Here is a 72,089-nt window from a genome sequence, read left to right as displayed (position 1 = left end):
AGAAGAAAAAAGGCTCGATCCGTTTCTGTTCCTGCTAACTGAAAATTTCTTCCTGGTTGGTGTGCTCTCAATGGCAGGGAGCAGCCCGTCCTTCAGTCTCCAGGTCCTGCTGCTAATGGGAATCTGGGGTTATCCTCGATGGCTGCCTCGTAAAGGAACAGAGAGCTGAAGACTAGCTGATGCTGTTATGTCTGCTATTTTCTCTGCTGTATGAGAGCAGTTTCCTGGGATGTAGTGGGCTTTTGCTCCTCAGTCTGCTGCCCTCTGGCAGGGGGCAGGGGCGGCTCCTTCCGACGTGGGTCTTCAGGAGAAATATTCTGAAGACTTGAGTTCAGTTACACATTTGTTGACTCACATTTCACATTTCGATGCACTTCTGCTGTCTCCCTACTAAGCGGGAGCCCCCACCGGGCAAGCCGCCTCCATCCTTCGGGAAGCTGGACCATGTAGGAGAATCAGGCCACAGTTTTCTGTGTGTTCTACTGGGCATGATGACAGGGGGTGTGTGGGGAGTGGAAGCACAGGTCCTCGTCCTGGGGATTCAGAGACGGTTCATCCACAGAGCTTCGAAGGGTGAATAGACGTCCGGAGGGTGAGGAAGAGATCAAGGACATTCCAGAGGGGAGCCTGGGAGCTTGGAGGTGCGTTCGGGGAAGTGGTGGCTAATGAGGACGGAGTGTGATTGGCTGGACCTGGGAGCTTTGCACCCATCCATCCCACATGGCCTTCGGTCTCCATGGAGACTCATTAACTGCGTTCAGATCCAGGGCAGACGGAGCCCTAGAGGGTCCTGAGGAGAGCAGATCAGGGACCCCACAGGGGAGATTTAATGCCACTACCTGGGGGCTGGGGAGAGGAGAGTGAGGCAGAGGGTTGAAAGAGAGGCAGAGACCGGAGGTCCAAAGATGGAGCCAGATCGGGAGAGAGACAGAAACTGCTTCCTTTCTGGACTGGAGGGATTCTGGCCAGGGGCTTGGAGAGGTTGCGTGGGCATCAGTGCCTTTACTGCCACTTGGGAGATGAGTGATGCCAGCGCACCAACAAGTGGAATAAACTGTCCTTTACAGTTGACAAAATGCATCTATATACAGACCCCCACTGGAGCCTCTCAATGGCCCTTGGACACACACGTGGTACCTGCATGGTGCAGACAAGGACCCACAGGTCCTCATTTGCTCCCTCTGGCCCCTCCCCCTGCTGGTCCACCCCAGCCTCGGGGAGCGTTTTGCTGGATGGGAGCTCAGCCTCCACTGCGTGCTGGCCTCACCCCTGCCTGATCCGGTCCCGCCTTCCTCCTGTTCTTCCTCAGTGATTTGCCTCATCGCCACGGGGGTCCGAAGCTCCAGCCTGCTTTCCAGGCCCTTCCTCCTTCTGCCCGGGGTCCTGGTGTCCACTGTCCTTGCTGCCTGGACCAGCAACCCATCCCATCCTAACCTCGTACAGCTCAGGTCCTTCGCAGCCGTAATGTCCCTCTGCCTAACGTCCAGCCCCACCCACATTCATCACCTTCGTGATTTAAGTCAACTTCAGGAATCACGTGGATCCTGGTGACTTTTGTTTGCGGCCTCCCACCTTCCTTCACAGGCTTAGGGCTGTGGTAATTCCAAGGGAACTCGGAGCATAGACCACAGATGGGACCCACAGTAACTGCTCAAAAAACATTTTAGGAGTTCCCGTCGTGGCGCAGTGGTTAACGAATCCGACTAGGAACCATGAGGTTGCGGGTTCAGTCCCTGCCCTTGCTCAGTGGGTTAACAATCGGCGTTGCCATGAGCTGTGGGGTAGGTTGCAGACACAGCTCGGATCCTGCGTTGCTGTGGCTCTGGCGTAGGCCGGAGACGACAGCTCCAATTAGACCCCTAGCCTGGGAACCTCCATATGCCGCGGGAGCGGCCCAAGAAATAGCAACAACAACAACAACAAAAAGACAAAAGACAAAAAAAAAAAAACATTTTAATGACAGCCTGCATTTACGAAGGTTACGGAGAGCTGGGGTAGAGGTAAGTTTTGAAAACCCATTTGTGGCTCCGGTCTTGTGGTCTCATGATGACATCACAGCACCTTTACTCAGACTTGAGCAAACCAGTTCATGCTCTTGGATCGAAACCAGCCCACCTGTGTCAGGAAGGGTTTACAGTCAATGAGCCGCCTGATCTGTTTCTACATGTCCGCAGCCGCTACTGTCAGCAGCAGCCCCAGAGTCCGTCAGCTGCTGGCCACACCGGAAAGCTAATGTCCCAGGTACCACTGGTTCATTTGAATAAGCTGTCGGCCCGCTGGCCAGAGTGGTTACTCCAGCGTTTTCTTTAGGTTGCTCTTGTCAGGGAAGCTCAGCGCTCTCTGCAGGTGGGTCCTAGAAGTCTGAGCTGGAAGGGATCACAGGGACCGACCCCTAGTTCAGGGAAGGCCAGCATGTGGCACTCGCATCACGCCTTCCATGCTGTGCACGGACAGGCATCACTAATAGATCACAGCTCTCCCCTGCTGGCCGGGACTAACCGCTCAAATCTTTCAAAACACGCAGCTGCAGGCAGCCTTTAACAATCAATTTGCATCAACCGGGCAGACGAACGCTGGAGCAGGTAGGGTGCCTGGCTGGAAAGAGATGTTCCCTCAGCTGGAAATGTCGGAGAGACTTTGAACAGACGGACTCTGTGCAGAAGGGACCCTGACAGAGATGCCGAGTCCTGGGACCAGTGGCAGTGGGTTGGGGGGAGGGGGAGGCGTTGTCAGCACTAAATAAGAAGGGAAGGGGAGGACTCTGTGTTAAGAGCTGGGCTCAAAGCAGGAGGCAGGCAGAGACGGGTGCAGGCACAGGGGCCCAAGTGAGGCAGGAGCAGAGGAGCAAACACCCCAATTCTCTCTCCTCCGCCCCACACCTCCAGCAGCCATTGGCCAAACCATCTGTAAACCAGGAGGCAGTGACTCCTAAGGACAGTTCCACTCCTGTCATCCAGCATGGCAGGGCACAGAGCAGGATGGGTGGAGAGGTCTGGACGTGGCCGGGGAATAGGTCTGGGGCAGGGACTCTGTCCTAGACCAGGTTCCCTAGAAGCGGAGCCTGAGACGTGGATTGGAGTCATGTGGCTTGCTGAGGGCGTGCTGCGAGGGGGGGACATGAAAGGGGTGAGAGAAGCAGGACTGAGGAGGGGACAGAACTGGGCCGGATCCTTGGGGGGGGGTGGCGGGGGGGAGGTATCCTTAGGCAGGGGCCAGACACTCGTGTCCCTTTTCAGCCAGTCGTTGGCTGCAGGCTGTCCCTTGGGCTGGGGACACGCTCTCCCCATCAGGGACAAATGTCAAGAGAAGGGGTCACGTTGGGGGCCCTCAGCAGACAAAACTCAGGGCAGGTGGGGGCTGGGTGCCCCCTCTGGGTGAAGGGGTCTGGGTGGAGTACCAAGGCCTCCTCAGAGACAGAGTGGAAATCCAGTATCTGCCACTTGTTAGCTGGGTGACGACAGGCAAGTCTGTGACTTCTCTGAGCCTCCATGCGGCCATGGGGAAAATGTCGTTTAGCATTAATGTGGTGTAAGAGTGTTTCCTGGTAAGCGGAGCCCCCAGAGCAGGGTTGGGGGGCACCTCCCTGCTGCCTAGCAATGCTCTTTCACCTCTGACAGCCGAACGTGCAGGGTCATGGAGACCAGACCCTCGGCAAGGCCAGTGGCCGAGGGCAAGAGGGAGGGAGGGAGGGGGTAGGGACGGAGGGCAGCTTCCTGCAGGCAGCAAAGCCAGCGTTGGCCCCAGGACTCCAGCCCCAGGAGAAGCAGGGCTGTGGAAACGAGACGGGGTCCCAGTGGGTGGGGTGGAAACTGCCGACAAGGCTGATAGTCTCTAACCTCAGGGCTCCACAAAATGAAGCATGAGATCAGAACAGATCTGAGGGAGGCTTGGATGGATGCCAAGTGTCCCCGGATACTCTTGTGGACCCTTCCTTTTGTCAGAAGATGCTGAACCGGTCGCACTGAGCAAGGTGCCAAGAGCATAGCAGACATGCAGTAAGTGGCACTCGTAGCCACCACAGGGGTGACAGGGAGCAGCACCCAAGGCTCCGGCTAAGTGCCACGAGGGATCTGTGAGTGCTGTGGGCTGAACCGTGTCCCCTCCCCCAGTTCGGATGATGAAGCCTTCATGCCCAGTGTGGCTCTGTCTGGAGATAGAGTGTCTAGGAGGCAGCTGAGGCTCAGTGAGGTCATAGGGTGAGGTCCTACTCTGATAGGACTGTGGCCTCATGAGAAGAGGGAGGGAGACAGACCTGTCCTCTCAACGTGTGACCATGCAGCAGGAAGGCAGCCATCTATAAGCCAGCAGCAGAGTCCTTGCCAGAACCTGGCCGTCCTGGCACCCAGATGTCAGCCTCCGGAAGTGCTGTTTAAACCACCCAAGCTACGGGAATTATTATGGCAGCCCAAGCAGACCCAGACGATGAGGGAGGCAAACAGCAGCCAGAGGTTCCCATGCTGTTCCCACGCAGGAGGACCAGCGTGGCCCGCCTCTCTCTGCAGCAGGGTTGGGGATGCAGGGGAGGGGGGGTGCTCCTGCCTCCGGGAAGAAGGTGGATGCTGCAGAAGGCGGGTCTTTGAGTGGGGCCCGGATGGAACCTGGGCTGGCTGCAGGGCACAGGAGCAGGAAAGCCCTCCTGGAGAAAAAAAACTGCTGCAAATCTGGGCAGGAGAGTTTTCACCCACAACTGTTCTTCTAAGACCTAACGTGTCACTGACTCATTCACACATTTATTGAGATTAACTGTGTGCCAGACCCTGTGCAAGGTGCAGAGAGAACTGGAGTGGCCAGAGGCAGGAGGTCTATCAAGAAAATCACAGCTGGGCTCTTTAACTTCAGGAGGTGGGGGCTTGAGGTGGGGGCTTGGAGGCCATGGCGGGCAGGGACTTCTCTGTTCCTTGGTGGTCAAGTAGAAACACACCACGCTCTTCCGATTGTGGCTTCATCCTCCTTCTGCTAAACTTTAGAATCTCAAGTTCCCATGCATCACCACCTCCAGTGTATTCAAAAGGCCCCTCTGGGAGATCGTTTGTGGACCAGGCATTCAGGACGAGTGCTTCCCAAGCTACGTTTCTACCCACAAAGCATTCAGAGCGGGCAGGGGAGAGAGAGACGGAGCATCGTGGAGAGGCAGGGTCGTAGAAGTATAGGAGGGCTGGGCAGGGAACGCCTCCTGACCGCTCGTCCATAACTCACCCGAGAGACCACGTCTTAGTACATACGGGGGCTGCGGCTTGGTGGCCAGCTGGGTGAGTTACAGGACACGGGGGTTGTGGTCACAACACTCTTGGCAGAGAGAAAAACGAGGAGAGTCCCTGGGAGGAAGATGCCTCTGCATTTGGGGAAACCACGACAGGTCAGGGCGAGGAGGGGTGAGGCTGGGAAGGGAGTCGGGGTCCAGATCAAGAGCCCCGGCTTCGAAGTCAGGACTTGGCCGTGTGTGAGCAAGAAGCAGCCCGTGGCCAGGGTCACAGGGCAGAAGGTCATTTCGGAACCATCTCTCCGGTGCCGAGCTGGATGAGATGGAGGCAGGTAAACAGACGGTGCTGGGGCCGAGCAAAGCCCAAGCCTCCTGCTTGTGAAAACGAGGTCAGCTTCCTGATCTGCTCACCCCGCGTCTCCGCGCTTGAAAGTACAGCTAAATCCCCACCTCCCCACTCATCCCTTCTTTCCGCCCACCGCATTCTCAACCCGAAAGGGGATTTTTTTTTTTTTTTCAAAATCCACTGGCAAAGAGGAGGCAGGATTTAAGGCAAAACCCCAGACTTCTGCTATCTGCTGTGACAGGAGAACCAGTGGGCTTCACAGCTCTTGATTCCAAAGCACGTTTTCAATCCTGTGCCCCACCAGGACCCTCACCCCAGTCAGTGGCACCAACTCCAGGCAAAATCTGCGGAGACGTGTTTGCCTTCAAATGTAAGCCAGATCATCCCCACTGCTTACCATCCCCCACACCGATGCCCCATCTCACACACACACACGCACACGCACACGCACACACGCAGGTGCCCTGTCCCCACAATCTGATTGATTTCAGTTCTTTAGGTAACCCAGACTCTTTCATGTCTCAGTTACTTTGCAATGCCTCTTCCCTCCATCAAGCCCACCTGACAAATTCCTATGACGCCTCTGAACCCTGCTCAGGTGAGGTTTCTTCCGACACCTCTTCTGACCACCTGGCCCCCCTCACGTTACTTACATACACAATATATATTATATTTACGTGTCCGTGTTTGCCTCTCCAACTAGACCCTTTGCTCCTTGAGATCAGAAGTGGGTTTGGGCTTCTCCATATGTCCCAGGGCCCAGAGCCCAGCAGGTAATGATCAAATGTTTGCTGAATTGAGATAAACCAGTCGGCACCAGCCGCAGCCCTGATGCCCCCAGGAAAGGGGAGATATTTACGAGGTCAGGGACTTTCACAAACGCCTTGGCAAGTTAACAGCAGACCCCGGCTAGGAGTGCAGAGGTAGACGCCCGGGCTATGGCTTGTTTCTTGAATTCTGTGCTTCCAAGCAACCTGGGATGCTGGACTTGCCCAAAGACCGGGAACTCAGTGGACACAAGGATGTGCAGGTCGCAGTTCCTGTCGTGGCTCAGTGGTTAACAAATCTGACTAGGAGCCATGAGATTGCATGTTCAGTCCCTGGCCTTGCTCAGTGGTTAAGGATCCAGCGTTGCTGTGAGCTGTGGTGTAGGTCACTGATGCGGCTCGGATCCCGCATTGCTGTGGCTGTGGCGTAGGCTGGTGGATATAGCTCTAATTAGACCCCTAGCCTGGGAACCTCCCTATGCCACGGGAGCGGCCCTAGAAAAGGCAAAAAGACAAAAAAAAAAAAAAAGAGAGAGAATGTGCATGTAAATAACAGAAAACCACCCACAACTTAAGTGACTGTTTGGGATGGACAGCGTCCAAGGAATAAAAAGGAAAAAGCCCACGTGCCCAGGAAGACTCAGAGAAAGCCGGTGCCGTTGAGTGCCGTGTGCCTGGCCTTTCTTCTCTGTATTTCTTTCCCTTATCTCTTGGAAAGAGACGATGATAAAGGTGGCAGGGGTGGGGGGTGGGGGGATTGCATCCTTGAGTCCCTTTGTCAGCAGTCCCGCTAGACTCGGTGTGTTCGGGGCATGAGGGGTCTGCGCGCATGTGGAGACAGGCCTCCACGTCTCCCGCCTCCCTCAAATCTCTGTATGATTCATTAAAAGCAGCAGCAGCATCTCCGCTATGACGTGGCAAGCTCCCGTCTCTACAGTCCATCTTCCTAATTAGCAAGGAAGGAAGGGACTTGTCGGCTTTCAATTTGTATGTTCCCAACCCAGTAGGTGCACAGGAGACGGGCCTGACTACGGCATGGAAAACGGTTCGTGAATTTTGAAATATAATCTCAAGGCTGTGCAGATGGAGGCTTCCTGTATGATTTCAGTTGGTAAATAAATCATAAAATCTTGGTAATAATCCTGAAACCAATACTGAGAGCAAGTGCCCACGGAGGGCGTTCTCACTACTTCCCTAAGTGTGTTCCAAGAACACTCGCTCTTCAGGATGCTTCTGGACAAAGTGACCTGGTACATCTGGTGTGTGAGGCTTATGACAGACTCCTCCAGGAGACGAGAAGAAGCCCTGAGGATGTCTGCAATTGAAAAAGACGTCACTGAACTTACTTGAAAATGGAATTCATTGGTGGGATATTTAACACGCCGGTTCTGTTCAACACAAACTTTATACAAATACCCAAGCCGGTAGCTACAGGTGAGGAAAACGAGACTCAGAGTGACCCTGGAAACTGCCCCCACACCTGTTTGGCTCCAAAGTCTGTACTGCCAGTCCCTGCGATGCCATGCCGGCAGCATGGACTTGAGTCTGTGCCTACATGGGCCGTTCAAGTTCACACCTCATTGTCACTGGGTGGAGGCTGCTCGCTGGGCCAGCACAGCCAGGGACACCAGAAGGGGAAGGGGGACAAAGAGGAATGAAGCCCTTCTTGAACATCCCTGGGTACCAGATACTGTGCTTGGCCCACAGAGCACAAAGAGGCAAAGATGTGGGCTCCAGCTCTTGGGGTGCTCACCATCCAGAAGGAGAAAGAAATGAATGACCAGCCTGTTATTAAAGCAATTCTTCGGTGTCAGACGGCCCTGAATGCCACTGAAGTCCTACTATGTGTCCAGCCGTATGCGGAGCACAGCCATTCTGAATGTCTAAGGGATTCTGACAAGTCCTGGAAAATTCCAAGCCCAGACCTTCTAGAAACAGAAACTGAGAGCCCTCTGAATGCCAGCCCAGTCCGCAGACGTCCTTTGTGCCAGGTGGCCCAGCTATTCCTGGAGCTTCACCAGCCCTGCCTGGCCACCTCTCTCCTTTCGAGTGGAAGGAACAGTTCTCGGCTGACTCCCTGCCAGCCACGGGCCAGGCCACCTGCCTGCTTTCAGCAGAGAGCAGCGGAGAAGCTCTGAGGAGGTCCTCAGGTGACAGCCGGGCCCAGAAAGGGAGCCCGTGCCACGTCCACGGGGGCCCGAGGCTCGTTGTTGAAGCTCCAGTGGGCTCTGTGAGCAGGGGTAGGACAGGTGCCACCGTGGTCGTCAAGGCTGTTGCTTTAATGGAAGCAGTGAAGTTATTACTCTATCTAGTGATGAATTTATTCACACTTTCCTCCCTGTACATTTCTGTCCATTTCGCTTTTCCTTTTTCCCACCCAAAATGGGAAGTGACGATACCTACCATGACAGGTCATTGTCGTGATAAATGGCACGTTCGTGAGAGCCTGCTTCACGTTCCGCCACCAGAAGGTACTCGGTAGCCTGGACGTTGCTGGAGGTTTGCACCTGTTCCCCTCTAGTTGTCCCTCACACGTGTCCCCAGCTGCCACCAACCAAAGCGACTTTTCCACCAGACTCCAAGCTCTTTGCTGGAGGGAGCTAGCAGGGAGATAAGGAAGGCGAGGTCGTCCCTCTAGGGTGCCAGATGGTCCTGATTTGCCCGGGACGGAAGGGAGACCTTGGGTTCTGCTGTGGGAGCGGTCTCAGGCAAACCAGGAAGCGACGGGCACCCCACCTCCACCATCAAACGGGCTGGAGAAGACACGAAGCCACCCAAGTTCCCATCTCGTTTTTCTTGATATGCAAAAGTGTAGACCTCCGGACGCCATGCGAATAATCACGGCTAAGCCGAGCCCTCTCTCTAGACACAGAGGCTGAGGCCAGACCGGTGACTCTGGAGCCCGGTCCTGGACCAGCCGGTGACCGCACACAAGCCCTTGGACCGGGCACTTCCCTGTCTTTGCTCCCTCCTCCAGACTGATTTTGCTAATACCTTTTTTTTTTTTTTTTAATTTTTGTCTTTGTCTTTTTAGGGCCACACTTGCGGCATATGGAAGTTCCCAGGATAGAGGTCAAATTAGGGCTGCAGCTGCCGGCCTGCACCAGAGCCACAGCAACACAGGATCCGAGCTGCATCTGCAACCTACACCACAGCTCATGGCAACACCAGATCCTTAACCCACTGAGCGAGGCCAGAGATGGAACCCGCATCCTCATGGATGTTAGTTGGGTTCATTAGAACTGAACCACAGTGGGAACTCCAGTTTGCTAACGTCTTGTTCAGGAGTTTGGATCTCTCTTCACGGGTAGCTTGGCCTGACTTTTTCACCCTTGTGCCGTCTGGACCTGGTTCGGGCATGAGGTTATAGTCGTTCACCTGACAGATGAGGTGGGGGTGGGCTCTACTCCCTGGAAGCATCTGTAAAAAACTGGAATTTGAGATTGATTTCCCTCATGCTGGGAGGGCCCTCCTTTAGAGACTTGTGACTCTTATTTTTCAGGAAAACTTTCGTTTTGTCTGTGTTTTAATTTGTTGATGTACTGCATTCATAAGAGACCGTCCTAGCTCTAATGTCCTAGCATTTGTAGGTCCCATTTTAATTCCCAAGGTTTATCTTTAGTCTTTTTTTTTTTTTTTTTGGCTCTCTAGGGCTGCATCTGCACCATATGGAAATTCCCAGGCTAGGGATCGAGTGGGAGCTGCAGCTGCCGGCCTACACCACAGCCACAGCAACTCGGGATCCAAGCTGCATCTGTGATCGATCTACACTGCAGCTCACGGCAATACCAGAGCCTTAACCCACTGAGCGAGGCCAGGGATGGAACCCATATCCTCATGGATACCAGTCAGGTTTGTTACCGCTGAGCCGCAATGGGAACTCGTCTCTTATTTTTTTTTTTCCTGGACGAATATTATCTGAAGTTGTCTAAAACAGCACTTCAAAGAAACAAATATTGATCTGTTTTATATTTTTATGTCATCATTTTCTAGTGTTTTTTTCAATAAGTCACCGTTATTTATTTATTTTTTATTTTAAATGATTTTTATTTTTTCCATTATAGCTGGTTTACAGGGTTCTGTCAATTTTCTACCGTAAAGCAAGGTGACTCAGTCACACACACACACATGCATTGTTTTTCTCACATTATCCTCCATCATGCTCCATCATAAATGACTAGATATAGTTCCCAGGGCTATACAAGAGGATTAGTGGGGGTTTTTGGCCATACATGGCATGCAGTAATTCCCAGGGCAGGGATCAAACCCAAGCCATGGCAGGGCCATTGCCAAGTCCTTAGCAACTAGGCCATTAGGCAACTCCTATGGTCTTTTTTTTTTTTTTTAAAGGCTGCACCTGTGGCATATGGAAGTTCCTGGGCCAGGGACTAAATCCAAGCGGCAGCTGGGGACTGACACCATGGCTGCAGCAATGCTGATCCTTTAACCCACTGCACCAGGCTGGGGGTTGAACCCTCACCTCCTCAGCAACCCAAGTTGCTGCAGTCAGATTCTTAACCCACTGTGTCACAGCGGGAACCCCCCTCCTCAACTTACATTTAGATCTTTCTCATATTTTAGGAGGAGGCAGGGAGGGCTGTTTGGCCTTTTACCAATTTTCTTGATGCTTATCAGTTGTAAGGTCTTCTTTCTTCCTTGCATAAAAAGACCATGATTTGGTATCTAATACTTCCATTATTAGCCATGTACAAAATATTGACCATTTCCTATTAGAATTTCCTCTTAGTACCACGAGTTGTTTGCTACGTGGTGTAATTTCAGATTCTTTTGAGGATGGGAAAGATGGAAGCTGTTTGCCCCTCCAGGTCTGCCCTCCACCGCTCTCTCATCCCGTCCTCTGCCCTGCAGCTGGACAAACGTGGACTGTAGCATCTGGTGCCAGGGCCCCCTGGCTCCTCCTTGGAAGGAACGAGAGGAGAAGGAAGGTGAGGTCAGATACCTAGTCCCTGGGCTCCTTTTCACTCATTTGTTTCCTTCAGGGCACCTGCCACATCCCGAAAGGACGCTGTTCACATTTGCTTACCTACTTCTTTGCTGTCTGTCTCCCCAGTGATAAGGTACATGCCACAACAGCAAAGCCTCCCAGCATCAAGCCCTGGGCCGGCGTGGATGGAAGCTCCCGAGGCCAAGAAGACCTGCAGGATCACAAAGCCTCACTCTGTCCTGACGCACCCGAGGAAACAGCCCAGGGAGGTGAGCAGACTCATCTGTGGTCAAGTGTCTCGTTAGAGGCAAAGCCTGGACCCACCCCTGGATCCCTGGGCCCTTTCTGATGTAGCATGAGTTCCCTGGAAGGGGATGGGGGGCCACACCTGGACACAGCCGGGAGGAAGAGGCGTTGCCACTCCCCAAGCGAGGGAAGAGAACTCACCTGGCACCTGCAAATCTGAGTCACTGATTCCTTTCTTCTAACCGCCACACATAGCCTCTGATTTCTTTTAATTTTTAAAAATTTATAGTAGATTTATGAGTTCCCATCGTGGCTCAGTTGTTAACGGATCTGACTGAGAACCATGAAGTTGAATGTTCAATCCCTGGCCTTGCTCAGTGGGTTAAGGATCCGGCGTGGCCGTGAGCTGTGGTGCAGGTTTTCAACAAGGGGCAGTTTTAGCCCCAGGAGACATTTGGCAGCATCTGGAGTCGATTTTGTCTCAACTCAGGGAGGAGGTGTCTCTGGCAGAGAGTGGGGAGGCCAGGGTCTTGCTCAAAAGCCTGTGATATACAGGACAGTCCCCCAAACACAAAATTCTTTGGCTCTAAATGTGCACGGCCCCAAGGGTGCGAAACCTTGATTTAGGGCCTGCGCTGCCTCCTGAACGTAACAATGCAGCTGGTCCCTGGGTTTTCATCATTTCATCATTTTAACCTCCACTGTGTAGAATCCATGGGCTCCTTCTCAACCAATCCAGCGACTCTGATGTCATCACTACACAGCCAATAACGTAATATTCTAGGAATTTCCAAATGGCCCAGATCTCTTCAGGTTATGTAATGGTGGGAGACGTTAGAGGTGTTCCCGTCATGACTCAGCAGAAAGGAATCCAACGGGGAACCATGAGGTTGTGGGTTTGAGCCCTGGCCTCACTCAGTGGGTTAAGGATCTGGTGTTGCTGTCAGCTGTGGTGTAGGTCAGAGATTCGGCTCAGATCTGGCGTTGCTATGGCTGTGGTGTAGGCTGCCAGCTGTAGCTCCGATTCGACCTCTCTGGGGAACCTCCATATGCCACAGGTGCAGCCCTAAAAAGCAAAAAAAAAAGGAGTAAAAATAGACATTTACAGGAACGTAAGCATATTCTGCAGTTGGTCTCGTGAATGCCAATTGTGTATGGTGCTACTTTGTGATGAAGATTTTAAAGAGGACAGCATTTGCCATATTAATGGCCTCCTCAGGGACACATACGGAGCACATCCAGGCAGTTTCTCTCTGCAACAAGGAGCGGCGTGTGCGGGAAGGAATCAATGAATAACCTGCACATCAAAAGCCAGAGCGAGTTCCTGGACACACCAGCCATGGTAGGAGCGGCAACTCAGGAAAAATCAGCTCATCCCTGCGTTCGTTTGCCTGGGCTGCCGTAACCAAACACAGACTAGGGAGGCTTCAAGGACAGACATCTCTCTCTCTCTCAGTCCTGGAGGCTGGGACCCCAAGGTCAAGGCACCAGGGTGTTTGTTTCCCCTGAGGACTCGCTCCTGCTCGCAGACGGCTGCCTTCTTGCTGTGTCCCCATCCTCAGGTGGCCTTTTCCCTGTGCGTGCCTGCCTGGGGTCCCCTCCTCTTCCTTTAAGGGCACCAGTCCTGTTGACTTAGGCACACACGCCCCAGCCTATTTTAGCCTGAATTACCTCTTTAAAGGTCCTGTCTCCCAATCACCCTGGGCTTCGACCTGTGAATTTCGGGGGAACATAATCAGGTCTATACATACTCCCCTGGAGGCCCCACCCCCACACACCCAAGGACAGGTAAGAGACACGGGTCTGGGAGAGAGGATGTAACTGGCTCTTTTCACATCGGGTACCACCAGGACTAGATGCTCTGAGTGCACGTGGACAGGCAGAGCCCGAGATGGTGAGCAGGAAGGCAGCGGAGACGGAGCCCACACCTAGGGAGCATGAAGCCCCAAGGGCAGACAGGTGTCCCTCCCAGGACAGCTGCACGGAAGGAGGGCAGGGACCCAGGCTGGGCCTCTGGGGAACCCCAGCCTCTAGAGGAAGAGAGTAGATAGCAAGGCTATCCAGGAAAGTGAAAAGAAATGGCACACACACAAAAAAAGAATCAGTAAAACAGAAGACCATGGCGTGATGAAAGCCAGCGAGGAGAATTTGGAAATCCTGAGTAAGCAGCAAATGCATCAGCGCAGCAGAGAGACACTGTAAGAAGAGGCTGAAAGCTTTCCGTGAAACGGGGGCCATGGCATCTGCTGTGACTGCAGGTGCAAGCGCCGAATTCAGGTGGATGGGCTTGGGGTTGAAATCCCTCCCCATGCCCACTTCAGCGCAGCCACCGGCCTTGGCCGTGACCATGATGTATCGCTGACCTGTCGGCCTCCAGCCTCATGGTAGATGGAAAAAGGGTACTAACAACGTGTGACTTGACATGTTTTAGTGATGCTCAACCGAGAGAGAACATGGAAGAGTGCTTTGAACACTGCCCCTTAGTTCTGCCAACACATGGGGGACAGCTAACAGGAGAGATGTGGATTTTTTTTTTTTGGTCTTTTTGCCTTTTCTAGGGCCACTCCTGCGCTGCGGCATATGGAGGTTCCCAGGCTAGGGGTCTAATCGGAGCTGTAGCCGCCGGCCTACGCCAGAGCCACAGCAACGCGGGATCTGACCTACACCACAGCTCACGGCAACGCCGGATCCTTAACCCACTGAGCAAGGGCAGGGACCGAACCCGCCACCTCATGGTTCCTAGTCGGATTCGTTAACCACTGCGCCACGACGGGAACTCCGGGATGTGGATTTTAAAGCCAGGGAACAGCTTATGGTATAGATTGTGGACCTTTTGTGAAGGCTGGCTTCCCTCATCTCCAGTAAGGACGTCACGACACTCACGCCTAAGACATTGCTGGGGGCAGTGAGGGGGCTCAGGAATGCTTCCAAATGCGGGTGGGATATATTTTACAGTCTTTGCAAGTCAGTGTTCTCTTTCTGACTCCCCTTGAGGCAGCAGGCACCCGGTATTGACTTCCACTGGTCTCTCTGGGGTCTGCCCCCGTCCAGAGACAAGGGCAGGGTCTCATGGCCATCACACCTTTCCTAGCCACAAGAAAGACACCCAAGAGCTGTGATGAACGGCGGCTACCAGGAGAAAGAAGCAATTGCTTGCTAGAAAACCACGACATCTAGAATGAGTGGGGAGCTCCCATTGTGGCTCAGCAGTAAAGACCCCAACTAGACTCCGTGAGGACGTGGGTTTGATCCCTGGCCTCACTGAGTGGCCTCACTCTGGCACTGCCATGAGCTGTGGTGTAGGTCGAAGATGCGTCTCAGATCTGACATTGCTACGGCTGTGGTGTAGGTTGGCGGCTGCAGCTCCAATTGGACCTCTAGCCTGGGAACTTCACACACCGCAGGTGCCGCCATAAAAAGACCAAAAATAGAATAAGAATGAACAAAGGAGACGTGCATTTGGCCCAGAGGACCTGGAATGGTTTCCTGGTGAAGGACACCATGGACCAGCACTTTGAAAGGAGAAAAGACGGGACAGGCAGGGAGTAGCAAGAACTCTGCAGGCCTGGAGAGAGCTGCGAGCACCAGCAGAGGATGCAGCAAACGCAGGCACGCTGGCGGGTACACCGGGTGCCTCCCAGCTGATCTTGTCTTGTCATTGGAGCAGAAAGGACCTGAGCTTCAGACACACCCCAGCACACTGGTAAGTGGGTGGGCTCTGGGCTCCAACCCATGTGTGTTCTAATCCCAACCGTACCCTCTGAGAAGGTGACTTTGGGCAATTTAATGAATTTCCAGTAGTCTCTGGTTTCTCACACACCCAGTGGAGGCAGCAGTACTTCCTCAGGGGCGAGTGTGCTAACCCACTAAACCCCTCCATGACGTAATGCTCAGGAACATGTGTCCAGCGGGGAATATAAGAGGTGCCCAAGCAGCGTCAGCACCTGCCCCTTCCACCCGGCCCGGTGACCCCCGGCAGCCGAGAGCACATCGAGGTCCTGTAGGGTGGGTTCACGTTTGCTCTTGGACGGGAGGGCTACGCGAGAGCCAGGCGCCGTTCCGACACCAGGAGTGGAGGGAGCACTAGTTTTCTTCCGAGGCAGGTCTATTCGGTAACCTTCAAATGCTGCAAGATTCCACCACCTCGGCTCCCTTCCCCCGCCTCTATTTTTATCTCTTCTCACCCTCTCGTGTTCCTAGGATGCTGCCTCTTGCTGTGGTGACAGACATGAGGCTGGGCTGGGAGCAGTCAGAGACAGATGGGAACGACCTCCTGGAAGAAGCCTGGCACGGAGGAGCTGCAAGGGCTGTGTGTGCTCTGGCTCCACCGCTCCCCGTGGCACATCTCCAAGGCCCGCATCCCTACGGCCCTGCAGAGGAGAGCACCACGCCCTCCCTGCATCCGGGTTGGTGCCCAAGATGCCCACCCAGAGAAGGACGTCGCCCTCAGGCAGATACGCTCTTCCATTCGCAAAACTGCTTATGCATTTTATATTCTGTTCCAGATATATCAACCCCTGTTCGTCACATCTAGATGATATTTTGTTTTATTATTTCTTTATCTATTTATTTATTTATTTATTTATTTTTGTCTTTTGTCTTTTTAGGGCTGCACCCACAGCATATGGAGGTTCCCAGGCTAGGGGTCTAATCGGAGCTGTAATTGCCAACCTAAGGCCACAGCCACAGCAACGAGGGATCCAAGCCTACACCACAACTCACAGCAATGCCAGATCCTTAACCCACAGAGCAAGGCCAGGGATCGAACCCGCAACCTCACGGATATGAGTTGGGTCCGTTAACCACGGAGCCCGACAGGGCACTCCAGATGATATTTTAAAATCACTTATCTTATTTTTAAATACATTTCATTGGCGTCCAGTTGACTTAGAAGGTCGTGTTAGTTTCAGGTGCACAGCAAAGTGAAGCAGTTACACGTGCACAGCCCCGTTCCTTTTCAGAGTCTTTCCCGCATAGGTCATCACACAGCACAAGTAGGTTCCGCCGTGCTCTGCACTGGGTCCTCGTTGCCTGTTTCCCTCCTGCCCCAGCTTTCCCCTGCGGTGACGGTGAACTTGCTTTCAAAGTCTCTGAGTCTGTTTCTGTTCTGTAAGTTCTTTACTATCATTTTCTGTTAGTGTCCACATGTTAGTCATCTCCTGTGATGTTTGTCTTTCTCGGCCTGACTTCCCTTTGTATGACAACTTCTAGGTCCATCCGTGTTGCTACAAAGGGCATTATTTCATTCTTTTTCATGGCTAGCCTTCCACTGTATATATGTACCACGTCTTCTTTATCCAATCCTCTGTCGATGAACATTCAATTCCTTTTTTTCACCAAAATCTGTACAGAAGATTGATGCACTAAGCATGAATCCACATGTGATGTTTCCTTCCGGAGCTTCAAGCCCTGCTTGGAGCACGTCTGTCTCTCTGTCGCGGGGGATATGTGGACCTCAGGTTGGGAAACAGGGAGTAGATCTAGACTTCAAATTATGAAACTAAAGCTCAGAGGTTGAAATCAACCGTGCCTTTTTGGGTTTCGTTCTCCACCTGCGTTCACCAGCATTGCTTATTTAATCCTCACAACCAGTAAGAGGAGAGGGAAGGGCGGGGTTGTTGCTATTTCCGTTTCATAGGTGAGGGAACCGCAGCTCAGTGAGGTGACACGATCTGGCTGCAGCCTCCCAGGTTGCCTCGGTGAATTCAGTCTGGAAAAGAAGATACACGTGACGGCCAGAGGCGAGAGGAGCAGGGCGTAGCTGTGACAGAGCAGGTTGCAGGGTCTGATGAGAGCACCAAGGGGGCAGCCAGTGCAGCCCGGACATTCAGGGAGGACCCGAATGATGAGAGTAGTGACCTTTGAAAAGAGGCTCGACTCACTCAACTTCAAATCCAAAATGGACCAGCTGAGCCCAGGACGCTCTGCACTGAGTGTTTCTGTCCCCAAATTCCCATCGAAACCTAATCCCCCCAGTGATGGTATTTGGAGGTGAGGGCTTGAGGGGTGATGCGGTCACGAGGGTGGCACCCTCATGAAGGGATTAGTGCCCTTAGAAAAGAGATTTCAAACACCCCCCTTCCCTGCCAGCACGTGACGTCGCAGTGAGAAGGTGGCGGTCTGTGGACCAGGAAGCTGGCTCTGAACAGACACCCAACCTGCCGACACCTTGGTCTTGGACTTGTCTCAGAACTGTGAGAAACCAATTTCTGCTGTTTATAAGCCACCCAGTCCCTGATATTCTGTTATAGCAGCCAGATGGACTAAGACATGGGGCCAGCTACGTGAGCGGGACGACAGAAGACATCCCCAGGATGATCTTGTTGGCAAGATAAAGGCTTAGAAACAACAAAAAAAGAATCAAATTACGTAACGAAGAAGCTCTGTCCACCCCTCCCCCAACAAAGAAGGGACCCAGGACAGGCAGACAGCTGCTTCCCTTCCCTGGATGCAAACACCACTTAAGTGAGTCTTAATCAAACCCAAAGGGCAGCGTGAATGAGCAGCAATTCCCCAAACCCTGGCCTCCAGATAAGTGGGTAGGAATCCCCCTCCACTCCAGCCAGGAAGAGTCGGGACCCCGACACCAGGCCAGCCCCAGGTGTTGCTGTGAACACCGCGTATCTGCTGAGCGCTGTGTCCCCATCACCCCTAGAAGATTCTGGACCTTGGGGAAGAGCCCGTTTGGGTCTGGGGACACCTTGGGGGCAGGATAGATGCAGCCGTGCCCGGGCAAACACCTCCTTTTGAGCAGTCGCCCTGGATGCACCAGCGTGTGAGTGCTCCGCCCCATGAGGATAAATTACCAACCTGAAACAGAGGAGCGGCCAAAAGCCCTGAAGACGCTTAGTCTCATTTCCTAAAGAGCAGACTGAGTGCCTGGATTGCTCATCTGCAGATCCACCTGGCTCATCATCCCACACCATCAACAGGGTCGGCTGTCGTCAGTGTTTAAGAAGAGCTGGCGACGTAATTGTCTCTCCACGGAAGAAACGGATGAAGAAGATGTGGGGCAGGAGTTCCCGCTGTGGCTCAGCAGAAACGAATCTGACTAGTACCCATGAGGACCCAGGTGTGATCCCTGGCCTCGACCAGTGGGCTAAGGATCTGGTGTTGCTGTGAGCTGTGGTGTAGGTCACAGATGCAGCTTGGATCCCGCGTTGCTGTGGCTGTGGCCTAGGCCAGCAGCTACAGCTCCAGTTCAACCTGTAGCCTGGGAACCTCCATGTGCCGAGTGTGCAGCCCCAAAAAGACAACAAAAGAAAAGATGTGGTACATATGTACAGTGGAATACTACTTGGCCATAAAAAAGAACAAAACAATGCCCTTTGCAGCAACATGGATGGACCTAGAAATAATCATACTAAGTGAATTTAGTAAGACAGTGAGAGACAAACATCATATGATATCACTTACATATGGAATCTAAAAAAGGATACAAATGAACTTATTTGCTGACCAGAAACAGACTCACAGACTTTGAGAAACTTATGGTTACCAAAGGGGACAGGTGGGGGGGAGGAGAGGGGTGGACTGGGGTTTGGGGATGGAAGTGTTCTAAAATTAGGTTATGATGGTGGTTATACAACTCTAAATATGATAAAATTCATTGTATTATTTTAAACAAATAAGAAGAGGTGTGAAGACAGTCCTGCTCAGGGGGCAGTCCGCTCTACTAGAACCCAGCCCCACCTGTGAACTCCTGACTCTGCTCCACAGGGAGTTGGTACCACTAGCTGCGGGGATACCACCTCTCAGGTGACATCCTGCTACGTGAGCGTATGGCCTTGTTTTGTAGCAGGTGGCCCTAACTTTGGCTGCAGACCCTGTAATTGTTTGCTCAGCATCCACGTGCTACCTGCACTACCTATTATCTGGGGAGGGGAGGGGCACAGCTGAACAGAATCCTCCAGAGTCCTGGCAGCAGGCTGGTCACGTGACTTCACTCTGGCCAACGAAACTTGGGATGTTCCCTGATTAAAGGGGAAAACAAACACGCCCGACGTGCTTCCTCCCCAGCTTTCTACCTTTCTGACGACCCCGAAAGCAGACACCCTCCTGCAGCTGTGGGCCCAAAAGCTAAAAGGCAAGAACGATTCCGGGTCCTTGATGACCACCTGCACTAGCCCTGGGCCACCGGCCTTCGAGGGCAAATAAGCCCGTGCTAGTTTATGCCGGTTTTCAGCTCGGGCTGCCGGAGGAACGTGCCGTGGACTCGGGGCTTGAAACTACAGAAATGCATTTTCTCACAGCTCCGGAGGCTGGACGGCAGACCAAGGCGTCGGCAGGTAGGTTTCCTCTGAGGTCTCTCTGCTCGGTTAGGACGTGCCGTCCTCTCCCTGTGTCCTCCTTCTGTGTGTGTTTGTGTCCGAATTCGCCTTCCTCGTACGGGGTCAGGGCACACCCGAGTGACCTCGTTTTCATTAATAGATGGATACTCTCTCTAAGCACAGTCACATCCTGGGGCCCTGGGGGTTCGGGCTTCAACACAGGCGTTTTGGGGAGGATGCAGTTCAGCCTCCGGTGTGGCCATGCTGCGGCTTTCTGTAAACAGCCATCTGCACAGCTGTTCGTTCGCCCTGTCGCAGAAACCATAGGCCTGGCAATTTGAGGGGCTGTTCCTTCCGGGACTGGCTTCAAGGGTGGGTGGCTGGTGGGGGCGAGGTGCGTGGCAGCTCGGGGGGGTGACTGCCTTCCAGGGCGAGCAACCACGTGCCAGTCTGTGCTCATGTAACTCGCCTGGCCCTGTGACCCACGGCCCCAGTGCAGATTGCCAGGCCTGGGCATCTGGCACGTGGAAACAGGTGCTGTGGTATAACCCTCGACCCTCTGCCAGCCCCAGAGAATCTCTGCCAGCGCTTTGATGGAGGCTGTGATGCAGCAAGGGACGGTGGACACACAGAGTGAGGGACCTGGGCTCCGGCCCTGGAGCCAAACGTGGGCTCTGCTACTGGCCCAGTCCGTGACCTTGACTTCTCTGTGCGGGAGTCCTCGCCTTGAGGCAGGATTGAGGTCACCAAACTCACCCCGCGGAGTTACTGTGGGCAATGATCAATTCACATCCACAGAGAGTGCCCAGAGCAGTGTTTAAGTGTTTACTTGTTCTTTTGTTCTTATTCTAGTCCCAACATTTCAGTGGATATCAGAGGTCCATGGGCTGATTGACAAATATTCTCTAAGTGCCTACCTAGCACTAAGATCTGTGCTCTGAGCCTGAGGCTGAGAAAGCCACCTTGCTTTCCTTTAAGGGTGGGTGTGAGGACTGAATTAAGCTGGGGCTGGTGCTGCTGCACAGTTTAAGAGTGGTTGCTAGTCCCCTGCACCATGGGTCCCTGGCATGTTTTCCAGCAGTCTGGGTGGGTCACTCAGGTGGGCAGCAGGGTGGAGGGTGACCCAGAGCAGCATGGGGACAGGCAGGAGGCAGACAGAGGCAGGTCGTTGGGGTCATGCACAGGCCTAGTCCAGGCAGGCCTGGGCTCTCCCTCTGCCTCTCCGTGTGAGGCTGGCGATGTCTGCCCGCCTCTCTGGCCTTGCTTCCTGGGGTGAAGGATGGAGATGCTGAGGCCCGGTCTCCATCCTCTTCCCTCCGGTGAGGCCTGGTGGCAGGTGCGGCTGCCCCCTGTTCTGACGGTTACTGCAGGGTCGCGCTCAGCACTCTGTATTTCCAGATGCTGAAGAACAGTCCCAGGAGCTGTGACAAAGCCCGGCCCTTGGGACCCCATCGCAGACCTGGCACAGCCCCTCAGCCAACATCAGGTCCTTCTTCTAAGATGAGAGATTAATTATGGATGCCTCACCACGCTGCCCCAGCAGATATGAGTGAACTTTGACAAAAGACAATTTAAAAACCCTATCTTGGGAGTTCCCATCATGGCGCAATGGTTAACAAATCTGACTAAGAACCACAAGGCTGTGGGTTCGATCCCTGGCCTTGCTCTGGGTGTGGTGTAGGCTGGTGGCTACAGCTCTGATTAGACCCCTAGCCTGGGAACCTCCATATGCCTCGGGCACAGCCCTAGAAAAGGCAAAAAGACCAAAAAAAAAAAAAAAAGCCTATCCTTAGGTATTAGAGGTTCTTCTTGGACTTCCTATTGCAGCTCAGTGGGTTAAGAACCCAACATAGTGTCCCTGAGAATGTGGCTTTGATCCCTGGCCTCGCTCAGTGGGTTAACGATCTGGCATTGCCATGAACTGTGGTGTAGGTTGCAGACACAGCTCGATCCCGCATTGCTGTGGCTGTGGTGTAGGCCAGCAGCTGCAGCTCCTATTCAACCCCTAGCCTGGGAACTTCCATGTGCCACAATTACAGCCATAAAAAGAAAAAAAAAAAAAAGAGGTTCTTCCTTAGTTATGGAATTGGAGACAAGTGGGAGGGAAGACATTGCCCTAGACGGGCTCATGGCGTCAAGGACTCTGGGAATTTCACTCAGGATCCCGCTCACTGGGAAAGATGATTTGTGGACAGGAAGCTTTGAACTTAGTCTCTGAGATGTGTGGGCCAATGACACTTTTCTCTCTCCTGGTAACAGGTAACCACATGCCAGGGACGTGAGGACAGCCATGGACGCACTTCAGCAGGTTTGAAAACTCGCTCCAACTTATTTGTTTCGTCTCTTTCTCTGCAGAAGTCAGATTGGTCCTTAGTGCACCTTACCTTTCATTCACTTTCTAACATGCTGGGTGATCTTAGGCAGATGGCTCATCCTCTCTGGTTTTATATCTTTTTTTTTTTGTCTTTTTCCAGGGCTGCACCCTCGGCATATGGAGGTGCCCAGGCTAAGGGTCCAATTGGAGCTGTAGCCACGGGCCTACATCACAGCCACTGCAACGCCAGATCTGAGCCGTGTCTGCGACCTACACCACAGCTCACGGCAACGCCAGATCCTTAACCCACTGAGCAAGGCTAGGGATCGAACCCGCAACCTCAAACATGGTTCCTGGTCGGATTCATTAACCACTGAGCCATGACGGGACCTCCAGGTTTTATATCTTGAAGATGACGTGGTTGGAGTAGACACCATCTAAGAAGTGGCAGGAATTGTAGGAAACGTCTAGTCTGCTTTCTGACCTTATGGAGGAGGAGAGTAAGTTCTAGAGAGAGAAAAGGCCTTACCTTCTGATTCCAGAAATCCTTGGGCTCTAAATAGTGGGCACTTCACGCGGCGTTGCAGGCGGTGCCGGTGTTAGACACACAGAGGCCGCCTGACCCAGCAGACGTGGGCTCTTCCTCGTGTGCCTGCCGGCAGTGAAGGTGGAAGCTGAACCAGGCGCTGCCTCAAAGCCTGTTGGTTTCCCCTGCGAACGTGTCTCTGCCCAGCCACGCCGGGTGGCGGGACGGATGATGGAGCTGAATCCAGTTCCCACCCAGCTGGTGGAGACGCTGGTGGCAGAGGTCGCAACCGGCACAGCAGGGGACGTGGGCGGAAAGGGTTTCCACCCTCCTGGCCGGGCAGCCCGTGCCTCTTTCCAGGTAAGATACATTCTCTTCCCCGCTATTTACTGGCACCAACCTTAATTCTGCCTCTTCAAGTGGCTGTTGGGGTGGGAAGAGAAATTGGGGGTCAAGAGAGAGAAGCCTGATCTCAGGAACCTAGGGTCTGTCAGACCGAGAAAATTGTGGCACTGAGAGGGGCAAAAATGTCCATGTGTCCTCCAGCTCTGAGTCACATGGAAATAGCTTAAGAAATACCTTTGGGGTCACACTTGGCTTTTCGCCGTATCGTTCCTCAGTTATCCTTGCCCGGCCTGATCCCTCGGTGCCAGTGGGCATTCCCCCAGGCTTCCAAGCTTTGCATTCTCGGTTCGCACTTGGGGGCCGTGCTTCTCCCTGGAGGCCTTGATTCCCTCACCAGGAAAAGTCCTATAAACAAGTCTGTGAAAATGCAGATCACAGCGGCGGGGTGTTCAGAATCCTGGGTCTGTGCACACTGGTGAGTTCCCTCCACTCCAGTTCCTTCTCTACCCTATGGACTTGCAAATCTATCTCCTCAACCGGGAACCTTTCTCAAACATCATCTGAAGCCAAACCTCCTCTTACCATCAGGGCAGTACACCTGTACACCCCATAAGCTTTCAGTATGAAGTGAAACACCCAAGGAAAAAGGCCACGGTCTATGACAGTGTCCTTTTGGGAGAAGCCCGATGGTGGTTTTCAGTGATGAAGACAGGTCACCCAGAGGAAGCGTCGTCTTTGTCATTTTTACCCCAAAGAGCAGAATGAAGAATGGAATTTTATATGGCAGCATAGCTTAGGTGAATGGAAGGGGAAATTTTCTCACCATGAAAACTGTTTTAAAATAGAAGTTCAAAACATGGGACGACGCAAGGGTCTGCGCCTTGGCTTCTGGGTGTATTTTGGAGGCGAGCTCTTATTTGCCAATCACCTGTTTCCACACTCCGGGTCTGACAGGTGTGCATTTGGAAAGGGGGCTCCCTCATTTATTGCCATCTTGAGGGGGCGTTTCCTTGGGTCCCAAGTACCTGTGCTGCTTCAGAAGAGGGTGTGGCCTCTAACACTCCATGGAGCTCACGGGACATGGGATCCACCCTGCAGAACAGCTCACGGAAAAGATGCTTCTGCTGGGCACTTGTGTCTCCAAAGGCCTTTCTTGGCCCTGGCTATGCACAGCAGAGGTCTGGGTAGGAGCCAGAGGCTTGGGGTCAAAGAGATCCCAACCTTTGCGTGTTGGTTTAATTTGAAATCACTTCCAAGAACTCAGTTTTTCTGCCACTGTTTAGTCTCTAAACCCTTCATTATCTTCCACGGAAGGTTCACCCAAGGTGCCCTCCATGATTTAGAGCTAAGATTAATTCTCAACGTAGGGTCAAGGCTTATAGAAATGGGAGAGACAGGCACATATTGGGGAAATCGTGGGAGGAAAAGAAAATATTTTATCTTCCCCGGGACGTTCACAAACATCATGCCTGACTCCTCTTCAGTGATGAGGTGCTAATTGCTGCGGTTGCTACCTGCTTGTTTATTATAACTTTTTTCAAGCTCCTGGGAAGTGTTTGATTTGATTGACTCTTTCTCTGCCCCTGTTGGCTGTGATGCCCCATTTCACTGAGATTAATAAACCAAGTCCTTGTTACAAAAATACTAAGTAATGGAAAAAGTCAAGTGTTTGACAGGCCTCCTCCAGTAGAGGCTTAGGGCAAGAGCGAACTGGGTTTAAAACTTGAAAGTTCTTGAAACTTTTTTACCTCTCAGTTTTTGCATCTTTAAAATTCTGTTAATGAGTACCCATTGTTAGGGTTTATTGAAGATTAAATGAGATCACATATTTGAAGTGCTTGGCACATATCATGTCCCATGAACGCTGGTCATTCATATTTGGGGCTACTGTTTCTAAAATTATATGGGAAGGCCGAGGACCTAATATAGTCAACACGAGTTTGAAGAAGAAAGATCTAAAACCCTCACACCCCCTGCTATCACAACTTCATAGAAGGCTCCAGTAGCCAAGAGAGTGTGACACTGGATGGATAGGTGGATGGGCCAGCGGAATAAAGTCACATATATCACCTGTTATTTGACATTTCAATGGAGAGAAGAATTAACTTTCCACAAAAGGGGAGGAAGATAATTATAAGAAAAAAAAAAAATCCCACAGCTAGAATGTGGTGGGGCCAAGATCTAAAATACAATTGGTACCTTCACAATCTGTGTTTGAACACTTCCCTATGCTGCTGTTCCACCCTGGTGATCTGCAAAGCGTCCTAGTTGCATAGCCAGCCATCTTTGTCAAGCTGCTCTCTCAAATCCTTATTTATAAGGAGTGAGAGGATAAGATGAGATGGTTTCTCAGATTGCTCTAGATTTGAAGTATCTGGCCCTAAATGGTAGACCAGCAACTGGACCCCAGACCATCCTGGGCACAGCTCTGTCTACTCTCCTGACCTGCTTCCTAACAGAAGCCTCCATCCTGTGGCTAGAGAAGAAGGGCTGCCTCAGGCCCCTCAGCAGCCCTTGTCACTGCAGCATAGAGATAGATCCAAAAATATCTCAAGGGCTTGGCAATGCACTTGATATAATCTCCTGCTTTGCCCCTGAAGCCAATTAGACTTGTTTTTCTAAGCTCCAGAAGTGTGTCCAGGCTACAGCCTTTCTCCAAAGACATCAGAACGTATAAAAACAATTCTACAATGTGCCAGACCCCAGGAGTCCCCACCTTGGTCGTTCTGACATCCTGAGAAGTGCCTTGTGCCTCTCTCCAAACACATGTCATAGGCAAATCTCCAAGGCCAATGTCGGAGACCTCCTGACTTTTGGATGATACGTTCTATTGTGGGAGGCTATAAAAAGGTAGCCAAAGAGGCTGGCCTGGCAAGGGCTCATTCCTAACCCTGCACTTAACCATGAGAGGGTGGCAGCTCAATATGATGGGAAGATGTAATTATTAATTAATTCCATACTGCAAAAACGTTTCCTACAATGTATTGGGTGCTGCCTGAAAAATGAGGAGGAGGCAAAGTGGACCTGCCATTGCCCTCCTGGGTCTTGTGACACTCCTCTCTGGGCTTAATAGTCACCAGGGCACCAAGTGAGAGGCACGCAATTGGTACAGAAGAGGCCAACGCAGTAGGAACTCCACAAGAGGGTGGCATCCTGACAGGTGTTTGTTAGCAGAACGAGGTCCAGGGCTGAGGCTGCCAGTGGGTGGGTGGGTAAGGATGGCTGTTTCCAGCAGAGTCCAGAAATCTAAGGTCCCATCCGCTCGGGAAGATGGATCCCGGAGCATGCCTATGAGTTAAAGATGGGACAGAGCCAAAGAGGAAGGTCAGAAGGTTATCAAGGGACAGGAGCCCTGTGCCGGGATGGACCATGGTGCTTCCAAGGAACAGAGAGCAAGAGAGAGGGCGGGCGGGGTGAGATGAGGCTGGGAACGGAGTGCTGGCCTTTAGAGACCATGGCTTCCTTTAACCTAAACCTCCGGAAAGCCATGGGGTTCTAAGCAAGGCTAACAGTGATGCTCCGTGTTGTGAAATGAGACCGAAATTGTCTCTCGGAGGGAATCAACAAATGCTTGTTGAATGTATAAATACGCATAAACAGTATGAGCACCAAAAATGTGGGAGAAGCAATGAATTGATTACAGGGGTTTATCTCTAGAGATGGGATTTCAGGAGGATTTTCCTTTTCCTATTATATGTGTCTGCCTCTTACAAATTTTTAACATCAGTACATTGTTTCTTCTCAGAGAGGAAAATGAAGTTTGTTTTGTTTTCCTTTTAAAAAGTGAAATCTCTGCAGACAATGCCTTCTTCAGACAATAGGAATGAATTGCAAAGGAAACTGCCCTAATGTGACCCAGACTGGGACTGGGCATGTTTTAAACATAAATAGAAAAGTCTTTTGATGATGTAATTTTAAAAGTGTCCTTGACATTCTTGAAGGTTTTAGCAGGCCCAAAAAAAAAGAGAAAAAAATAGAATCATGTTGCTGAACGGGACCTTGCAGCTCGAACAATCCAACCTGCGTATTTTACCACTGCAGGAAATGAAGCTTCGAGAAGCCTAATTTCCAAGAGAAATCCCCCCAGTAATCAAGAGCATTTCTAAACAACAGTGTTGACCAACTAGACATTTAAATTCTGAAATCGATTCAGTCACTCAAAGCCACAAAACTTAACTAAATCTAACTACATAGGTGCAAATCTTATCACGAAGACTATAAGAAAATGTATTTAAAACGTAAAATAAGACATGCATGAATGAAGAGCTGTAGAGCCTGGTTGAGGCTGGGAAGATTTACCATCAGGACCCCTGCAACGGCTGGCATGGAGTCGGTGCTCCAGTTACCCCAAGTGGGGTGCATTCATTGCAAATGCATCACTCCTCACCATACACTAAGCATCCCGTAAATGCCACTCGAGGAAAACTCCTGACAAGGCTGGTTGATTGGTGAGTTGGCATTTCGTTTTAAAATCAGTGTTTGGATCTACAGTTTACATTAAGTAAAAAGCATCTGTTTCCAGGTGTACAGTTTAGTTTTGACAAATATCAACACTGGTGTGGCCACCACCCCAACCAAGACTTAGAACGTTTCTGTTAGCCAGAAAGTTCTCACAAGGCTTTTCAGGAACTTGGCAAACTGATCCTAAAATAGAGCCGGTGGAGGAAAAGGTGAAGGGGAGCTTAGACGAGTTTGAGGAGTAACAAGTGGAGGATTTTTTTTTTTAATCTAACAGATAAAAAGATAAATTTTAAAACTACAGGAACCAAGACCTAAATAAATAGTCCAAAGGCATACGAATTCCAGAAATAGACACAGTCAGATATGAACTATCTCTATATTTTCTAAGCTATAGTTACCAAAAATGGCCTCTCAAGCCAGTTTACTGGAACACAGCCACGTCAGCGCATTTACGGATTTGCCTGTGGTTGCTTTCCTGCCGTAACAGCAGATCTGAGTGGAGGCCACATGGCCCACAAAGCCTAAATAAAGCATTTACTATCTGGCCCTTTACCAAAAAGCGGGCCACCGCCTCCCCAAGACATTTGCTGCATTCTGAAGCTGTATGATATGAAGGGTCAAAGGCTAAATCATTTGTATTCCACGTCCTCATAGAAATTTAAAATTCTCTGTTTTTATCCCATCTTTTAAACAAATTTTTATTATGGTCTATTTACAATGTCGTGCCAATTTCTGCTATACAGCAAAGTGATCCAGTGTATATGTGTGTACACACACACATACACACACACACACACACACACATATTCTTTTAATTATATTATCTTCCCTCATGGTCTATCCCAAAAGACTGGATACAGTTCCCTGTGCTGGACAGTAGGACCTCATTGCTTCTCCCTTCTAAATGCAATAGTTTGCATCTACTAACCCCAAACTCCCAGTCCACACCACCCCCACCCCACCCCCAATTGGCAACCACAAGTCCATTCTCTATGCTAAGTCTGTTTCTGTTTTGTAGATAGGTTCATTTGTGCCATATTAGATTCTACTTATAAGTATATCACATGGTATTTTCCTTTCTTTCCTTTTTTTTTTTTGCGGGGGGTGGGGGGGCACCCCTGCAGTATACGGAAGTTCCTAGGCTAGACCAGTCTACGCCACAGCCATGCGCCATCCAAGCCGTGTCTGCAATGTACACTGTTGCTCAGGGAAATGCCGGATCCTTAACCCACTGAGCCAGGCCAGAGATCGAATCCATATCCTCATGGGTACTAGTCAGGTTCATTTCTGCAGAGCCACAATGGGAACTCCGGTATTTATCTTTCCCTGTCTGACTTACTTCACCTAGTATGAGAACCTCTAATTGCATCCGAGTTGCTGCAAATGGCATTATTTTGTTCTTTTTTATGTCTGAGTATTCCATTGTGTATCTTTTTTATCTCTTTTATCCCATCTTTTGCGCAGTTTTTACGAGTGTCAGTTCCACGCATCTGTTACATTTTGGCTCTTATCTCATCCTGCATTTCCTTATCTTTATAGGGATCATTTCCCTCCGCCTTCGGTATTTCATGCAGGTCTGCTGATAGACCTTATTCCTCATGTCTTCCAGAAGCATTTTTATTTTGCCTTCACTTTTGAAGCTACTTTTGCTGGATATGGAATTACAGGGTGGCATTTGTTGGCATTCTAGTGGTTACCCATGCATCTCTGACTTACTACAGAGTAAATACAAATTATTACTTTTATCAGTTTTCTCATGATGCTAGGATCTTGGACTATTCAAATTCTAAATAATGCTTTCATGCTTTTCTGTTTTTTTTTTTTTTTTTTTTTTTTTTTTTTTTTTTTAGACTGCAATAGATCAAGGAACTACATTCTAATCACTAGGTAGCCACTATAGGTATAGTAACAGCTGTATAACTAATTCAATAAAGGAAAAAACCATTTTAATCTAAAAGAAGGCAAACAAATTTAAGAAGGACAGAAATAGGGATATCAAATGAGTAGATGGGGTAAATAAAGAACAAAGTGTAAGAAGGTGGGCCGAACCCCACGGTATTGGTGCTTGTTTTCATTGTAAATGGAGTAAATATTCACGTTAAACACTGAGAGTAGGTACAAAAGCAAATGGAATAATGCTTTTGCTTACAGAACTCACACCTTCCTTGTAGGGGCACAGAAATACACAGCAAAAGATGGAAGGTGCCTATTATGCGAATACTAACCCTAAGAAAACTGGTTTGGCGATGCTAATAGCCGTTAAGGTAGATTTTTTTTCCTTTTCTTTCTTTCTTTCTTTTTTTTTTTTGCCACATCCACAGCATGCAGAAGTTCAGGGCCAGGGATTGAACCTGTGCCACAGCAGAGACACCGGCTCCTTAACTTCTTGGAAACTCCCAAGATTTTAGAGCAAAAACATCACTAAAGAAAAAAGACATGAAAGAAAAGGGGGCCAAACCTCTAGGAAGAAATAGCAATTCTAAACCTGTATACAGCTTCAAAACACATGCAGCGAAAATGGATAGTGCCAAACAAAGTAAAGAAATTCACCCTGATGTTGGAAATTTAACACACTTCTCACAGTAGCTTATAGATCATACAGGAAAAATTCCATGCAGGTAAAGAAAACCAAAACAAAGCCGTAACTTAACCCATCTGACATATTGAAGACTGCATCTACATTTGACCCAATGATGGATGGCAAAGCAAGCCTTCACAAAATTCAAACGTTATCCGATTTATAGTCTCTGATGACAGTTAAATGAAGCTAGAACTATATAACAAAAAGATAATTTTAAAATCACTAAACTATTTGTAAATGAAGCAATGCGTTTTAAAATAATGTATGAGTCAAAGAAAAAAAATCACAACAAAAAATAGAAATGTTTTGAACCGAACAAGTTAGCAAAACTTTCGAGATGCAGCTGAAGTGGTTCCGGGAGAGAAATACAGCCTCAAATCCACAGAACATCAGAAAGGGGGCTCAGGTGAAAAGGAATTCACTTCTATCTCATGAAACTTAAAAAAAAGAAAAGAAAAGAAAGCATAGAAGAGGAAATAAAATAATAAAAAAGTTGATAGAATAGAAACAAAGTAAAATAGAGAAAATCACCAAAGCAAAAAATTGATTCTTTGAAAATATCGATAAAATTGGTAATTCTCTAGCAATACTAATCAAAAAAAGAGTGAGCATGTTTTACCAACATCAGGAAATAAATGTAGGAAATAACCAAAGGTCCTTGTCCATCCCTGGTGGGAATGTAAACTAGAAAGGACTTTGCAGAGCAGGTTGTTAAGACAGACACAAAATTTGACGGCTGTGATTCTGCATGGAGGGCTGTGGCTTAAGGTAATGGTCCCAACACCTGTATGTTACAGCTAAAAATCAAATCAAACTAGGAGTTCCCATCATGGCTCAGCAGTTAATGAACCCGACTTGTATCCATGAGGACTCAGGTTCGATCCCTGACCTTGCTCAGTGGGTTAAGCATCCCTTGTTGCTGTGAGCTATGGTGTAGGTCACAAATGAGGCTTGGATCCCATGTTGCTGTGGCTGTAGTGTAGGCCAGCAGCTGTAGCTCTGATTTGACTCCTAGCCTGGGAATTTCCATGTGCTGCAGGTGCAGCCCTAAAAAGACGAAAACAAACAAACAAACAAAAAAAACCAAATTGGAATTAAATAAACAGATGAATGAAATTGGAACATCTGGGGGTTGAGTGTGCATTTATTCTCCCTTCTTATAAATTCTTTCATTTTAAAATTCTTTCCAATGTATAGCCAGAGTTAAGAAACACTGCCCAGAGGAAATACATATAAAAGTTTATACAGCCCTGGCCTTGACTGTGTTGATAATATTTCTTAAAAATCCTCTCGAGTAAACAGGGCAAGATGTAGAATTTAATTGAACGGAGTGGCGCGTGTACACCTGTTTTTATGCTGTGTTCTGGTCTTCCCTGCACGTTTAAAGTGGTTCACAAGAAAAGCCACCGGAGGCTCAGAGACCATGTTTACAAGACCCGCTGCCCAGGGTCGCTCCGCCGCTCACTAAAATCTCAAAGTCATCTTGCCCCACAGATTTCGCTCCTCATTGAGCAAACGTAAGACAAGAAACTAGACTCATAATGTGTGTAGGAATCATTTCTTTTCCAACCACTGAAAAATTGGCCTGCTGAAGCCCTGGTTTCAAAAGACTATTGTGATTCTTTAATTTGTTGTTGTTGTTGTTGGGTTGGGTTATGCTTTTATGACTTACGACTAGAAAGCTCAGTGGTGTAAAAAACAAAACAAGACATCCTCCCCCCATGGCTTCCTACTTTACTCAGAATAAAATGCAAAAACTACCTTCAGAAGGTCACAGAATATCTGGCTCCTCCAATGCATTTCTCTCCTTGTCTCCTGCCATCCTCCCCATTGCTCCAGCTTTTGTTTTGTTTCTTCCCTTTCAAACCTGTGAAGCATCCTTCCTTCTCAGAGCCCTGGGACTTGCTGCACCAGGGTTCCTTCCTCCAGATGGCTCTGTGGCTCCCTCTCCCGCACCTTGCTCGGAGGGCGAGTACCTCCCTGACCAGCAGGTTGGAGATAGCCGTCTCCTACCATTACTCATAAACCCAGCCCAGTTTATTTGTCCTCGTGGCTCTTTCTCAAGCCAGCACCCAACACACACGAGGCCCAGGGCAAGGATGCAGACAGAGGCCCCATACTGATAAATCCAGTTATTTACAAGCTACAAGCCAAGCTGGCAAGCTGTTAGTAAGATCTTTTCGAATCTCCTACGTTGATAAATATGCAGTCATAACTACTTTACCAGGCTATGTGAATTGAGCATTTTCAGATTCCCCGAGCTTTGTACCAGAAACAGGGAGGGTGGGCCTTTTTCCCTCCCATCTTTTCTGCCTCAGCTCACAGAGACCAAGGGAAATGGGTCCCACCCCTGAATTCCAACTGAATTGTCCCCAAAGTGCCCACCTGATCAGTCCCCGCTGTCAACAATCGTGCTTCTTTCTGAGTGTAGGCTCCCTCTGACAACACTAACTCCCCCAGACCTCGCTCATGCATCAGCGTTTATTCATCCATTCAACACCTATTGATGAGAGGAATTATATCCCAGTTACATTGTTCTAACTGCTATAAATGCTCGGGCTGTAGCAGTAGACAAGATTGACAAAATCCCAACCCTCAGAGAAGGTTCATTCTAGAAGGTAAAGCCAAACAAACAACAAACCAAAAATCTGAAAAATACATTGTACATTTTATGTAGCATAATATATACTATACTGTAGATATGACATAGGATAGGTTCTATGGAGAATTATAAACCAGAAAAAGAGGGTAAGAAGCTCTATGTGGAGGAGAGGCAGTTTCCATTTAATTGGATGCTTTGGTCAACTTTCTCTGCAGTAACAAGCAATTTTGCCAAATCTCATTGACCCAAGACAGCAGTGCCTGATTTCTCAGTTGTGGGTCCCCAGGTCAGCTGCTGTTCTGGGTTCCTTCAGACTTAGCTGGGATCCACTTTTCTTCTCAGTTCCAGACTCAGAATGTGGGGACTCCCCTCTGAGATGACCTCCAGTGACCTCACATCCTGATGTTTACAGCCTGGTACAATCTCCTCTCTTCTGTGTAGGCTGGACTTAGTGACTCACTTCTCACGAGTGAATAGGGCAAACCATGGCTCTCACTTTTGAGATGAGGTTATAAAAAGACTGCGTCTCCTGTCATCCTGGTCCTCAGGAAGCCAGGAATACACATAACACTATCTTTGAGCCTTTCTGTAGAACTAAAACCTCCAATGAATGGAAGAACTACTTGATGAAGCATCTTCATTCCCAGAAGAAGGAGACCACCAGAACTGTTCCTGGGGCCCCTAAACACCAGCTTTGAGAAGCTAGAAGGGTCTCACAGTGGTGGAAGCCAGCTGCCCTATAGAGGCCCCCATGGCAAGGCACTGATGTCTCTGGCCAACAGCTGGTGAGATCTTGAATGTTTGGTTCAGGATAAGTCAGTAAATTCATGCTTTGTGCTTAGCCGGGAAGTGGATAAGGATGAGAGAGGGTGAGACTGGAGGGACAGACACATCTCCTAGAAGGTGGCATCCTAGCAGGATGGAGGAAAACATAGAAATCGTGTATTTTTCACAGATTTATTCCAGGGAAATCAGATGCTGTTTTCTTTCTTTTTTAGAAAGAGTGAAGTGTGATGAAGACAGGAGATTTTTTTTTAAAGATTCTCCACTAAGGAGCTGTTATTGAGTTTCTTTGCTATTTTTTACTGATCTGATACCTTGGGTGTCTTTTTTCACCATGGTTTTATTGTTGTTTTCCTTTCATGTGGAACTAGAAATACAGCATTTGCTATTCCCCCCCCCAAAAAAAACAAACCTGGTTTTGATGGTACTCAATCACAAGATTATTTTGGGATCCCCCAACTCCACCTTAAATACATCTCTGTTGATGCTTTTGGAGTGCCTTTGAGAGAGAGCAGTCAGCCCCTGAGAAGCCCTGAGACCATGCCTGGCTCAGGCCCACCTGCAGGTGCAGGACAGGCTGGGGGCCTCCTACAGAGTTGCCCCCACACACTGAGACTCGGGATGTTTAATAAGTGAACCTGAGTTCAGATTCCCAGCTTGGCTATGAAACCTCTGTGTGGCTTTAGGCAAATCCCTTCAGCTTTCTGGTTAATTTTGCTCACCTGAAAATGGATACACCTGATGATACTATTTGCATCCCCAAGTTCTGTTGGACTTTAACGTGGTGTAAAAAAAAGGATGCCTAACTGAAAATAATGATGGAATGGCCATGAAGTATGAGGAGGTAAGTGAGTGTTCTTGGAAAAGTGTAAGGTATTGTACATATGTTGGATCTTATTATCGTAACTCTAAGAAGTGGTAGGTTTCCTCTTCCCAGGGGATGTGATGGAGCTGAGTGGACAGTTTTGACCCTTGAAGATAAAGGTCAAAATTGACTCCGGGGCTTCATAACTTCTGACATCTGACAGTGAGTCTCCTGGATACCCACATTCCCAGGTCGTGCCAAACCCTGTGCACCACCTTGATCTTCTTCTCTTCCTCATTTCTGTCTCTTTTATGAATTTGTCTGCTTCCTCCGAATTTGCTGAAATTCAGCCTCTGTCAAATTGGAACACAGAGATAGAGTTTGGGATAAAGGAGAAAAAGATGGGTTTATTGCTTGCCAGGCAATGGGGCCACAGCAGGCTCATGCCATAAAGACTGTGTCCCCCTTGGAAGGGGTTAGGAGGTGGTTTTATAGTTAGGGGAGTGGAAAATAGGGCCGCAGATAAGGATCAGGGTGGAGGCAAGCTTGCATTTTTCTCAAGGCTGGTATTTAGGGGCCCCAGGAACAGTTCTGGTGGTCTCCTTCTTCTGGGAATGAAGATGCTTCATCAAGTAGTTCTTCCATTCATTGGAGGTTTTAGTTCTACAGAAAGGCTCAAAGATAGTGTTATGTGTATTCCTTGAGGAGGAACCAGGACCTGCCCCAAGGCAGCACTGATTTCTCTTGACTGTGTCCCCTCCCTTCCCTGAGGAGCGGCTGCCCTTTGGAGCTCAGGGAAGGTCACGGAGGCTGAGGCTTAGTCCCCAAGAGCAAGCAGTGGAGGACACAGAAAGGCTTGTGCCCAGCAACCTCACAGGGCACTAGCTCGGTTCCACTCCTAGCTTCTTCTCTGTGGCTGGCCTGGGGCTGCACAGCATGGGGACTGGCTACCACATTGGGCAGCCTCCTGACAGCGTCCATCTGAGCACCTTCAGGAAGCATTGGGCCTGCGAGGGACAGCCCGCAGTGACCAAGCATGGCAGGGGGGCTGGCCATTTCCTGCCCAGATCCGGGTGGAGGAAGGCAGGACAGCAGCCTCTGCGGATGAATCTGGGTGGGAGCTCAAGCCTTCAAATCCTCCTGCAAAGGCAGAGGGCAGCCGCAGGAGGGGAGGGCAAGTGCTTGGGGGCTGGGCACCCCTCCCCCAGCAGGCGGGTCAGGTCCACTTTCTGGTGAGGGAGGGGCTATGGAGCTGAGACTTCACCGGGTGCAGAGATGTAATCTCAGGGTCGAAAATGAGAACCAGGTGGCCATGTCACCAAGCAGCAGGAGGCGGCTGCCAGCCTCCCGTTGCCAGCTCCATTCTCATTTCAAGGTGATGATGACCCTCTAGGCTCTGAAGTCATTTTCCCAGAATTTAAATCGGACCACAGCATCTGGGTGGGCTCGGCCAGGGAGGCTGGAGAGGGTGGGGCGAGAACAGCTCCAAGTGAAGCCAGGTGCCCCCAGGACCAGGGGCAGGAAGCAGGTGGAACAGCTCCTTGGCTACAGGTGTTGGCTCCTTTTCCTGAGTTTTCCCACAGCCACACTCCCCTCCTCCCCCAAGTATTTAGTGCCTTCTGATCTCAGTTCTCCCTCAAACCAGCCCTGGGGAGAGTCTGATTAACACAGCTTTGGCTAGAGCAAGGACTTGCAAAAGTTTTTGGAATTTCTTGAGTGACAACTGAGCTCACCCAGAGGGCATGCGGCTGTTAACAAGGGTGAGAGGCGTTGCCTGAAGCCAAAGAAGAGAATTTCAAGCAGTCTGAGCCCGGATCTCGTGGGCTTTGGTGTGTTCTATTTTGTGGCTCCCAGCTTCCAGTTTGTATTCACCCACATCTCTCCACCTCCCGAGAGGGCAAGCATTTTACTGAATCCGCAATCTGAGTGGCACATTGTAGCTAAGCTTTTAAACATATGTGATTGGCAAGCATTTATCTTCTTCAAACTTTACAACAGTCCTCTGAGGCAGGTTTTAAGGATCTCAGTTTTTTGGTTTGTTTGTTGTTTGTTCTCGTTTTGTTTCCGGTAAGGAGGGAGCTAGGCAGTTAAGTGACTTGCCAGAAGTGGCAAGAGAATGGCAGAGCAGGGAGAGGGACCCAGGTCTGGCTGACACCAACCTCACTCTCTTTTCCTACTAGGCTTTCACGAACCTTCCTGAACACAGGGGTCACCTAAGATGCTTATCAAAAATGCAGCTTCTGGAAGCCTGAGCTCAGCCGTCTATCTGATTCAGGTTTGGGAATATTGAGCACAGTGCATCTGTCTCAGGGTAGGAGCCCCGGGGCCCAGTTCCCCAGAAGCAGGCTCTGAGGTGGAAAGAAGGGCCAAGGCACTCAGCACCCTCACTTTGGAGGGAAGGGAAGGACACAGGTTGAGTTGTAAAAAGTGTGGACAAAGACCGCCACCTGCCATTTCAGTGAACAAAGGATGTTGCAGCCAAAGAGCCATCAGCCATGTAGCAGGTGCACCCCAAGGGGAATTCAGGATGGGTGGGGAAAAATGGGTTGCCCCAGCCATCAGCCTCCGCCGCTGCTCCCCCCCACTCCCCATGCACCTTGAAGGAAATTCAGGGGTGGAGAAAAACAGGATACAAGCCTTAGATAGTTAGGATGCATATCAAAGGAATGATTTCAATAAGCCCAGACTTTTGCATCTTCGCATACAAAGAAAAGCACTAAAATCATTATTAACTTGAGATGTTTGTATTTGATCGTCCTGTTTTTCCCTCAGCAAAAACTCCTCTACCCCCCAGCTCCTCCTTACCTCTTTGAAACAGTGCCTCAGAGCCATATCCTGGGCTTAAGTCCACAGAAAGCCCACTGCGTAAAACACAATTCTCAACATGAAGTTGTTCCTTTTTCTTCATTCGACACCAAGTCATGCCAGGGCTTCGGTGGAACCTACTGGAAACTTGAGAGCTGGGATAACCCTTCAGAACTAGCCTGAGGTGGAAGAAGGGGCCAGACCTTTCACCTACTTCTTGAGCAACCTCTGTGTGTGAACTGGCCTGGAAGGTGAGGGAGGTGACCCAGGGCCAGGTAGACCTCCAGCTGAGGCAGTTCCAAAATAGCCAACAGCCTTCCCTTTCTGCTGAGGGGGAATTTGGGCAGCACAACACAACGGGAACTCTGTATAAAACCCGTGGGAATCATAACATCCCAACGGTTAGTACCAGGAGGGAAGGGCAGAGACGTCTTCACTGATAGTTTCTGAGGGCCAGTAGGGGGCAGCAGAGAGCTTTCCAGGTGCTGCTCTGCAGCATTAAGGTGAAGTACCACCTGGTCAACAGCATCACCTGGGAGGGAATTGCCTGGTGCCAGGAATCCAAGCAAGCCCGAGACTGAGCCATCAGTAGCAGCATCTGAGAAGAGACATAGGGTGGGACCCAGATTACAAAAAGTATGTGAAGAATTTGGGTGTGATCCTGGAGTTGTTGGGGGACCCCTGAGTGATTTCAAGTCCAGGAAGTGATGCATTTGATTGGTTTTAGAAAACTCTCTGGCTGCAAGGAGGATGCAGGCAATGGGAAAGCAGGGGAGAGGATGCCTTGTTAGAGCTGTCCACTGCTTCAGAGCCACACGAGTTACTCATCCTCCTTATCAAGGTCGGAAAAATTGTGGGAGGCAGGGCGGTACTCATAGGGTTTCTATGCCAATGAAGAGAAATGAACTATGCACAATGAGTGGCACAGCGCCTGGTAAATAATATCTAGTCACTAAGCCCGTAGACATTGTTTTCATTATATTTACAGAGGTACTCACAATTTGATTAAGAGGTTGTGGTGACAGGTTGAATCCTTGCTGAGGAAGATGGCGCAGCCATTCATAGAGATCAGGTGTGGAAATAGAGGAACAAGTTTGCAGGGAGAGAAGGGGGTTTTCTCAGGAGGCAGGGAGGTCTGGGGCCACTGTCCAGGTGGGAAGGAAATATTAGGGATCTGAAAGTTGAGGGTGCCTTGGAAGGAACTATTCCTAGAGCGATGTTTGAGGTCACTCAGAGAGATGACAAGCCAAATAATTAAGCATGCAGTCAAGAAAGTGTTTCAGAAAAGAAAAGGACTGCAGTAGGAGCATCAGGACGCTGACATCTTAAGAATGTTAAGGCAGGAGAAGAGCAGCCACTGTAGAGAATGAGCCAGGCAGGTGTGAAGACAGGTGAGGGCTGGAGAGATGTGAGGAGGACAGGTGAGGGCTGGAGAGGTTTGAGGAGGACAGGTGAGGGGAGCAGCCCTGGAGTCAGAGAGGAGGATTTTCAAGAAAGAGAAAGTAGATCACAGAGTAAAGCTCAACACAGAGGTCCGGCAGGATGGGGCTGGAGAAGGGAAGTATAGGCAGCTTTCCCAAGAGCAACCTTGTTAAGGGCAGAGGCCCAATTCCAGTGACCCCAGGAGCTGGGGGCAGAGGCAGAGGCAGTGGACACAATCAATGGAGACAACGGAAAGATTTACTAAGTATGCTATGGAGATGGATGGGTAGATGGATGGATGATAGATGGGTGGGGACAGGTGGATAGATAGATAAATATAGATAGACTGACCATCTAAGTCCAAGTCTCACATAAAGTTACTCTTCTAAGCACCTACCTTTAGTCTCACTTAATTGTTTATGTATTGCTAGTCTCTTTTCCTATCTGTATGCTCATAATACAATGTCTTAATAGCCATATCTTTGTAATAAGATTTAATACCTGAAAATTTTGGCCCTTTTTTCTTCTATATATATGTATTGTAGAATAAGCTTAAGTTCCAAGAGAAAAACATTTAGGCTTTTTAGAGCTAAAATTTTAGATTGATTTAGGCATGATCAGAATCTTATAGTGAATCTACTTTTCCATGGACATAGTATATATCACCATTTATCCTGCCTCCTGTTACATCCTTTCATAATATGTCAAAATTTCCCATGTGATGGCCTTGCATATTTTGTTAGATTTTTCCAAAACCTATTTGATTAGATGCCTTGGAAAAATCTAACAAAAACTACGTCTGTTTTGCCGTTACAATGTCTGAGTAGTTATAGCTGTGCCATTGATTCATGTGGGTTCATGTATATCCAGGATCCTTTTGATTAGTGCTGTGTTCTATGTTTCTCTAAGAGTTCTCCCAGACTCTCTATGTAGACAACCTTATTCACTTCTTCGTAAACAAGGGAAAATTTGTCTCTTCCTTTGTACTTTGCAATTTTCTCTCCTCTCATATAATTCTTATCTCTCCCATTTTTTATTCTTCTTGTCTTACTCTGCTAAGTAGGAACCCTAGTAAAATGTTAAATAGACATGCTGATAGGAAGTATTGGGTCCTATTTTCAATATAAGGGAAATGCTTCTAACAGTTTATTCTAAGTATGATGCTTACTATAATTTTTAAAAATACTCTGTAATCAATTAAGGAGTCCCCCTTTTATTTCTATTTTTTTTCTATGAGTTATCATAAATAGGTATTAAACTTAATACTTTTTTCCCATGCCAAGTGATATAACCATATCTTTTCTTCCTTAAATATGTTAAGGTGGGTGTTGAATTGCCTTAGTGAATGGCCTGGTATTACATCATCTTTGCATTTCTGAGATAAGATGTCACCATCTCAAATTTATTTTTAAAAAGTTAAAGCCAGTTACCCTAACCTATTATAATATTGACCTATGTCAAGAGCCTTTTTACGGAAGTATTTTCTGAGATGTATCATTTGTCTTCTCGATAAAACCACATATCATCTCCTTCCTCTGCTTAAATCTTTCAGTGGTTCTATTGTTTACTGAAGACAACATCCTTTGATGTACATGCAACGTCCTTCATGATGTGATCTTTAAATTATATGTCCAAATTCTCTGCTTATCTCTGGCCTCTTTTCTATGCTCATTACATCTAAGCTGCCATCAAAGCCTCTTAACTGTCCTCTTAAAATATAGATATTATATTTAACATATCATATTTTATATTTTAGTAACCCTTAATAATATTTATTTTAATGTTTAATTATGTATGTATCACTAAACTAAGAATCTTTCATCCAGAGTATCGCAGTGGGCTCCTAAACAGTTATACGTTGGTGCTGGAAAATACATGTTGCTTTCTGTCACTCAGATCCTTCATTTGGCCCAGTGATGTGCTGGATTCTGTTCATATTGTCTTCCTGGAGTCCATTGCTAACACTCCGGAATTTCACAAGCCAGTTGTTAAAGCTGTTGTTAGCTTGAGATTGACCATGGTGGGACTATTTCCTCTAGGGAAAAAAAACTGAAAGTACTGCAAATCAGTGAATTGTTTTGAAAGCCAGTGTTCTAGCACATCACTGAATAGAACCCTTTACCCTTGGCATACGGGCCACAGCCTATGATCACCTTTCTCTCTACCCGTGCCCTAGTCCAACCTGTAGTTCCCAGAGCCTTTTTCCCTGATTCTGCAGTACCTTCCTTCTGATTATAATGCATTTCTTCTCCCAATCAATTAAGGAGGCTCCCTCGTATCTCTCTTTTTTCTATGAGTTATCATAAATAGGTGTTGAACTTAATACTTTTTCCCCATGCCCAGTGATATAACTGTATCTTTCCTTCCTTAAATATATTAGGGTATTGAATTGCGTTAGTGGTTGTCCTGGTATTCAACCACCTTTGCATTTCTGAGACAAGATGTCAAATGTATGCACTGCCTCCTGGATTCAATTCAATGTTCAAAGGAAGCACTGATAGGAGCCCTCTTCTCTGCATCTCCACAAAAAGCACTTATCACGCGACACTCCAGGCGTTGGTGTCTGAGTCTGTGTGCTCCTTCATCTGCAAACTCCTGAAGGGCATACACTCTTCATTGTTCATCTGGCCATCCCCATGCTTAGTACACTGACGAAAACATGACAAGCGGCCCAGAAATGTTGCCCAACTAAGAAAGGAGTAAATAAAAGATCTTTCTGCTTTCCTTTTAGTACCTGTTCCCACCACACTCATCCAATTTCCAAGCCATAACTTCCTGCCATCCCCTCTCTAGGCCTTCTACAAAGAGAACGCCAACATGGCACCACTTCTAATCCCACCCTCACCCACAAAGCAGAATCAGCCCCCCAATCTGGAGAGAAACCAAACCGAATGGAGAGTCTTCTCTTTCTTCTCATCTGACAGAAGCGTACTAGAAAACCATCACTGGGGCAGAACTGTTGATGGAGGTTGTTCTGGTTATCTACTGTTGCATCACAAACTACCCCCAAAATTTGGTGATTTCAAAGAACCATTCTATTTTGCTCCCAGTTTTGTAGGTCAGAGATTCAGAAAGGGCTGGCCTGGAGACTTTTATCCAGGGGTGCAGCTGGGGTTGGAGGACCCACTTCTGAGTAGGTCTCTTCATGCAAAGTTCACCATCTCTTTGGACCCTCTGTCTTTACGGGATGTGTCATCGGCCAGGGCTTCTCCATGTGGCCTGGGCTTCTCATAGCTTGGTGATCTCAGGATAGTTGCTCTTCTTCTATGATGGCTGTCTTCCAGGAGAACAAGGCAGAAGTTGCCTGTCTTAAAGGGCAGTCCCAGAGCAAACATTGAATTATGTCCTGTGTACTCTATTGGTAAAATTAGTCCCAGGATGGTCTGGATTCAAGGAGAGGGGAAATAGACCCTATCTGCAGTGGGAAGAGTATCAGATATTTTTTGTCCATCTGCCCTCAAGGTGGCTCGCTCTTGTCTCTCTCTGGGAAATGAGGATAGCGAAGCTACACTGAGAGGAAAATTTGAAGCCCAAAGATAACCCCCGTAGATGAGTTACTACCTCCAAACAGGTGGAGTAAAGCCTGCCACTGGACATTTAATCAAATCCTCAAAGATGATGCTGAACCCTTTTTTCTACTATTAACCCCAAGTCCATCTCAACTAACCTCTAGCAATTCCCTAGTTCAGAGGTGTAGACAGAACCTGTCTTCCAACTGTAGCTATTAGAGAAAAATCACATACAACGAGCAGTGAGTCAAGAAGTATTCTCACTAAATCAGAGAAAACAGAAAGGATTGAGCCATTCAGAGATAATCAAAATGAAATGTCATGTAAGCCACCCAAGAACACTATGGAAGGGGAGGCTGCAAAAATAAGCACACAAAGAAAACAAACACAACAGTTTTTTTTTTTTTTCTAGACATTTGGACATCAAGGCTTTAGTGTGTTTCTTGAGGAATAGAAACTTTAATTGCTAAAAGATTTTATGCTTATAGATTATTACCGTTGAGGTAAAATAGGAAACAGATGACATCCTCAAAAAGGGCAAATGAAAGTAACTGAGCAAGTAGCCTATTAATGAAGCTGAGGGAGGCCCTAGAAAAGACCAGCATGGGATGGTGAGCACAGTGGCACAGACAACAGCAGAGGTCATCAGGACCCTGGGGTGGAGGGGATGCAGGGAAGAAGCTGAGGCTGGAAGCCAACAAGAACAGGAGCTGTAGAAAAAGGCTGCCTGTTGGGAGCTGTGATGAAGGGAGAGGACCCCAACTACTGCCCTGCTGGTCCACAGGAGAGAGCCTTGGTAACAAATACCCTGACCTCCCTCTGCTCCCTTCTAATCTCCTGCCAGTGTCTTTCTTGGTTGAATGCAACTGGAAGGAAAGGTCTGGGGAGCATATTTGCTATGCCCATAGAGGGTAGCCTACTGGAACACGGGCAGAGTGGGAAAGTATGGGAAGTAGGTTTAGAAAGACAGTTGAAGATTACAGAGCTGATTTGGGCTGGTAAAATATTCAGCTGCTTAAATCTGTAACATTTGAATATATGTCAACAGCTGTATCTCTATGGAAGAACTCCTGGAATTATCTTTATCTTCCCCCTTTTACATTCAGAGATTTTAAAATTATGAATCCATTTTATTCTTCAAGTATATGGGAGATTTGTTACAATGACATTATAGAACTAATAAATTTACTAAGCAAAATAAACATGATTGACTATTGAACTAGAAAACTAGAGGATGGGTTTTATGTAGTGATTTCTGATGAAGGGGGGAAATATTAAAGCAATTAAAGATGAGCTGATACATATGTAGGTCCAAAACAAGCCAAACTAAGTATAATTGGTGGCTCTGAAGAAATCCAACAAAGGTACAGAAGACATATTTAAAGGTAAAATATTAGGAGACTTCTCTGAAATATGGAAATGACGTATGAATTTTTTTAGTGTTTATAGAGATATTTATTGAAATTAAGACCCAGAGAATTTTTATCACATTCTCATAGATTCACAACCAGAATGATATAAATGTAGTGGGTTTTTTTTTTTTTATCATCCAGTTGAGTTTTGTTTGTTTTTTGTTTGTTTTTTAATGATTTTTATTTTTTCCACTATAGTTGGTTTACAGTGTTCTGTCAATTTTCTACTATACAGCAAAGTGACCCAGTCACACATTATGAACCTATAACTCAGGGAATTTCCAAATTCTTCAACTCCATGGCTTTTCTTAGTTGATATGTTGAATTCAAAAGTTAAAAAATAAGGCTTGGGAAGAAAAATAAATCACATACAAAAGAAGGTAAAACATGAAGCAGGACTCAAACATCTCCAGATTCAGATTAAATGTCATAAAATAATGTCCACAAAATTTCAAAATGGTAAAGTTTAAGCCGAGAATGTGAGTAAGGTAAAGATAAGGTTACCACATTAGAAGCTACCCCTCCTATTCCTGGCTGACAGACTTCAGGTTGTTTTTAGCAGCAGTGTGTCCATCAGCTCAGATATGAATCACTATTGGTCTAAGGAAGTGACGGAGATGTAGGTCAGTGATGTAGCAGGGGGCGTGTGGCCCACTTCTGGCCACTGAGACCTGAAAGAGCCCGATTCAACTTCTAAGAAAGGTTTTCCTCCAAAGCCTGACTCCCTTTGACAAGCCAAAGACAAGACCCCCTTCAGCAGCACCCCTTTGGAGTCTTCCCTTGGTTACTATGGCATGAAGACGGGTTCCTTGGAGCTGCAGCAGCCATCTTGCAATCATGAGGGAAGACATCACTACACAGGGATGGCAGAGAGCAAGGACCAAAGAAGCTTGAGTTCAGTGACATCCTTTGAACATCAGAATCAGTACCGGGGCTGCTTGCTTCTGGGTTTCCTGTTAAGTGACTCATAAGGGTCTTCACATCTAAGCTACTGCTGTTCAGATGTCTAGTCACGTGCCACTGAGGTTATTCCAAGGACACCCTTCCCATTAACAAAGTCCTTTGTATTGCAATTAAGTCCAAGCTCCTTGGGGGCAGGAACTTTTTATTGATTTTATTTACTTCTATCTCTCTGATGCCTCAAAGAGCTCAGTGGCAGAGTAGGTACAAAAATAAATTTGAGTCCAATGAATGAATTACAGTAAAAGGCAAAATAAAATGTTGTATCTTGGAATTCACACATTAGAAGAAGCATCTCAGTGGTGGAATTGTCCTGAAATTTTTTTGGAATGATTGCTCAAATAAATAAGCAAACAAAAAAGCAAAAGCGCCGGGCTTCCTAACTCAAAATCCATGCTCTCTAGTCCATGGCACATGGCAAGGGGGTGTCAAGGGAACTGTGTGTGATCAATAATGTCTCATCCATGAACAGGGGCCACATCACACAGGACCAATAGCCCTGCAGTGTTCCTGCATGTTTCACAAGTGTTGTGACGATTCAGAATCATTTACATGTTTTAGTAGATAGCAATCGCTCTGAGACAGTAATTTGTAGTAGTGTATGTCTATGTTTAACACATCATTTGTTTTTCTAAAAATTGAAGTGTACTTGATTTACAATATTGTGTTACTTCAGGTGTACAGCAAAGTTTTATATACATATATATATATTCTCTTCTGGATTATTTTCCCTTACAGGTTATTACAAGACCTTGAATATAGTTCCCTGTGCTGTACAATATGACCTCGCTGTTTATATTACATATAATAGTGTGTATCTATTAATCCCAAGCTCCTAATTTATCCTCCCCTCTTTCCCCCTGTGGGAACCATAAGTTTGTTTTCTATGGCAACACATCATTTCTTAATTCCTATAGTGAAAGAAAAACCAAGAGAATATTTACAGATATTAGAGAATATATACTGGTGGGAGTTCCCATTGCGGCTCAGCAGTAATGAATCTGACTATTATCCATGAGGATGTGGGTTTGATCCCTGGCCTTGCTCAGTGGGTTAATGATCTGGAGTTGATGCGGCTTGGATCCTGCATTGCCGTGCCTGTGGCTGTGGTTGGCAGCTGAAGTTCCTCTGTTCTGACCCCTAGCCTGGGACTTCCATATGTCTCAGGTGCAGCCCTAAAAAGCAAAAAGAGAGAGAGAGAGATTTATGCAGGAGATTAAATGATCTAACATTTTCTTATATCACTAAACTCTCATGTAAACTGATAGATCTAAATTCCAGAAATAGTATTTGTCCAGAACAGAGCATTTCACAGGAATGCCAGAAAAAGTCATCTTCTCTTGCACTTTCTCAGATATTCCCTGTTGTCTAGAAGAGCTGGTCTCAAATATGATGCCAACTCTTCAGTGTATCTCGGTGAGCACAAGCCATTGGAGGTTAATGACCCCTGAGTAACTGAGGTACTTCAAATGCTGTTCTTTATAAATAACTTGGGGAAAATTCAAGGTTACCTCTGTGAAAGCATCCTTCTTGCTTGCATTCTCATAGCTTTCCTTCAAGTGTTGTACTGGATATCACCCACTTCCTGGGCTTATTCTGTGCCCCAGAGGCTGACCTGAATTTTGTGCATCGATGAATTCCGTGGGAGGTTGCAAGCAATAGCCTTGCAAATTCCTCCCCTCCCTGTATCCGTGCCTGTTTACAGTGTGTCTTTGTTGTTCTTCCCATCAATAGATAGTGTCTATTTCTCCACCCACCCCTCCGCCCTCAGCCCCCAGAGTCTGAGCCGGCTTGTGACTTACTTTGATCTATAGAATGTGGCAAAAGTAAAATTGTGGGAACTCTGAGCCTGGGCCTGAAGAGGCCTTAAACTCCTTCTCTCTCTCAGAACCCTGATACCACCATACAAGGAAGCTTGGGCCACTTTTCCTGAGAACCAGAGACCAGGTGGAGATGATGCTCAGCCAAGAGCCAACACTGACTGCCAGACCCATGGGTGAAGCCAGCTGAGGCTATCCTGCTCCAGATGACACAATGGCAAGAGAGAACTCAGGACAAACCAGCAGAAGAACTGCCCCGCTGAGCCCATTCCAAATTACTGAGCAACAGAGTCTTAAATTCCAAGAAGATTCAGTGACCTGTCTAGGGGTCCAGTGGTCTCGGAGTTGTTGGTACACTCCTTCCACGGTGAACTACAGGCTGCCGTGTCTGGTCCTTGCGACCACTACAAAATAGGCACAATGCCTAGTGGGTCTCTCCGGATCTCAGAGGCGACATACGCTTCCTTTGGTCAAGTGACTCTGACCTATTTCCCAAACAATGCGAAGGCTGCTTGTGTTGATTCAAAACCAGAGGAAGAAAAGGCACTGGATCAGGTCAAAGCTGTCACACAAGCTTCTCTGGCCCTCAGGCTATGCAGCCAGCAAATCTGATGGGGTTTTAAGTCTCCAGTAGATCAGATGCTTTGTGGAACCCTGGGCAGGCCTCACAGAAGAATCACAGCACAAACGCTGAAGAACTTGGAGTGAAGCTGTGCCATCCTCTTTCTGTCCCATTCATCTGTGGTCAAGATGGTCAATGCTTGACCACAACCCACCAAATTACTAGGCAACCTTGTTGTGGGTGGAAAAAGAATTTTCTGGGTTTAAACCAAGGTGAAGAAAAGACAAGTTTACTGAGGCGACACTGTTACCATAGTGGGCTGAGTTCCTGATAATCAGGAAGAGCCGACTCTGGGCACATGGTCGTGTCTGCTTTTTTAGCCCAAAGGCAGGAGTGTGAGGAGGAGTCTTGCCACACACCTGTTGAGCTGCCAGTTGGTTGGGGAAGGATGGGGTCTTTGGATACACCTGCTGGTTGGTTGGGGGCACATGTTGCCTCCAAAGGGGCCGGGTAAGGAGTGGGCTACATATCCCTTTTCTAGTTGGGGGTGGGAAGGAGTAGGCCAGGTTTATCAAGGGGAGGAGGTGAGGAGTGGGCCACATCCCTTTCCTGGTAGGGGGCAGGAAGGCGTGGGCCAAGTTGCTGGGGTGGGGGTGGGGAGTCCTTAGGCACATTGTAACAAGTACGGTGAGACAGGTGGGCTGATAAGGGTCTGGCACTTCTTGTCTCGGCCAGAGGCGTTTTGAGTTTTATTTCCTTAGAGAAGCCCTGAAGTCCCACAAACCTGAGGTCCCCCATCATGAACCAGATGTTGTCTGTGAAAACATACAGCTGTCCTTGTACACGCAGAAACTTGTACATGCATGTTCACAGCAGCATTACTCATAAAGACCAAAACACCCCAAATGTCCATCACCTGATGAAGTGAATATACCCGTACAATGGAGTACTGGCCATAGGAAGACCTAGGGTCTGATATGTGGTGTGACATAGATGAAACTTACAAGCACCATGCTGAGTGAAGAAGTCTGTCGTGAAAGACCATATATGATACTATTCTATTTTTATGAAATATCCAGATGAGTCAATACACAGAGTGCTTGCCAGGGGCTGGGGGCAGGGGAAAGGGGGAAGCCATTGCTAATGAGCATTGGATTTCTTTTGGATGAAAATATTCTAAAAGTAAATAGCAGAACAAAAACAAACTCATGGACATAGAGAACAGACTTGTGGTTGCTGAGGGGGAGGGAGTGGGATGGATGGGGAGTTTGGGGTTCGTAGATACAGACTATTATGTTTAGAGTAAATAAGCAATGAGGTCCTGCTGCACAGCACAGGGAACTATAGCCAGTCTCTTTGGATAGACCATGATGGAAGAGAATATGAGAAAACTAATGTATGCATGTGTGTGTGTGTATAACTGGGTCACTTTGCTGTACAGCAGAAATTGGACAGAACATTGTGAGTCAACTGTAATAAAAAATTAAAAAAAAAAAAACAGAAATGGCACACCAAAAGAACTTAAAATCAAAACAAAAAGGACAAATACTGTCTGATGGTGCTTATATGGGATACCTAGACTAGCCAAAATCATAGAGACAGAGGATAGAACTGTATTATTAGGGCCGAGCGGGAGGAGGAAATGGGAAATTGCTATTGAATGGGTTCCGAGTTTTAAGTACATGGGGTGATGAAAAGTTCTGGAAATGGAGAGGTGATGGCTGCCCAACAGCACTGATGTCCTGGATGGCCCTGAATTGTACAAGTAAAGAGAGTTAAAATGGCAATTTTATATTATGGATATTTGACCACAATAAAAAAAAAAAAGCAAATATGCACACACAAAAGTAAAATGAAGTGGCAGTGATGATTGGACAACTCCGTGAACAAAACCCTAAAAACCACTGAATTCTACACTTTAGAAGGGTGTATATCATGAAATGTACATTACATTGCAATAGACCCGTGATTTACAGAAATTAAGCATGCCATCTGCTTCCTGCTGGGACCCTGAGGGCTCAAGGTTGAAATAATAGATGGCTCAGCCTACTTTATTTTCAAATGTGGTTTCACCCCTAGGAGTCGATTCTGAACCAGTCACCATGCATCTCGCACATGGTGAAAGAGAAGGGGTGTTCTAAGAGTACCCTCTAACATCTCAACTGTGCTGTACATAGTTTAGCAAAAATTTTGAATTGTTGAAAATATTTTAAATGTTTTTGATTGATGTATAAATGATTTACAACGTTATATTCCTTTCAGATGTCTAACACGATGATTCAGTATTTTTATAGATTATACTCCAAAGTTATTACAAAGTAATGGCGACATTTCCCTGTGCTATGCAATATGTCCTGGTTGTTTGTTTATTTTATACACAGCAGGTTGTGTTTCTTAATTCCATTCCCCTATTGTATCTACTGGTTTGTGTTCTGTGTCTGAGTCTATTTCTGGGTTCTGTTTGTATTTTGGTGTTTTTTTGTTTGTTTGCTTTTTCTTAGAGATTTAAATTTTTATATTAAAATATAGAGTGTGATGTGTAAATCTATGCTGATAATTTTTTTTTAGCATGAGAATTTTTTATTGAATAAAAGATTCTTAAATTCTTTTTTTTTTTTTTTCCATTTCTTGGGCCGCTCCCGCGGCATATGGGATGTTCCCAGGCTAGGGGTCTAATTGGAGCTGTAGCCGCCAGCCTACGCCAGAGCCAAAGCAATGCAGGCTCCGAGCCGCGTCTGCGACCTACACCACAGCGCACAGCAATGCCGAATCCTCAACCCACAGAGCAAGGGCAGGGATCAAACCCGCAACCTCATGGTTCCTAGTCGGAATCGTTAACCACTGCGCCACGACGGGAACTCCCGATTCTTAAATTCTGTAGTGCTTTACAGTTTTCAAAGCTTCAAGCCCATGGAGTTCCCTGGTGGTGCAGTGGGTTAGGAATCTGGAGATGTCCTAAGCCACTGCTGTGGCTTTGTCTGCATGCTGAGAGTACAGCAAAAAAAAAAAAAAAAAAAAAGAAAAAAAAAAGAAAAAAAAGAAAAGAAAAAGAAAAGAAATTCACACACATGATTTTCTATAATCCCATAATAACCCTTTCCCTCTCCCCGACCCCCACCCCATGTTGCCCCTCCCCCCTTTCCTCGCCCCACTGGTAACCACTAGTTTGTTCTCTAGATCTGTGAGTCTGCTTTTTTTTATTTTTAAAAATTATATTGAAGTATAGTTGATTTACAATGTTGCATTAATTTCTGCTGTACAGCAAAGTGATTCAGTTATGCATAACCCGTTCTTTTTTGGATTCATTTCCCATATAGGTTATCAGGGAATATTGAGTGGAGTTCCCTGTTTGTCCTGTTATATACATTTGTTTTATTTTTTAGATTCCACATATAAGTGATAACGGAGTATTTGCTTTTCTGTCCGACTTGTTTCACTAGGCAGAATACTCTCTGGATCCATCCAAGTGGTTGCAAATGGCAGAATTTCATTCTTTTTATGGTTGGTTAATATCCCATTATCTGTAAACATCACTTCTTCCTTACATGTTCTTCTCTTGATGGACACTGAGCTTGCTTCCGTATCTTGGCGACTGTAAGTAATGCCACTCTGAACATGGGAGGGTGCATGTATCTTTTTGAGTTGGTTTTTGTTTTCTTCGGGTATTTACGCAACAATGGAATTGCTGGATCATATGGTAGTTCTATTTTTAGTTTTTTGAGAAACCTCCATACAGTTTTCCACAGTGGCTACATCATTTAAAATCCTACCAACAATGTGGGAGGGTTCCCTTTTTTTCCACATCCTCACCACCATTTGCTATTTGTAGAAATTTTTTTTTCTGTCTTTTTGTCTTTTTGTTGTTGTTGCTATTTCTTGGGCCGCTCCCGCGGCATATGGAGGTTCCCAGGCTAGGGGTCTAATCGTAGCTGCAGCCACCGGCCTACGCCAGAGCCACAGCAACGTGGGATCCGAGCCGCGTCTGCAACCTACACCACAGCTCAGGGCAACGCCGGATCGTTAACCCACTGAGCAAGGGCAGGGACCGAACCCGCAACCTCATGGTTCCCAGTCGGATTCGTTAACCACTGCGCCACGACGGGAACTCCTATTTGTAGAATTTTTAATGATGGCCATTCTGACTGGCTGGTTAACCACTGAGCCACGACGGGAACTCCCTCATTGTAGTTTTGATTTGCATTTCTCTGATGGTTTGTAGTGCTGAGCGTTTTTTTTCACGTGCCTGTTAGCCATCTGTGTATCTTCCTTGGAAAAAAATACCTTCTAAGGTCTTTTGCCCATTATTAAAAATAATTTTAAATTATTAGCTATTGCTATTATTATAGCACCTGGCCACAATGAAACACTGGATCTGGAACTCCTAAATGTCAGCCCTGGAAACAACCTTAGCCATCTCAGTGCTGAATTAAGATACACTTGGTTAGGTCAGGAAGCGGCGATCTTAGATGAGAAGGCAGTTTTCCAAGAGCACATGGCGTGGCTCAAAACGCTATTGGTGGAGGAGTTCCTGTCATGGCTCAGAGAATAAAGAACCTGACTAGCATCCATGAGGACATGGGTTCCATCCCCGGCCTCACTCAGTGGGTTAAGGATCCCGGCGTTGCCGTGAGCTGTGGTGTAGGTTGCAGACGCGGCTTAGATCTGGCGTGGCTGTGGCTGTGGTGTAGGTCAGCGGATAGAGCTCTGATTAGACCCCTGGCCTGGGAACCTCCATATGCCGTGGGTTCAGCCCTAGAAAGACAAAAGACGAAAAACAAACAAACAAACAAAAAAAACCCCCGCTCTTGATGGAAACTTGCATGATGTAATGGCGAGAGCAATGAACTGGAAACGACTTTGAGGTTTTCTTTTCCTAACTCGAGCTGCTCCGTGGGTAACGAGGTGACGATGCAGGAGGGGGTTGAAGTTGGAGTCAAGAGCTGAGACCCTGGGTGGGCGGAGATCCGCTGGGAGAACATCAGACACCAAAGGTGTCTGGGTGGGGGCCTCTGTGGACCGTGTTAGGAAGCTCGGACACCTGTAACCTGTGAGGTCCTGGGGGCAGCACTGCCGTCTCCTGTGTATTGCATCGCTCCCTAGCTACGTGACCTTGGCCATGTCTCTGGTCCACGAAGAACCTCTGTACACTTATCTGCCCACGGCAGGGCTGCCCAGGAAGGCTAAATGAGAAATATCACATGTAAAGGGCATGGCACAGCGTGGCACTTGCTGTGCTTATGATGAGATCCTGGGTGAGTGTCCGGACCCGACGGCCAGGGCCCTCAAATTCTGACGTTAAACTAGGTGGGGGACGACTGAACTGAGCAAGCCAGGAACGTGTTTAAAATAGAGAGCCCTGGGGCCAAACCCAGGTCTACTGCCCTGGAATGTGCAGGGGCAGAACCTGAGAACCTGCACGTTCAAACGAGCACACCAGGGATGCTGATCCTCAGATGGCTCCATGCAGAGAGCAGGAAGCGCCGGCACAGATGTCCTCTGGGGCCGGGCCACTTGCCTCAGGCTCCGGGCTGTGTGGTCCTCTGGAGGTCACCTCTGCCCTCCATCTATTTTCAGACCCACCTCCGGGCTCTGGCAGAGTCTGTGCAGATTACACTGGACGCCTTCTCTCCATCTCTCTGCCTCCTAATCTAATTATCACAACAACCAGATGTGACAGGCTCCCTCTCAAACCCATTTAAACATCTCCAAAGGCACCTCTCAGTATTCAAGCCTTCTCTAATTCCCCCCCTCCTTCCTCTAGCAGGACACCTTGGCTTCTGGCGCTCTCCCTGTGCCAATTAGCAGTGAAGAATCCTTCTGCTGAAATAATCCGATTATGAGGCACTGAATAGCAGCCACAGACTGTCACAATCAAATCCTCATCTGCAGAGAAAAGAAAATCAACCCTCTTAGCATCCTAGGGGTTGGCCTCCTGGAACATAAGGCATCTTCCTCTGACAGACATGCTTCTGAGCCTTTGGTGAGTCTGTGCCTCTCTCAGTATCTTCGAAAATGAGATGCATGCAAAGATCCCTTTCTTCCCCAAATGCTCATGTGTGCACTGATTCCCATCCAATTTCCAGAGCTCATGGCTCCTTGGAGACCATCCCTGGACTCCTGGCCCCACTGTTTGCGAACTGGAGATGGGCACTTGCTGTCCGCCTCTGCACTGATTGAATCAGGAGCCGCTGCAGCTGCCGACCCTTAGCACCCCCGAAAGGAGCTCAGGTGGAGACCAGGAGTGAGGCCGTCTGTGCTCTGGGAGAACTGGCAGGACAGATCTCCAGAGAGTTAGATATTTTCAGGAGAAGATTTTATGAGCCTAATTCTTGCATCTCCTTGTATCTGGAAAAGCACCAACATCCTTCACAGTGACGCTGGCTCCTGGTGCCTAGCAGTGACCTTCATGAGACTAGCAGCGACCTTCTGCAAAATGTGTGTCTGGCTGCATGGACCTCCCCCTTCACCAAAATCACGTATATACGGACATTTCCTCCTGCCTCTTTGGAGAAGGTTCTGAGAGCTCTCTGAAATGCTGCCTCCGGGGCTGTGGTCCTCATTTTGCCCCAAATAAAACTTAACAACTCCCACATGGTGCTTTTTCTTTGGGGTGGGGGCCAACATGTATCTCCTCAATGGCTACTGTGATGAGACTGGGCCCCCACACACCATGCACAGTTTCTACATTTCCTTCTGTGCCTTTCCCTATTCTGGAATTTTCTTTCCAGAACAGTAAGTGGGATCTTACTGCCCCCACATCCCATGGCGCTCTTGGACACCCCTTCCTGGCTAGCTTCCCGTGTCAGTAATATTATCGTTAATGCCCCACCAATCCCATCAGTGGATTTTTCTTAACCACTGATGGACATTTGAATTGTTCTCCAGAGGAGTTCCCTTTGTGGCTCAGTGGCTAACGAACCCAACTAGGATCCATGAGGAGGATGCGGGTTCGATCCCTGGCCTCACTCAGTGGATTAAGGATCCAGTGTTGCCATGAGCTGTGGTGTAGGTCACAGATGCTGCTCAGATCCTCCACTGCTGTGGCTGTGGTGCAGGCCGGCAGCTGTAGCTCTGATTTGACCCCTAACCTGGGAACTTCCATATGCCCCAGGTGTGGCCCTAAAAGGCAAAAATATAAAAAATAAAATAAACTGTTCTCCACTTTCAGGCAATCATGCATCACTAGGATACAGAGAATTAAGACATGGGCATAAACAATGTTGACCAGGGAAGGCTTCAGGGAAGAGAAAACACTATCTTTAAAAACTGCTGGCCACGGATGAAATCCCGTTGAAACCCCCAGACCTGCCCTAGGTCCCCCTTGCCTAGCAGAGCCCGCAGTCCCCAGAATGGCCTGATCAAGGCCATGCCATGTGGCCCCATCTGCCCCTCCAACCTCCCACTCCCAGCATTCCCGCGGGTAACCCTACCTGGGTTAGTTACGATTTCCTGAACAGGCAGTGCCCTTCCTCCTGCTCTTTTCTGCCTGGAATGCTGTCCCCTCTTTCCTCTTCCCTTTGGCTTGAGCTCAGACTCCCTCTGGGAGCCCCCCTCCCCTCCGCACTGAGAAATTTACATGGTGAGGACTTAAAGAGGAGCTACCAGAGAGGGAGGGGTTTCACTGCCATTCACTGTGACAGTTCTCCAGTCTCTTCCTTTTAAGTCTCCCTCTGTGCCAACTTCAGGGGCAGGAGAGGGTGCCCGAGGGCCAGGCCCCTCCCTTCCTGGGGCTTGCAAACCCTCCCTCCGGTGGGCAGGCCTCAGTTCCGAGGATCTGAACCTGGACCGGTCTTTTTGTGGCTTGGATTTCCTCAGATCTGCACTTGTCCTAGACTGACTGTCATAAAAAACCCACAATTCCACTGAGTAAATTTAAAGATCTTATTGGGTTTATTCAACAATTAAACCAGGCAGCATCCGGTGCAGCAGCTAGCAAGGTGCTCCGAGGAGCTGCACCAAATGAAAGCCTTACCGGCAGAAGAGAGGAGGGCAAGGCCATTATGTTGCCAGAATTCGGCCTCTGTCTGCTGTGCTGAATTGAAATGCAGAGACAGAGTTTGGGTAAAGGATAAAAGAAATAGCTTCATTGCTTTGCCAGGCAAAGAGGGTCACCGCAGGCTAATGCCCCAAAGACTGTGCCTCCCCCTTAGAAAGAATTGAGAGGAGTTTTATAGTCAAAAGGAGAAAGACAGGTTTTCAGATAGGAATCAGGACGGAGACAAACATGCATTCGTCTTTCTTTGGGGGGATCTTAGTATCAACGCTGGAGCCGGGAGACCCTGACCCTGACCCTGACCCTGACTGTGGTCTTCTGGGTTATTGCCTGGAATAACAGTACTTGCAAAAAGGGCCCATTGAGCAGAGCAAACTAGGAAAGTTCCTGGAAAACATCATGCGCCAGTCATCTTCAACCCACAGGCACTTGTGCTCAGGGTGCCTCATCTTTAGCTTACGGGTGGTTGTGTTTGGGGTGTAACTAAGTCAGGGAGCAGGACAAGGAAGGACTCTAAGCTGTTCAATTTTAAAGTTTTTATTTACAAAGGAAGCATAAGGAATATGACTCTTCTCTTAGGTGCATAAGGTGCCCATATTATTATGTGGATTCCTTGAGAGGGAGCCAGGATCCTGCCCCGAGGCTGTACATTGTTGCCTGACTGTTCCTTCCCTGATCAGCCCCTGTCTCAACCTGTCCCTAGGAATTCAGGGAAGGTTATGGTGGCCGAATGAGGCCCATTTCCTAAGAACAAGAAATGGGGGACACAGGCTCTTGTGCCCAGGAGCCCACAGAGCCATGTCCGGTTTCAATCATACTAGACCGAAACTCAGACTGGCTATGTCAAGGTCACTTTCCTTTAGGGGATGTCAGCCATCTCTCGGGGAGATCACCTGACTAGTGCTGATCAGGAGACTCCTGATTGTTTTAAGATTCCACTTCTGAGAGAGCAGGAGCTATAATTAAAGTGAGTCCTGGTTTGGTGATTTGGCCAAGCCTAAGTGACTCTGTTCTGGGCCCGTCGTCTTGTTTTCAACGATGCTAAGAGCAATTAGCTTCTATTTCTCCAGCAAGCATGACTCTCTTCCTTTTCGAAAGACACACCTTGACTCCCTCCCTTCCATCTCGCCAAGAGCCCCACACAGGTGGGTCTTATCAAGGTTTATCCCTCTCACACCTGGGAACAGGGTGGTGGCTGAGGACAGATCACGTGACCTGAAAGGCCAATCAGAATTCACCCTTGGGGGTTGCTATTCCAGGTGCAGGAGGAGAGTGGCTGCTTCTTTCCATGGAGAGTGTGGAGCTGGGACTCACTCCGTGGAGAAGCCAGAGACACTGAGGCTGATGTACAGAGACCAGTGGAGCTTCCGAGGTGGACAGAGAGGAGGGTCAGGTGGGTGTCAAGTCCTCAGGTCAAGTCCCTGAGGCGGTTTCTGTCCTTCCCTGATTCTCTGAGCTGCTCCAGACTGCTCTCTAAAACATGGAACAGTAAATTCCTCTTCTTTTCTCTAAGTCACTTTGAACTTGGGGTTCTGACACTTGAAAATAAGGATTTGACAAACACAGAGCGTTTAGCAGCTAGATTGGTCCTTTGTGTTTAGTTTAAAAGCTCTGCTTCTCCAAGCCTTTCCATCTTCTGAACTCACCTTGTTCACCCAAATTCAGGACGGGCATTTTTTTATGCTCCTCAAAATATGTTCAAGGACTTTTGCAGGCATTTTCCATTCAGCTCAAGACTCTCTCTGCCCAGATCTTCTCACGGGTAGCTTTACAGCTGTGTCTCCAACTTCTGTAATAGTGCCAGGCCATAAATATCTGTCAACTAAATGAATGAGCAAGGTGACAATTAAGGAATTAATATAGAGCAAAGTGTTCAGATTTTGAAACAGATGCCCTAATATCACATCGGCTCTACCACATATGAGTTTAGTTTTCTTGGGAAAAATACCTTTCTGAGACTCAGTTTGGCTCCTTGCAAAGGGGAAAATATTCACACATCATATTGCTTTTTGACTCATTCATTCTTTACTTCCAATAAGACTGGACTGTGTGAAGGTCCTGTGTTAACTGTGCCGTACTGACCACACGATAATGATGTAAGGACAACAGCCAGCAAATTACTAACTGCGTGTGTTGCGCTCCAGACATTGTGCCGCGAGCTTTATTCTGGTCATTAATTTAACCCTCACCTGGACTGTTAGGCAGGCATCAATATACTGTCTTAATGGCAAGAGGCTGAAGCTTAGAGAGTGAAGTAGCATCCTGAGGTCAGCTGGGAAGTGTGGAGCCTGGGGTTGGAATCCATCACCAGCTACAAGAACATGCTGAGCCAAGTGGACCAAGCCGCTGGTCCCTGGTTGGACTAAGTGATCTAATAGGACCTCTGACCTCTGGGATTCTGTGGACTTTGCAGTCAAGCAGCTCCCACTCACAGTCCATTTCTCCAGCACAGCTGAGATTCCCCTTGGCTGCTGTATATCAGCTCATCACTGGGTTGAGACTCAAGACAACCCTGACCATAGACCTTTGGGTGAATTCAGGACGTGCCATCACAAGGGAAGAATGATGTTGGCTTCACCTGTGGGCTCTGGGCCAGAATGCCTGAACTTGAACCAGCTCTGCCTCTAGCTAGCTGCATGACCTTGGGCAGGTCATTAACGTCTTTGGCCTCGGTTTCACCAGCATGAATGGGGAAGTAGCAAGAGTCCTTCCTCACAGCCTGTTTGCCTGGATCCTGCAAGTCAGCGTAACCAAGGCACTTGGATGGGTGTCTGGCTGGTGGTGAGCATCTAACAAATGCTCACTGTTAAAAACAGAGCTAGGTAGACATGGGAAGCCACTTGGAATTAGCAATTCTGACGCATGCAACACCCTTCAGGGGAGAGAAATCGAAGTGATCTCAGGGCCAACTTGAGTGTAGTATGAGACCGCTTTGGATAATCCTTGAATTTCCTTGGTAGCATTCATCTATTCACACATCCATTTGCGGCGGGGGCGGGGGGGGGGGGGAGCTTACTGAGCACAGATTAGACTCCTCCCCCTCCCCCTCTGCCACCGGAGACGTAACGTATGCTGGATCAAGATGGAGAAAAGTGAGTTCAGCAGCAAGCCCTCCCAGGAAGAGGGCGAGGCAGCCCTGTGCAAAGCCAGGAGAAAGCCTACGGCGAGCCTCCTGGGCAGAGCACCAGTCTCTAAACGTCCCTGTACGTGGCCTTCCAAGAAAGAGGTGCCCTGCTGGGAGGTGGCCCCTTCCTTTGCACAGCACCCAGTGGGTCTGTCCAGGTAAGTGTGGGGAGAGGCGCTCACCTCTGCTTAAAGGTGGTGGTGGGGCGACCCTGATGATGGAATAGAGGATGGAATCTACAAAGAAAGAGAGGCTTAGAGGCTTGATGTTCCCGAGGGAGCAGGTGGAGAGAACAGAGGAAAAAACACACATGGCCCAACAATCCCAGAAGAGGCACAGATGCTAGAAAGAAAGAACCGCCCTGTGCTGCTTCAAAGGGCGAGCCCTAAGGAGCCCGGGGAAGTATCTCAGATGACATTTATTTTTCATGTATGGGGGATTTATTTTTATACACACACATGTTCAAAAATGGAAGTTACTGCTTAGAGAGTGATGAGCTTGCCAGCAATGGAGGCATTTAAGCAGCATGGAGATACTCACTGAGGGACTCATTTGCCTGGGATTCACCTGTTTCACAAAGAGATAGGTTGACTTGCGGAATTTCCTGTGGGGCCAAGCAGCTAAAGTGCTGGTGTTGCTGCAGCTGTGGCTCAGGTTGCAACTGCGGTATGGGTTCAGCACCTGGCCCAGGAACTTCCACATGCTGAAGGCCGAGAAATCTTAGAGGCTTTTCTGCAGGTGGATTATTTTAGTCTAACATGAGGATGCAGGTAGTTCTCTGTTCAGGTTAGTGTTGGGGATGGACCCAGGGCAGTGCCTGAGGATGGCAAAATAACCTGAAGACAGGAATGCAGTGGGTCCCTCCTAAAATCCATGTGTTGAAGCCACAACCCCCAGCACCTGACATGTGACTGTAAGCGGATATGGTGCCTTGAAAGAGGTAACGCAGTTAGAATGATGCTGTCAGCGTGGGCCCGAGTCCAGTCTGTCCAGTGTCCTTGCACGAAGAGATTCGGACCCGGGCACAGAGAAGAAAGACCGCACGAGCACACTGGGCAAGAATGCCATCTCCAAGGCAAGGAGAGAGGCCCTGGGGGAACCGGTCCTGCTGATACCTTGATCTTGGACTTTTAGCTTCCAGAATTATGAGAAAATAAATGTCTGCTGTTTAAACCACCCAGTCTTTGGTGCTTCGTTACAGCAGCCCTAGCTCAGGAATGCAGAGGAGAAGTGATATGTGGGAAACTTTTACAGAGGGGAGCCTGTGCCTTGGAGAGATTAAATGATTTGCCCCAAGGTGAATGATCAAAAGGGATTCTAGTGCCTGTGTTCTGTGCTGTTTCCAAAGCTCAGGATACCACGTTTGACTGCTGTGGGACATAGCATTCATTCCTTTAGGAAGCATCCTCTCCGTGCTTAAATCCCTCCATTGCTAGAGAGCTCACCACCTATTAAAGGAGCCATTTCCATCTCTTGAACATCTGAGTGTGTAAAAATAAATCTTCCTCTATATGGGTAACAAATGTCATCTTAGGATATTCACTCCGTTCTTGACAGTTCTCTCTTTGGCGCTGCATGGAAGAGGTATTTCTTTGTATCCGTGGAATAGATTTCAGTTTCTGATAGAGGACCGTTAAGTCCATACTGTCACTTCTCAAAGGAAAGATAATATCCTGAAAGCATCCTTGTGTGACAACAATTCCAAATTCCTTCCTTAGAACACTAAAATTAGGTCAGAAGAGAGTTGCCTAGTCCACTTAGTAAAAACCAGCCTTAAGAAATGGACAGGCATGATTTGCAATGAGTAGAATTTGGCATCCTTACCAATTCATAGGCACAGGAAATTATTCACCACCAGTTTGCCTTCTCCCTGAGCCAAAGACATATTGAGAGTGACCCTGAGCACGGACTTGGGCTGCCAACGAGTGAAGCAATGAAGTGAGAACTGCCATCTGTTAGTGGAAATGAGAGCGCCTGAGAGGAACCAGGAGGAAGATGCCTGTCTTAAAGCAGAACCACAAGCCGGGTGCCTGCAAAAACCACAGGAAGGAAGAGCACAGGAGGAAGCTCTCCCCACTGCACGCTCCGGTGGATGGGCGTGTGCAGCATGGTGCTGGAGTTCCCGGGGAAACTGGCTGGGATGCTGTAACAGAAGCATTGCCAGGCTATCATCCCTCTAGCCCCAGGTTTCAAGTCATTCCAAGTCAGCATCAAGGCCATGCCAAGGTCCCCACCAGAGAGAGGAAGGAAGGGGGGATGCTCCCCAAGCCTGGCTGGAGCCCAGAGAACGAGAGAGAGAGAGAGAGAGAGAGAGAGAGAGAGACAGTGACAGTGACTACAGGGGGTCCATAAACATTGCATTTTGACTCGATTCAGCCAAACGTCCAGAAGGTGCACCTCAGCACCAAAGGCCATGCTGCGAATGGTTAAAAGCGCCAAGCAGAAGAGAAGTTTGGATGGCTGATGTGCAGACAATTAAGAAACATTGTATTGGTTGTGGCTATTTGATGGCAGGACCTGGGAGAGGTGTATATTTTTAAATATTTTAAAAAATGATTTAAGTACTTTTCATATGTGCTAGGAACTGTCAGGAATGTTTAAGGGTTATATACGGAAATATTTCGACGTGGTGGTTTTTTGTCAGCAAGATTCCTGATATAGAATAATAACTATTGATTCTCTGGATGCTCTGTAGTTAGGAAAGTTGGCTTGCTAGAATCATTCTCCCTCCACCAGCCTGTGGATGCAATGTGACAGGTTTGGCAGGATGCACGCTATTTTATAAAATAAACTTTTGATATAAAAAATAAATAAACTAGGAGTTACCATCATGGCGCAGCGGAAGTGAATCGGACTAGGAACCATGAGGTTGCCGGTTTGATCCCTGGCCTCGCTCAGTGGGTTAAGGATCCAGTGTTGCCATGAGCTGTGGTGTAGGTCTCAGACGCAGCTCAGATGTTGCTGTGGCTGTGGTGTAGGCCGGTGGCTACAGCTCTGATTCGACCCCTAGCCTGGGAACCTCCATATGCCACAGTTGTGGTCCTCAAAAGACAAAAGACAGAAATACATACATACATACATACTTTTAAGAGGTATATAATTTTCTATTTTCAAATGCATGCAAGTATGCAAAGAAAGCTAATAATGAGATGAAGAGTCTTGAGAACTGGTTTTAATTAAATTACCCTATGAAGTGTTTCTTAACGGCTTCTTCTAATGTGCCTGAACGTTTGCTGTTAAGTACATTAAAACCTTTTTCTCTCCTAAGAGCAATCAAATAGGATGAGATACCTCATCAAGCTTAAAATAAAGCGACACAACTGATTGAAAACAAACAAAATAACGAAAACCAAAAAAAGCCATCCTCCACGTACTAAAATTTGACACAGTTTTATTGACTGACATAACACAGATTTGAGTAATTACGGAACCGTTTTATGTTTCCAGCTAGATACGTTCAATGTTGTAGAATTATCAGTTCTCAAATTAATGTATGTTTATGCAACTCCAAGCTAAATCTTAGTGTAATACCATGAAACTTCACAAAGGGTTTTTGAAGGGTATCTGGAAAAAATTGAACACTGAGCACTAGTGAAGATGTTTTGAAACAAACAGTGAGTGGAAATTTCCCCTCCAGAGAGTAGCTATAATAAATCTAAAATCAGTGGTACCAATATGATCATAAAAAAAGAGTGGATATAAAGCCCTAATAGTGCATGATGGTCTTGAGTGGGGATCAGTGAAGTTTTCTGTAAAAGGCCAGATAAATATTTAGATTTTGTAGGTCATGTGGTCTCTGTGGAAACTACTAAACTCTGCTACTGCAGTGTGAATGCTGCCTTAGACGACATGGAATATGTGCCTGTCTTCCAATAAAACTTTATTTACAAGAACAAGCAGCAGGTTCATTTTGGCCCCCAGGCTGTATTTTGCCAACCCTTGGTGTTTGGTCAGAATCTAGATGTCAAAGCGCACATATACAAATCCTCATAGAACTCAGAACTTTTCAGACTTCTTAGGTAGAACTCTATGGTAGATTGAGGGGAAAAAAAAGAAAAGACAGACACAATTCTTTGCAGCATTTCCCACTGGGAGTATAGTCTCTCTTCTCACCTTCTGACTTGCTTTGGTCAATAGGATGCTGTGATGTTGTGTCATTTTAAGCTAGGGACCCAAGAGGAGATGCAGGCTTCTTCTGTCACTCTTAGAACCCAGCTGCCATGGCAACAGGTCTAGTTTTCTTTGTTGGCGGATTCTACGTGGCAGAGAACCCTGGTGCCTTAGTTGTTTCTGCTGGCCCCCCAGCCATTCTGAGAGCTGAACAGGTTCACCAGTAAGCCCCAGGCAAGCCAGCTAAGCCTGAATAAAGAAGCAGACTGCTTCACTGAGCCCAGCAACGGACCCACAGACTCATAACATCCATAAGCGATGTTATGCCGAACCACTCTGTTTGGGGATGCTTTGTATACAGCAAAAGCTGATTAAAACCATTCTGCCTTTGGGCATGTGAAACAAACTTACAATGTAGACTTTTGAAAGGGAAGAACAATTAGAAAAGCAACTGGGCTTCTGTTTATACACTTGTTCTTAAGACCTCTTTGCTTAACTAGCCTCTTCCACTTTGATAGCTGATTTGATTGCATGAATATTTTTAAGAGGATTATATTTCCTTCGTACCAAATACTATGGGGATACAGGCATACTTTTAAAATACCTAATCTACTAGAACCTATTATCAAGGCATAATCATTTTGTTTATGCCCATATTGGCATCAAGAGGCTAATAATATTGGATTAACTATTTCAGACTAATGAGAGAAGAATAAACCAGGTTATCATGTAAGTGACGTGTTTGTGTCTGGACCTGTAGGAGAAATTAATAGTGAGCCGTGTGATACAAGGCTTTTCAGTAGTTTGGAATGAGACATGTGAGAGGGAATTAAGTCTCCATGTGGCAAAGAGCAGTAAGAGCACGAAAAATTCAGGAAGACTCGTCCTATAGCAGCTGTGATCAGCCACGTTGCAATCAGCAATTCATCCAGGAAAATAACTCCATCCATCATTTTAGTGTGGTCATCTTGAATTATGTGGTTTTCTTGTGGTTTGGCTTGTATTTCCTCTGTAAATTTTCTTTGTTTCTGTTGCCGTGTTAGGGAGCTTCTTGGTCTTCCAAAGTAAGAACAGAGCCCTCTACTCTGTTAACTCCACTTCTGACACAACTTGCTGGGATAAACCTGGGTTAGGTGCCAACAGACAGATGAAATCTCCCTTTGTCTGGGCCTCAGTCAATAACTAAAATAAAAGCATTCTAACTTCAACTTTTTTTCTCCAACTTCAGTGGACATGTTCACAATCCATAGTGAAAAGCTTCATCTCCAGGAAATCTCAAAGCAGGGGAAGGGTAAAGCAAAAATAAAATGTGAGGCAACACTGACAGACTGTAAGGTAAAAATACACTATTCAACAAAGACAGTTGACTACTGTCACACGTTCGATATGGTACAGAAAAACTAGACAGAAGACAAGAAAATAGAAGACACAAACAAAATTAACCAAAACTGTATCTAATGGACATCTGCAGGACACTCCGTCCAACCACAGCAGATGCATCATCTTAAGCACACCTTCTCCTGGAGAGACCATGGGTTAGGTCATGAAACTAATCTGAATCAATTTAAAAGACATGAAATCATACAAAGTGTGTTTTCTGACCACAGTGGAATGACATTAGAAATCAAAGCAGAAGGAAATTTGGGAAAGTCACAAATACATGGAAATGAAACCCTACATTCCTAAATAACCAAGAAGTCCAAGAGAAAGAGTCACAAGGGAAATTAGGAAATACATCGAGATGAGTGAAAACAAAACCACAACATACCAGAACTTAAGAGATTCAGCTGAAACAGTGCTTGGAGAGAAATTTGTACCTAAAACAGCTGTATTTACTTATTTGCCTTTTTTCTTTTAGGGCCGCACCCTCAGCACAATGGAAGTTCCTAGGCTAAGGGTCAAATTGGAGCTGCAGCTGCTGGCCTACACCACAGCCACAGCACACAGGATCCTTAACCCTCTGAGTGGGGCCAGGGGTTGAACCAGCATCCTCATGGGTCCTAGTCAGGTTTGTTACTGCTGAGCCACAACGGGAACTCCCGGAAAGCTCTATATTTAAAAAAGAGAGGCCTCAAGTTGACAGCCTAACTTCCTACCTTAAGAAAATAGGGGGAAAATTGCTAACTAAACCTGAACCAAGCAAAAGGAAGGAACTTAGTTTAAGAGAAATCAATGAAAACCATACAAAAACAACAGTGAAAACCATAACTTGTTCTTTTAAAAGACCCATAAAGTTGACAACTTTAGGTAGACCAAGAAAAAAAGAGAGAATACTCAAATACCTAAAATCAGGAATGAAAAAGAAGACGTCACTAAGGATTTTACAGAAATAAAAAGGAATACTGTGAACAAGTTTATGCCAACAGATGAAATATCCTAAATGAAATGGTCAAATGCCTAAAAAGACAAAACTACTCAAACCGACCGAAGAAGATAGAAATCTGAATAGACCTGTAACAAGAAGAGACTGAATCAGTAATCAAAAAACTTCCAACAAAAAGGCCAGGACAAGATAGTTTCCTTGGTGAAGTCTGCCAGTCATTTAAAGAATTCATACCAATTCTTCCCAAATTCCTGCAAAAGAAAAAGAAAAAGAGAAGAAGAGGCAAACACTTTCCAAGTCATTAACTGAAGCCAGTATCATCCTCATACAAAAAGTAAACAAGATCACGAGAAAACAATAGGTCAATATCCTTTATGAACACAGGTGCAAAATCCTCAACAAATTACCAGCCAACCAGATCCAGCAACATATAAAAAGGATTATAAGACACAACCAAGAGGGATTTACCCCAGGAATACAAGATTGGTTCAAGATTGAAAAGCTGCCAATGTAATACACCATAGAACAACGAATGAAAACTGCACAATCACCTCAACAGATGCAGAAAAAGTATTTGACAAAATCCAAATCCAACACCCTTGGCTGATTGTAAAAAAAAAAGAGTTCCCAGTCGTGGCTCAGTGGTTAACGAATCCGACTAGAAACCATGAGGTTGCGGGTTCGGTCCCTGGCCTCGCTCAGTGGGTTAAGGATCCGGCGTTGCCATGAGCTGTGGTGTAGTTCCCAGACGTGGCTCAGATGTTGCTGTGGCTGTGGTGTAGGATGGCTACAGCTCCGATTAGACCCCTAGCCTGGGAAACTCCATATGCCTCAGGTGCAGCCCTAAAAAGACAAAAAATAAATAAATACAAAAAATATAAAGGACAGAATAAACTTCTTTGCAGAACAGAAACTGGCTCACAGACTTTGAAAAATTATGGTTTCCAAAGGAGAGAGTTTGAGGGGCGGGGGGATGCACTGGGGTTGTGGGATGGAAATCCTATAAAATTGGATTGTGATGATCATTGTACAACTAGAAATGTAATAAATTCATTGAGTATAAACAACAGCAACAACAAGAACCCAACACTCAATCAAAAATAGAAGGGAGAACATTTTCAACCTGAGAATGAACGTGTGTTTATCAAGGTTATCAGATACATGGTCAGTATGAAAAAGTTGCATGTCTAGATGCTAGCAAGGGGCCTTCAAAACCTGTAATTTAAAGAACAGTACTATTGGGTCTCCCATGTCCCACAAGATGGAAAATGAGCTCTTACCCATTGCTCCCGCCAAGTGCAATGGAAAACCTTGGACGTTCTGTAGGAGACAAATATAGAAGGACTCTGTCCCATGGAGAGAAGGCAGACGACTTAGGCGCCTCAGGACCCCGGGAATGGCAAGGTGATGGGTTCCCTGGGTTTTCTTTCTGCCTCCTGTATCCCAGACTTGGAGCTGAAGAAAATAGCAAGTCAGAAACACAATGGCTGCAGCCAAAAAGCCCCAACCAAAGCCTGTTCTCTCTATAGCCACAGGCCCAGGAGAGAGGCAGCCTGGCAAGACCTTCTAGACCTCCTACACAATAACCACCCCATTCCACACGGACACCACAGGAGAAAGCTGGCCCCACCCCTGCCCATGCCAGCACGTGGAGCTAGACTTCCTCCACCGATGGGGGGCTCTGATGAGGTCCTGTCCATCTCACTAGGATGAAGCCAGGTAGGGAGCCAGGGCTGTCATCTCTGCCCACCTGTAACAGGGCCCATCTCCCCTCCCCCAGGTCACTGTAGACCATGTGGGCAGCCAGAACCCTCATCCCCACCCAGAACCAAGCAGGAGACCCCTCCTTGGGCATCACCGGAGGGAGGCCCAGGAGGAACCCTGCCCTTCTGCCTGTGCGGGTAGAGGAAAGCTGATGGGAACGTAAAATAGGACCCACATTATGGAAACCGGTCTGGCTGTTCTCTTCAAAGATTAGCTTTCACCTGCCTTTTCATCTAGCAGTTCTGCTCACAAGGTCAGCCCCCCACCCCACATAAATGGAGGTTTATAGCCACACAAAGACTTGTGCACAAACATCCCTGGCCACTTGACTTGTAATTAAGCCAAACACTGGAAAACAGCCCAGATAGCCACCAATGGGTGAACGGGTAGACGCGTTGTGGTATGTCCATGCCATGAAATACCCCTCGGAACAAAGGGAAATAAGCCACTGCTCCATGCAGCCCCATGGATGAATCTCAAAATGATTATCCCCAGCGAAGGGCACCAAATCAAAGACATACATAATGCAGGATCCCATTTTAAAAATTCACTGCGGTGACAGAAAGCAGGTGTGTGGTTGCCTGGGAACCTGACACTAGGAGGAAGCATGTCAGGGAGAGAGTACCAAGGGAGACGCAGGAAAACTTGGGGGAAAGTAATAGATTTGTTCATTATCTTCATCCCCTGGGCTCATCCTTCCTGACAGAACAAAAGGGTCAAGAACATTGGTGAGTTAGATGCCGTCATTGGTTAAAAAATCAATTTTTCCTCTATCTAAATTTGAAAAGAAAAATTATAAAAGGAAGGTTTGGAGCAAAATATAAGATTTTATCGCTCAGCACTCCTGAAAAGCTTTCACCATGAAAACAGGCCACTGTCACAAATGCACGGTCCTGTTTGCGTAGGTCTGCAGGTGGAATCCTGAAGTCCACGTGCCAGTTCAGAAACGAGGGCCGAGCACTGGAGCTCACAGAGCTGAAATTCTCTCAATCCAGGGAAACCAATTGGCACCTTCGTGAGCAATAAACCGAAGTGTGTAATGGATCAGGACACTATATTTTAATAAATGGTCCAATCATCTGAAGTTACAATAAATAATTCAGCCTCCTTTCTCCCTCAGCACTGCAGCTTGGAAGACACCTGTTAAGCTGCAATCATGGTGCAGCACTCAGGGGGTCCTTTCTCCAAATTCCAGTCTTAAAAGCATGACCGGATGGCTCCTAAAAATGAGCAGTGCCCTGAACTCTTGTATTTGCTGCAAATGAGCAAGTATAGATCCGCGGTATTGTAGTGGCCCGGAGGGAAGAGCGGAGGCTGAGGCTCTGCTCCCTCTTCCCCTCCCTCTATGGTATGGGCCCCCTGGGGTCACTCATTTCGGAAAGCCTGCCATGTGGCTAGATTCATCACTCAGGCCCTCTGACTAGGACACCTCCCTTTCCAGGAACTTAGCCCAAATGCCTCCAAAAGTGGGACCCACACCTTTCAAGCTGTGCTCTTTCAATCACATGAGTCAATGTCAAGGAGCATCTTTATACCGGCTCAGACGCCCCCGCCCTCAAGAGCATTCCTCTTGAAAATCAACTCTTTGTTCCTTAAATCCATCCCGACTTAAACTAAGTCCATGCAAAGAAAAATGTCCCAAACCGTGTGGTGTTTTTAGAAACCTCGTATTAACTACCCTAAATATGGAGACAGGGCAAATGAATTCCATTTCCTCCGCAAAATACATCTCCAGCTCCTAACACACTTATTCTCTCCATTTTTTTCTGGACCACCTACTCTGTGTTGGTCACTTTTCCAGCACTGCTGATCCAGCCGTGAAAAATGAGTCAAAAACTCCTGTCCTTAGAGAGGACGTTCTGGAAGGGGCAGCGCTGGCCAGAAAGAACTAAAAGAAATAACTATTCAAGTGTGGGCGGAGGTCCTGCCTGTTAGAGAGGAGAGCAACATAGCCGGTGGAGACAGGGCACGCCGGGGTAGAGGGATGGGGGAAGACCGGTCAGGGAGGCTACACGGAGAAGGTGAACTTGGGCATCGGACTGAAGGAGGTGGGGGACGGGCCACCCAAGCATTGTGGAACGGGGTTCCCGGCAGGACAGACAGCAAGGCCGTGCATGGAAGCAGCAGCATGTTGGAGGGTCTTCTTGGAGGCCCGTGTGGCCGAGCAAGAGACCAGAGTCAGAGGGTTAATGGGCAAGATCTCCGAGGGCCTTGACCTTAAGGAGGTTGGTCTTTTGCTCCAAGTGAAAGAGGGAATCACTCAAAAGTTTTGAGTGGGAAATGACGTGACCCGACGTGAGACGTTTTGTTTCCATTTTCGGATTGAGATAAAATAGTACCTAAAATTACTCTCATCGACTCTTTCTGAGTGTGCAGTTCAGTAGGGTTAAGTGCAGTCACGTGGCTGTGTTACTATCGCCAGAACTTTTTTCATCTCACAAACGGAAACTCTGTCCTCATTAAACAACTGCCTTCCCCTCCGCCCAGCCCAGGAAGCCACCATTCTGCCCTCTCCACCAGCTTGATCACACGAGGTGGCCATGTGAGTACATTCATACAGTGCTTGTGGTTCGGGGACTGGTTTGTTCTGCTCAGAGTAATGTCTTCAGGGCTCACCCATGTTAGAGCTGGTCAGAATTCTCTTCCTTTTCAGGGCTGAATTATATCCCATTGTGTGTATACACCACATTTTAAAATCCATTTATTCATGAACAAATAAGGTCGTTTCCTCCTTTTGGCTGTTGTGAATAATGCTGCTGTGAACACAGGTGCACAAAGAGTGCTCGAAGACCCTGCTTCCAACCCCTTTGGATAAATTCTCAGAAGTGGCTGGATCGTATTGCAACACTGCGTTTAATTCTTTGAGGAACCGCCATGCTAGTGTCCATATGATGTTGACTTAAGCTTTAAAAGGGCGCTCTTGCTGCGGTGTTTAGGGCCAGACGACAGGAGGGCAAGAATGAGCTCATGGAGGTCACCAAGGAGGCTGCCCGAGACGTTCCCTGCCAGGCTCCAAGACGGAAATCTGCGTGTGCGGAACACGTGCCAGGGGTCATTGCATTTGTGTGGGCGTGCCAGGGGTCATTGCATTTGTGTGGGAAGGTAGAAAAACAGAATTTAGCAGAGCGAGGGTTTGAAAAGAGATGCAGGTGCTAAAAAGCCCCACTTGATCCCATGGGTGGGCCTCGGATGCTGGGCTGGCCCTGGTATTGTCCAATGTTGAGATAAGAGGCTGGGTCTTTCTCCCCGCAGTGGCCGGTCACTGGATGCACGCTGACTGCATGATGAAGGTGTGGCTTGCACTGGGCAGTTCCCTACAAACTTGTACTCCCAGTTCCCACGAGGGAGACACAGAGCCTTGCATCACCAAGCCTATCAGCACAGAATGTGGGCTCAGCTCGGAGCCGGTAGGGCCTGGGCAGCAAGTACACCACGCACCCTCCACAGAGGCCTCTGCACTGATTGGTGCAGCTAATAATGTGTTTGGCCAAGGTCTTAGCGGTTAAGGCGAGGAGTAGTGCTGAGTTCTTCAGCTGTCTTGAAAGTAGAGGAAGAACTGTGTGTCAATGAATTGGATATCTGGGGTGAGAGACGCAAAACAATTAAGCCAAGCCAGAATGAGGTCAAGGTTGTTGACAAAGCAACCAGAAAGTTCAAGCTGCCGTGACCGGAGATGGAGAAGAGTCTCAGAACAGGTTTGGTGGCGACGCTCCAGAGTTTAGTTGTGGACGTGCCGACAAGGACATGCCGTTCAGCCCATAGCTAAACATACAAGGGCGGGTCTCCAAGCAGAGTTTGATGTGGGGGTCGTCAGCGTGTGGGTGACACTGGAGGCGAGGAAGTGTAGACGGGGAAGGAGAAGGTTTGAGGAGTCGACTGTAGCAAAGTCCAAGTCCAGGGGAGGGAGCCCGTGCAGTCAGGGTGTCGTCGGCTCTCCAGTGGCACCACCACGCTGTGTTCATTCTTTGTCCTTTCCAGCTGCAGGTGCCCTGGAAGGCTGTCGCCTCCTTGACCCATCCCATGCGCTTCCTTGCCCTCTGGCTTTGCCTTGGGTTTAGCCAGCGGGCATCCCCTGTCAGGACATCAGAGGGGCAGACAGGGAGCGGTGAGGACCCTCCCTCCTCCCAGCCACCTCTCCTTGGGGCAGTTCTGACAGGACCACACCCTCCAGGACCACACTGGCTGCCTCCTGCCCCCTTCTTGAGCTCCGACTCCCCATGAGCTCCTGGTAACAGCATCAGCACCTTCATCCCTTCAGGTCTGAGAACGGCCACTGCTTCCTGGGGTGGTTATTCTCCGGGGGAACAACATCCCTGTGCTCTGCCACACTTGCCTAAGTAGCCCCTTCATGAAACAGCCTCCTTAAAATCCCAGCCGAGTACTTCACCTGCCTTTGCCAAGCCCCCAACTAATGTGGATGTTGTCCTGAAAGAAAAGAAAAATTTAACAAGCGTGAAGGGAAAAAAAAAAAAATGAAATCAACAGATCAACAGGGGCTACTCAGAGTTGAACGAAGTTGCAGACTGAGAAATGACCACAGGCTTTCACAGCAGGGAACACATGTCGATATTATCAAAAGTCCAAGGTCATGTCTTGTAGCAAGGGGTGACAAAGGCTCAGGTTGGTTTAAAAGAGAGAAGGAAGAAAAGAGTTTGAAAAGGCAAGAGGAGACAATGACAGGCGGAGTTTTCCTATAAACTGGAGCAGAAAAATGGAACAGAGCAGGGAAGGAGAAGAGATCAACTCTGGGTTTTTAGGATGGGAGAAGTAATAGCCTGCTTCAGTGCTTAGGGGAGAGATCTGGCCAAGTGGGAGGTGATGATGCAGAAGGGAGTGGAGAATCCTTGTCTCCATGTCCTTGAGTGGGGGGAGGGGCTGGCCCCCAAATGCTGTTTGGAGACTTTATCTGCACCCAGAGAGAAGGCAGAAGGTGGAGGGACAGAGGCTGATAGGTGGGGAGACATGTGGGTGTAAAAACAGGTGGAATTTTCTTAGGAACTCTGTTTTTCGAACTAGAAGCCATACTATCACCTGTGAGTGAGGACGAGGGAGAGGGACAGTGTGCCACTGCGTAGGGCCTGGGAGAGGGACTGGGCCCGGGGGAGGAGTGAGGACTGTGGGATCAATTACATTAAAAAGCCACACCTTAGAGATCCAGAGTCACCCACTTCACGCGAGACCGCCCCGCCATTGCTCTGGGTTCCTCCCGCCCTATTTAGCTACCTGGATGCCGACATGGAGCAGGCAAGAACTCTTGTATTAGGTTTGGGGTTTTTCCAAGAGAGTGCCACAAAGCCAGAAAGGACAAGAGCTGGGAGGTTGTACAGACAGAGCGAGCTTGTAATGCCTTTTCGGGAATCAGCATGTTAACTAGGAGTGTGAACAGCAGGGCAGGGGTGTGACATTAGGGACCAGGAGGAATGATCTGGAAATGTAGGTGGGGTATTAAAGGCATCACCCCACCCATGATACCGGGAAGGGGACAAGAGGATTTTTGTGCACATTCCTTGTTCTCAGGGCTTTAAAGTCTGATGGGAAGAGATGGGTCTCTCCTGGTGTGGGGAGGGGCTGCTGGGCTATCTTTGCAGACGTCCGAAATGCATGAACTTTGTGTGCAAATTCCGATTTAGGATGCTTCACAGAAACACGACAGGTAGGTAGCATTGCTCCATTTTACAGAGGAGGAAATTCAAGCTTAGTACTTGTCTCGTGTTGACAGAGCCAGGATACTTCAAACCAAGTGTCCTAGTCAGTCTGAGCTGACCTAGCAACACAACACAGATGGGGTGGTTTAAATGTCAAACTGGTTTTCTCATGATTCTAGATTGGGGAGTCCAAGGGGATGGTGAGGTCAATTCGGCCCCTGAGGAGGGTTCTCGTCCTGGCTTTCAGACACCTGCTTTCTCTCTGTCCTCACCTGGCCTTTCCTCAAAGCCTGTGCACCAACAGAGGGTTCAGGGGAGAGGGAGAGATCTTTTTTATCCGCCACGGGTCTTGCTGGACTAAGACCTCGTTTAATGAATGCCTAAAAGCCCTACCCTCAAATACCATCACACCGCAGGCTAGGGCTTCAACACGGGAATTTACTGGAGCT

At 47.9% G+C, this 72,089-nt stretch overlaps 1 long non-coding RNA gene across 1 annotated transcript; it reads left to right on the top strand.

The window, feature by feature from the left end:
• The first annotated feature begins 22,035 nt into the window (after window positions 1–22,035).
• LOC125128751 (uncharacterized) lies at window positions 22,036–53,133 on the top strand. Its single transcript, XR_007135301.1, has 3 exons — window positions 22,036–22,082; window positions 52,446–52,661; window positions 52,765–53,133. It is a non-coding gene; the product is annotated as an uncharacterized LOC125128751 (long non-coding RNA).
• The last annotated feature ends 18,956 nt before the right edge of the window (window positions 53,134–72,089 follow it).

The sequence above is a fragment of the Phacochoerus africanus genome, chromosome 6 (genome assembly GCF_016906955.1).
Source record: "Phacochoerus africanus isolate WHEZ1 chromosome 6, ROS_Pafr_v1, whole genome shotgun sequence".
Classification (NCBI taxonomy): Eukaryota; Metazoa; Chordata; class Mammalia; order Artiodactyla; family Suidae; genus Phacochoerus; species Phacochoerus africanus.
This window is presented reverse-complemented; position numbering and strand designations above follow the sequence as displayed.